The sequence below is a fragment of the Miscanthus floridulus genome, chromosome 8 (genome assembly GCF_019320115.1).
Source record: "Miscanthus floridulus cultivar M001 chromosome 8, ASM1932011v1, whole genome shotgun sequence".
Lineage (NCBI taxonomy): Eukaryota > Viridiplantae > Streptophyta > Magnoliopsida > Poales > Poaceae > Miscanthus > Miscanthus floridulus.
The window spans coordinates 26,791,004-26,861,813 of NC_089587.1; the positions used below are offsets into that span (position 1 = coordinate 26,791,004).

Genomic DNA, 70,810 nt, shown 5'->3' on the forward strand with positions numbered 1-70,810 from the left:
GTGAGGACAATATCGTCCACATATAAGAGCAAGTAGACAGTTTCTGTACCATGGCTGTATATGAAGAGAGAAGTGTCGGACTTGGCTTCAGTGAACCCCAGAGAGATCAAAAAAGAAGCAAACCGGTTGTACCAGGCCCGCGGGGCTTGCTTTAAGCCGTAGAGGGATTTGTTGAGCCGGCAGACATGCTCTGGCAGGGCAGAATCAGCAAACCCGGTAGGCTGAGAGCAGTAGACGGTCTCTGAAAGTGTGCCGTGCAGGAAGGTGTTCTTCACATCAAGTTGATGAATGGGCCAATCCTTGGAGTGTGCTAGTGTGATGACTGTTCGAACAGTGGCTGGCTTGACAACCGGACTGAAAGTTTCATCATAATCAACACCGGGGCGTTGAGTGAAGCCCCGAAGCACCCAACGAGCCTTGTAGCGTTCCAAAGAGCCATCAGCATTGAACTTGTGTTTGAAGATCCATTTTCCAGTAACCACATTGTCCTTGGCAGGATGGGGGACAAGATCCCAAGTGTGGTTGGCCTGAAGTGCTGCATATTCGTCTTCCATGGCCCGGCGCCAATGAGGATCAGCAAGAGCATCACGGCAGGACCGCGGGAGTGGAGAGAGGGCCTCGGCATGCAGGGCGAGACGAGGCTGCCGGTACCCTATTTTTCCACGGGTCGCCATACGATGGGAGTTGGCGACCGGTGGAATGGAGACAGCACCATCAGGGACCAGAGGGTCGCTCTTGACATAGCGCGGTGGAGACGGGATCATGCTGGAACGTCGAGTAGAGGCCCCTGCCGGGCGCTCGAGAGCCAGGGCAGGGACAGGAGGACGCCTGCTGTAGACGTGAATGATGGACGGCTTCAAGACAAGTGGTGCGGGGAGCGTCTGAGCAGGTGTCCCACCGGACACGGCCGGCTGTGCTGGAGAGGAGGGTGCCTGGTCAGAGGGCCCTGGAGACATGGGCGCCTGAACAGGGGACCCCCTCGAGGCCCCGGAGGTGGAAAACCTAGAGGCTGGGAGGGAGCACGCGCCAGGGGAGGTGGTGGCCGGGGGCCAGCAGCTCCGGATGTTCCTGCAGGAAGAGGAGACACTGGGAGAGCGTCGTCGTCAGTTAGAAAATCAAGTTCCTACAGGGGTGGGGAGGGCCGGCTGTGGGAAAAAGGAAACATTGTCTCATCGAAGACAACGTGGCGGGAAATGATGACCCGGTTAGTGGCGAGGTCAAGGCACCGGTAGCCCTTGTGATCCGGTGGATAGCCAAGGAATGCACAGAGAGTAGAGCGAGGGGCAAGCTTGTGGGGAGCGGTGGCAGAAAGGTTAGGATAGCAGGTGCACCCAAACGCTCGAAGATCATGATAGGAGGGGAGGCTGCCATGGAGGGCGAAGAAAGGGGTGCTCATGTTTAGAGTTTTGGTGGGGAGGCGGTTGAGAATATAGGTGGCAGTGGCAAGAGCATCAGCCCAGTAGGCAGGAGGCATGGAAGCCTGGAAGAGGAGGGTGCGGGTGATGTTATTGACGATGCGGATCATGCGCTCGGCTTTCCCGTTTTGCTGCGAGGTATAGGGACACGACATGCGAAGAGTGGTGCCATGAGCAAGGAGGAAAGCGCGGGAGGCAGAGTTGTCGAATTCGCGACCGTTGTCACATTGGACTGATTTAACAGTGCAACCGAATTGTGTGGACACATGAGCAAAGAAAAGGGAAATAGTGGGAAAAGCATCGGACTTAACACGAAGAGGAAAAGTCCACAGAAAGTGGGAGCAATCATCAAGAATGACTAAATAATACTTGAAACCAGAGACACCAAGAGGGTCAAATTCGACGGAAACAAGATTATCAGTAGTAAATTTTCGAACAGAAAGAAGATTTCTAATGATATCAGGGGCTACAAGGACATTATCGAGGCGAAAGGGTCCGGGAAGGACAGAATAGCCGGTGCCAACAACGGGAAGAGTGGCACCGTTGCCCACGATAATGGAGGAAGGAAAAGAAGAGGGTGATGTGATGACCATACCAGGGTTGGCAGTGATATGGGAGGAGGCACCGGAGTCGATCACCCAGTCGGAGGAACTTGGCAGCGGGGTGAGGGAGACGGTGCTGAAGGCGCTGGCGAGACCCTCGGGCGACCATGGCATCCAAGCGGGAGACGCCTGTGGGTAGTAGGTCCCGGAGCCTGGTGGTGGAGCGAAGTAGGCAGGGGACGCCCCGGTCATCAGAGCCTGCTGCGGAGGAGCGGGCTGGACGGCGCGTGGTGGAGGACCACGAACCCCACCGGCGGTGGAGCCTGGCCACATGTGAATGGAGCCAGTCCATGGATTGAGGAGCGACGGCCACTGCGGTGGAGGAGTGGCAGAGGGGGTGCGGCTTTGCGCACTACCCGGAGATCCACCAGAGCCGCGCCCGCCGCGGCGGCGTCTGCCGCGGGTGTTGCTGAAGACCTAGCCAGCGGTAGTCTGTCCAGCAGCAGCCTGAGGACGAGGGGGCGCAGGTGACGTCGGGGTGGGCGCCTTGGTGGAGGCGGCGGCAGTGACGAGGGCCGAGCTCAGCCAACCGGAGGTTAGCACGGACGTCGGCGAAGGGTGGGAACGGCTTCTGGCGGGTGATGAGTTGGGACATGAACTAAAACCGTTCATTGAGTCCTCGCAGAACGTTGAGCACCAAAGTACGGTCCAGAACAGGCTCGCCGAGATCGGCCAGGGCATCTGCCATGCTTTTCATCTTGCGGCAGTAGTCGTCGACGGAGAGGGCACCTTGACAGAGGGTGCGAAACTCAGAGTCGAGGAGCATGGCGCGAGATTCACGGTTGTTGAGGAACTGTTGCTCAAGGCCGAGCCAGGCCTCCCGGGCAGTAGGGGCGTTGTGCTCGTGGATGACGTCCAGGAGGTCGGCGGAGATGGTGTTGAAGATCCAGGACAGGACGACACAGTCCATGCGCGACCATGCCGGATCGTAGGGGCGGGGAACGTTGCTGAGGACGTGCTCCTTCAACGCGAAGCGGCCGAGGATGAGGAGAACATATCCACGCCATTTGGAGTAGTTGGAGGCTTGAAGATCAAGAACGATAGGAATTAAGTTTTTGATGTTCTGGACTGCAGCCGCCTGACTGTGGAGGCGGGTGACGGCCTCGGTTTCAGAGGAAGCAGAGTAGGTGTCCTCGGCGTCGGCGTCCGGGAACTCAGTACGGACTCGAGTCCGGAGGGCCATGGCTTGCTGCTCCAGGGCGTCAGCCGCCGCGCGCTCCTTGTCCAGGGCATCGGCGGCGGCGCGGACGTGCTCCTGGGCGTCAGCGGCGGATTTGAGGATGGTGGCCGCCTCCTCGAGCTGCTGGCTGCGCTCGGAGTTGGTTGAGCGCAGGGAGGAGGCCTCGTCTTCCAGGCGCTTGGCCACCAAGAGGGTTTCATCACGGAGCTTTGCCGCAGCAGCCGCGGTAGAGGAGCCAGCGGCAGCCATGGGCGCGCGCAGCGGCAGCAGGGGGCGCGTGGGCGTGAGAGGAGAAGAATCGCGCAGCAGCGGCAGGACGCGCGCGCGAGGAGGAAAGGTAGCAGAAGCAGAGAGATCGGGATTAGTCTGATACCATGATAGACAATAGCCTAACAGGCTTAGATTGCTTAATCATAGAGAATACTGGAGGATTACATATATAGAGAGAGGAGGATGGCCCAAGGGGTCAGCCGAGTCCCCAAGAGTCAGACCGAGACCTAAGGGGCCAGCTGGGTATTAACCTGGCACAGGAAGCTAGATTGCACAAGAGACTAGGTGATTACACTAAATAGCAATTGATTCTAACAGAGATAATGCTAAAAAGATGCTACCCATTGATGGCATGCGATAAATTTCTTGATTCCTTAGTACAGGCAGGTTCTCCCAAGGAAGCATCTGCAGTTAATAATTGAAGCAGGTGAGGTCACTGGAGATGTAGTAAGGCTATACTATGCTTCATTCAAGGATGTTACTGACATAACAGTGCTAAATAAACAGCACAGTAAATCACAGAGTGCAAAGCAATAAGTTAGCAATTGCCTAGCAGCAGCAACAACAACAACAACAACAAAGCCTTTAAGTCCCAAACAAGTTGGGGTAGGCTAGAGTTGAAACCCAACAGAAGCAATCAAGGTTCAGGCACGTGAATAGCTGTCTTCCAAGCACTCCTATCTAAGGCTAAGTCTTTGGGTATATTCCATCCTTTCAAGTCTCCTTTTATTGCCTCTACCCAAGTCAACTTCGGTCTTCCTCTACCTCTCTTCACGTTACTATCCTGACTTAGGATTCCACTACGCACCGGTGCATCTGGAGGTCTCCGTTGCACATGTCCAAACCATCTCAACCGGTGTTGGACAAGCTTTTCTTCAATTGGCGCTACCCCTAATCTCTCACGTATATCATCGTTCCGAACTCGATCCCTTCTTGTATGACCGCAAATCCAACGCAACATACGCATTTCCGCGACACTTAGCTGTTGAATATGTCGTCTTTTCGTAGGCCAACATTCTGCACCATACAATATAGCAGGTCTAATCGCCGTCCTATAAAACTTGCCTTTTAGCTTCTGTGGTACCCTTTTGTCACATAGGACACCAGACGCTTGCCGCCACTTCATCCACCCTGCTTTGATTCTATGGCTAACATCTTCATCAATATCCCCGTCCCTTTGTAGCATTGATCCTAAATATCAAAAGGTATCCTTCCTAGGCACTACTTGACCTTCCAAACTAACATCTTCCTCCTCCCGAGTAGTAGTGCCGAAGTCACATCTCATATACTCAGTTTTAGTTCTACTAAGTCTAAAACCTTTGGACTCTAAAGTCTCCCGCCATAACTCTAGTTTCTGATTCACTCCTGTCCGGCTTTCATCAACTAGCACTACATCGTCCGCGAAAAGCATACACCAAGGGATGTCCCCTTGTATGTCCCTTGTGACCTCATCCATCACTAAAGCAAACAAATAAGGGCTCAAAGCTGACCCTTGATGTAGTCCTATCCTAATCGGGAAGTCATCCGTGTCTCCATCACTTGTTCGAACTCTAGTCACAACATTGTTGTACATGTCCTTAATGAGCCCGACGTACTTCGTTGGGACTTTATGTTTGTCCAAAGCCCACCACATAACATTCCTTGGTATTTTATCATAAGCCTTCTCCAAGTCAATAAAAACCATATGTAGGTCCTTCTTCTTCTCCCTATACCGCTCCATAACTTGTCTTATTAAGAAAATGGCTTCCATGGTTGACCTTCCGGGCATGAAGCCAAATTGGTTCATAGAGACCCGCGTTATTGCTCTCAAGCGATGCTCGATAACTCTCTCCCATAGCTTCATAGTATGGCTCATCAACTTAATTCCCCGGTAATTTGTACAACTTTGAATATCCCATTTATTCTTGTAGATCGATACCAATATACTTCTCCTCCACTCATCAGGCATCTTGTTCGATCGAAAAATATGGTTGAACAGCTTGGTTAACCATACTACAGCTATGTCCCCGAGGCATCTCCACACCTCGATTGGGATACCATCCGGTCCCATCGCCTTACCTCCTTTCATCCTTTTCAACGCCTCTCTAACCTCAGATTCTTGGATTCTCCGCACAAAGCGCCTATTGGTGTCATCAAAAGAGTCATCCAACTGAAAGGTTGTGTTCATATTCTCACCATTGAACAATTTGTCAAAATACTCTTGCCATCGATGTCGGATCTCATCCTCCTTTACCAAGAGATGCTCCCTTTCATCCTTAATGCACTTAACTTGGTTGAAGTCCCATGTTTTTCTCTCATGAACCCTAGCCATCCTATAAATGTCCTTCTCTCCTTCCTTCATACTCAAATGTTGGTAAAGATCCTCGTACGCTCTACCCTTTGCCACACTTACAGCTCGCTTTGCAGTCTTCTTTGCCACCTTATACTTCTCTATGTTGTCCACACTCCTGTCATAGTACAAGCGTCTATAGCATTCTTTCTTCTCCTTAATAGCCCTTTGGACTTCCTCGTTCCACCACCAAGTATCTTTAGCCTCGCGTCCCCTTCCTTTGGTTACTCCACACACCTCTGAGGCTACCTTCCGAATGTTGGTTGCCATCTTGTCCCACATATTGTTTATGTCGTCTTCTTCCTTCCAGGAGCCCTCTTTGATAACCCTTTCCCTAAATACCTCTGACGTCTCCCCTTTCAGTTTCCACCACTTTGTTCTTTCAATCTTAGCTTGTTTATCCCTACGGGCACGCACCTGAAAACGAAAATCTGCCACCAAAAGCTTATGTTGAGAAACAACACACTCCCCTGATATCACCTTGCAATCCAAGCATGCTCGTTTGTCCTTTCTTCTTGCAAGGACAAAGTCAATCTGGCTACAGTGTTGTCCGCTACTGAAGGTCGCTAGATGAGATTCTCTCTTTCTAAAGAAAGTGTTGGCTATCATCGGGTCAAAAGCTACCGCGAAGTCCAAAACTTCCTCCCCCTCCTGATTCCTACTACCATACCCAAAACCTCCATGAACTGCCTCGAAACCTGCGCTTGTAGTACCTACATGCCCATTAAGATCTCCTCCTATAAAAAGCTTCTCACTACTAGGTATAGCTCTAACCAGGCCATCTAATTCTTCCCAGAACTGTCTCTTAGCACTCTCGTCGAGGCCTACTTGGGGGGCATACGCACTAATTACGTTCAAGACCATATCACCAACGACAAGCTTGACTAAGATAATCCTATCTCCTTGCCTTCTCACTCCCACCACACCATTCTTGAGGCTCTTATCAATCAAAACTCCTACTCCATTTCTATTCGCGACTGTCCCTGTGTACCAAAGCTTGAAACCTGTATTGTCCACCTCCTTCGCCTTCTGACCCTTCCATTTAGTCTCTTGAACGCATAATATATTTACACGCCTCCTAGTCGCGGTATCAACTAATTCTCTTAACTTACCTGTAAGTGACCCTACATTCCAACTACCTAAACGGATCCTAGTTGGTTCGACTAGCTTCCTTACCCTTCGCACCCGTCGACTCTGATGCGAAGACCCTTGCTCATTTTTCACTACACCCGGGCGCCGATGTAGCGCGCCACTAAGGAAGCGACGACCCGATCCTTGGTTATTTGACACCATGCCCAGATCACGACACGGCGCGTCACGGGGGTGACGACCCGGCCCTTGCCCATTTAACACCATACCCAGGTTCCGATATGGCGCGTCGCTAAGAGGGTTACGCCCCAACGATTTTCTTTCGGGTTTCATCTCCATTTAAGTGGCTAAGTTTTTACATTGGCTCGCCACGCCTAACACAACCCTCCTCCTTTACCAGGGCTTGGGACCTGCTATGCTAGGACACCAAAGGCGTCCCACCATAGGCGGAGTTAATTGCCTAGCAGCACTAGGTGCTAATTTGACTGGGAAATCTAAGGTGCCAATTTGACTGGGACATTTACAGTGCAAAATGTAGACATCCAAATAGACCACCTCACAGCGTCTACTGTCTAGTTATCTACCGGATAGCACCAAAGGAAACTGAAATGGACAAAGTGAGGCTAGCGACAAATAATATATAACAGCATTCATGATATTCACCCTTACCACTTTACCAGCAAAATATGCTGTCAAATAACAATTCCATCCAGAGTTCTAGACTTATAATGCTGATGAAAAGTATCAAGAACATGTAACTAACAAGCTATTTTGTTGCTCACCTGAACATTGACATCAAGAACTAAAATAACTGGATCTCTATCAGCTGGCTGAGGCAACTCATATACTGCAACAACAACAACAACAACAACGTAGCCTTTCAGTCCCAAGCAAGTTGGGGTAGGCTAGAGTTGAAACCCACCAAGAGCCCCAAGTTACGGTTCAGGCACTTTAATAGCTGCTTTCCAAATACTCCTATTCAAACATAGATCTCTAGGTATATCCCAAACTTTCAAATCTCTTTTTATTGCCTCCCCCATGTCAATTTCGGTCTTCCTCTACCTCTCCTCATATTATTAGCTTGGCTTAGGACTCCACAATGCACTGGTGCCTCTGGATGTCTCCTTTGGACATGGTCAAACCACCTCAACCGATGTTGGACAAGCTTTTCTTGTGCAGCCAATATGAACGTAGCAAACAATATCATGCCATAGCATACAGCAAGAATTCAGGCAAGAAAAAGGTAAGAATGTTTTTCAACATGGAGGATCAACAATGTTTTATAAGCATACAGTTTCATATGGATATGTGCGAGAATTTTAAGCAGAACAAGAGGAAATGTTGATGTAATAGTTATAGGGAAGAACCCACCCTTTTGGAAAACCATCAAGCACCGAAACCTTCTGTTTCATTTCTGAAAAAGGGGACGTGCACCAAGGAAGCACTGCAATGTATTTGAAAATGTATTCTGACAGCGTTATCGTCGTCCTCTATAGTTCCAGCGCTAGACATGAGGGAAGAATCTTCTGCAACTCATATACTGCATGTGGAATTAAACGTTTGAGTGTCTCCATAGCTCTGTCGTCCATTTGGCAGGAAGAGAAAGCTCTAAGTCTATCTTTCCCACAGCACCCTCCCCTTCCAAAGTAACCTTTATACAAAATGAGTTGGAGAAAACATTCTTGTACTTCATCCACTGACACAGAACCACCAAGGATAGCCTTGATGAGCACTGGATTGACTTCAAATTTGAATTTTTTATCCAGATCAGTGATAATACTTGATGAGACAGACTCAATGTGTTCATCAGATAATCGATGGCCCAACAGAAGGCATTTCCAGGGTCCAAACCAAGAATCTTCAATGTTTCTGTTCGAAAGAATGAAAATGATATCAGGAAAAGAAACATTATCTTGTGTTGACACCACCAAATTCCAACAACTGAACCAATTTAAACTTTGATATGCATAGGTAATCAGTAATCTTACTTTAGTGTGTTAGCAAGGTAATTGTTGAGCCTCATTCTATGCGACCACCACCTGACATGATCTGCATTTACATCATTAATAGTAAGGGTTGCACTGGAGAGGGACATAAAATTCTCCTCAAGTATATTTCTGAAAACTGGAGCCACATAGTCTGTAATTCCATAGCCCCAAGGGCACTGCCACTTCTTATCTAAAACTCTCGTTGGATTGCCCAAATCTTTGATGCAGGAATCTTCAAACTGCATTTCTGTTAACCAATAATAAGTAAAAAAGATCCAAGATTAGATTTAGTTATGGCTGCATGCAATCACAATATGTAATCCACACACCTGAAATAGCATCCACTGGAAGAAGCATCGTAGTAGGTTCATTTGTTGAATCAAACCTTGAAAGCAACATCCAAGTAGGAAAAAACGGAGGATGGCACAGGAATTTCAAAAGGGCATTAACATAATCACCTCCAAGCATACTAATGCACAGAATTGGTAGGTCAGGAAGTTTTTGGAAGAATTCTGTCATATGTTTCTCAATATGTTCTATGTCCCTTGATGACAACCTGATAAAGGGACGTACCCAGTGCAGAGAGCTCCTGCTCTGTGCGGGGTCTGAGGAAGGGTGTTAGTGGCAAGCCTTACCCTCGCTTCTGCATTGCGAGGAGACCGCGACTCGAACCCGGGACCTTCCGGTCACAGGCGGTAAGACTCTACCGCTTGCACCAGGCCCGACCTGATAAAGAAATATAGATTTTACTACACATTTGCAGATGCAATATGATCACAAGTCCAGTTGCTACATAAAATTCTAAACCTGAGAAATTTCAAAACATCGTCATCCGTCTCATTTCTGAAATCTTCATAGGTGCCCTGAAAATGTGAGGAGATATGAATAAAAGATACAGAATACGGAACTGTTCTAACCCAGCTCTTAAGTTGCTAAGATACAAACCTCCGGAACCTTTTCCTCAGACAATGCTTGTAAGCTAGAAAAGTAATGACAATTGAGATAAGTTCCCACAGAAACTTGATGGAAGTATGCGGCCCAGTGATTCAAAGAAAGAGAATCTTTATGAGAACCCAAAGGCAGTTGAATTGAGGAATCTGTAGTTGATAGCAAGAATATGCACACAAGTAACTTGCAAACCTGCAATGGGCAATTCGGATTTTAAGACAGAAGCCACAAGCAGTATAGCAAGAATATATCTAATGATTAAAGAAAACAGTAGCCTTACTGTTATAAAAAATAGACTAAGTAATATCCACTAAGCATTATAAGTAGTCCACAGTACAATTGCACAAGATAAAATGACATAACAAACCTCCTGAACAAGTGAGGGGCTCTCTCTGGATAGAACAAAAGCTTTGAGCAACCAGTGAACAACATCAGCCATTTTTACACTAGAGAAGATACAGCAGATGTCCCTGCAGAAAAGTACGATGAAAAAAAAGGGCGTACCCAGTGCAGAGAGCTCCCGCTCTGTGCAGGGTCTGGGGAAGGGTGTCAGTGGCAAGCCTTACCCTCGCCTATGCAATGCGAGGAGACCGCAACTCGAACCCGGGACCTTCCGGTCACAGGCAGTAAGACTCTACTACTTGCACCAGGCCTGCCCTTCTGAAAAGTACGATGAAACAAAATAAAATTAAGCAATTATCATGAATTGCTACAACCAGAATATCATATATGCATATGTTGCATTGCATAACAGGAACTTGATGAAACAAACCTTGGCTGTTCATAAAGGGAGCTTTTTAGCAAGAAGATCATACTGCATAGAATTTATGCGCACTCTAAAGGAAGAAAAACACCAATGCTCCTATCCATGATTAGTCCAATTAAATAAGGCCCATAAGTCCTATAGCAATCCTGTGGAAGGGACCTGAAGAACAGCAGTGATATGCACTTCCAATAGACACTATGAACTTCATGATCCCCATTGCTATGAGATCCCAAGGCTCTAGCAGCGAAAAAGGTAAAAACGTAGCTGAACCAACAGATAGCTCAATTACAGGAATCTGATCAAACTTCTTAACCAGCATCACACGCAAGTATCCGACATAACAACAACAACAATAATGTCTCAAGGTACACCTAATCATTAAATATGACAATTATTATGCAAACATTTATCAACAACAACAACAACAACAAAGCCTTTAAGTCCCAAACAAGTTGGGGTAGGCTAGAGTTGAAACCCAATAAAAGCAATCAAGGTTCAGGCACGTGAATAGCTATCTTCCAGGCATTCCTATCTAAGGCTAAGTCTTTGGGTATATTCCATCCTTTCAAGTCTCCTTTTATTGCCTCTACCCAAGTCAACTTCGGTCTTCCTCTGCCTCTCTTCACGTTACTATCCTGACTTAGGATTCCACTACGCACCGGTGCATCTGGAGGTCTCCGTTGCACATGTCCAAACCATCTCAACCGGTGTTGGACAAGCTTTTCTTCAATTGGCGCTACCCCTAATCTCTCACGAATATCATCGTTCCGAACTCGATCCCTTCTTGTATGACCGCAAATCCAACGCAACATACGCATTTCCGCGACACTTAGCTGTTGAATATGTCGTCTTTTTGTAGGCCAACATTCTGCACCATACAACATAGCAGGTCTAATCGCCGTCCTATAAAACTTGCCTTTTAGCTTCTGTGGTACCCTTTTGTCACATAGGACACCAGACGCTTGCCGCCACTTCATCCACCCTGCTTTGATTCTATGGCTAACATCTTCATCAATATCCCCGTCCCTCTGTAGCATTGATCCTAAATATCGAAAGGTATCCTTCCTAGGCACTACTTGACCTTCCAAACTAACATCTTCCTCCTCCCGAGTAGTAGTGCCGAAGTCACATCTCATATACTCAGTTTTAGTTCTACTAAGTCTAAAACCTTTGGACTCCAAAGTCTCCCGCCATAACTCCAGTTTCTGATTCACTCCTGAACGGCTTTCATCAACTAGCACTACATCGTCCGCGAAAAGCATACACCAAGGGATGTCCCCTTGTATGTCCCTTGTGACCTCATCCATCACTAAAGCAAACAAATAAGGGCTCAAAGCTGACCCTTGATGTAGTCCTATCCTAATCGGGAAGTCATCCGTGTCTCCATCACTTGTTCGAACTCTAGTCACAACATTGTTGTACATGTCCTTAATGAGCCCAACATACTTCGTTGGGACTTTATGTTTGTCCAAAGCCCACCACATAACATTCCTTGGTATTTTATCATAAGCCTTCTCCAAGTCAATAAAAACCATGTGTAGGTCCTTCTTCTTCTCCCTATACCGCTCCATAACTTGTCTTATTAAGAAAATGGCTTCCATGGTTGACCTTCCGGGCATGAAACCAAATTGGTTCATAGAGACCCGTGTTATTGCTCTCAAGCGATGCTCGATAACTCTCTCCCATAGCTTCATAGTATGGCTCATCAACTTAATTCCTCGGTAATTTGTACAACTTTGAATATCTCCTTTATTCTTGTAGATCGGTACCAATATACTTCTCCTCCACTCATCAGGCATCTTGTTCGATCGAAAAATATGATTGAACAGCTTGGTTAACCATACTACAGCTATGTCCCCGAGGCATCTCCACACCTCGATTGGGATACCATCCGGTCCCATCGCCTTACCTCCTTTCATCCTTTTCAACGCCTCTCTGACCTCAGATTCTTGGATTCTCCGCACAAAGCGCCTATTGGTGTCATCAAAAGAGTCATCTAACTGAAAGGTTGTGTCCATATTCTCACCATTGAACAATTTGTCAAAATACTCTTGCCATCGATGTCGGATCTCATCCTCCTTTACCAAGAGATGCTCCCTTTCATCCTTAATGCACTTAACTTGGTTGAAGTCCCGTGTCTTTCTCTCACGAACCCTAGCCATCCTATAAATGTCCTTCTCTCCTTCCTTCGTACTCAAATGTTGGTAAAGATCCTCGTACGCTCTACCCTTTGCCACACTTATAGCTCGCTTTGCAGTCTTCTTTGCCACCTTATACTTCTCTATGTTGTCCACACTCCTGTCATAGTACAAGCGTCTATAGCATTCTTTCTTCTCCTTAATAGCCCTTTGGACTTCCTCGTTCCACCACCAAGTATCTTTAGCCTCACGTCCCCTTCCTTTGGTTACTCCACACACCTCTAAGGCTACCTTCCGAATGTTGGTTGCCATCTTGTCCCACATATTGTTTATGTCGTCTTCTTCCTTCCAAGAGCCCTCTTTGATAACCCTTTCCCTAAATACCTCTGACGTCTCTCCTTTCAGTTTCCACCATTTTGTTCTCTCAATCTTAGCTTGCTTATCCCTACGGGCACGCACCTGAAAACGAAAATCTGCCACCAAAAGCTTATGTTGAGAAACAACACACTCCCCTGGTATCACCTTGCAATCCAAGCATGCTCGTTTGTCCTTTCTTCTTGCGAGGACAAAGTCAATCTGGCTACAGTGTTGTCCGCTACTGAAGGTCACTAGATGAGATTCTCTCTTTCTAAAGAAAGTGTTGGCTATCATAAGGTCACTAGATGCAAACATTTATCATTTATAACTAATGTCAAGCCAATGATTGCATGTCTCGTCTTCAAGCACACAGAAAGATAAACTAAGAAGAAAGTACCTTTTTTTAATAGAAGTGACACAAGGTAGTGCCGGTGAACACAGTCCAATCTCAGCTGCAAAATATTCTGAATGCACCCCGAATTGAGGGATTTGATGAAAAGGCAGCTCCAGCAACCAAACATATTACATAGGACATCTTTGCTGTGATCAATGCCACCAGGAAAACACTCTGCTTCACCGCAAACTAAAGCATCTGCAGCCAATTCATCAGTCCAAGATATGTTATTTTTACTATTTAGCTCAGGTAAAACCTTTTCACTTCTCATAAATGCATTTCGCTTACTAGAGCGAGTTCTAGTCTGTGCAGGAGTCTCTACATTCTGTCCCTTAGCTAAACGTGATGAATTTCTGGATGGCCTCCTAGCTTTAGCATCTAACGGTGGATGTGGACCAGCTTCAGCATTCCCTGAGTTTTTCCTTTGAACTTGTATTACCGTGCAAACACTTCATGGAGATAACAATCCATCCTTTGAAGTTAGGGGTTCTTCCCCCAAATTACAAGCTTCATACTTGATCGGTATACAGTCTTTGCTGCACACAAGATAACCGGTTTTATGTCTATCAAAGGACCCGTTACAATATTCCAAGTCAGTGCTATTCAATTTGTCTATTGCAGATTGGTACATGCCTAAAGCATTAGACAAATCAGCTGTCATCTGTTTCTGGATTTTTTTCCCAAATAGACTCCAAGACAGATCACCAACTTGCATGTCAACTGATATCCCCAAAGTCAGACTGCAGAGCTTACATGAAATTGTTGCATCATTTTCCACAAGATCTCGGGCATAATTAAGCTCACTCTCCGCTTCATCCCATAGCTGCCGCTTACAGTATAGTTGACCTGAACAAAAACCAAGGAATGTGAGACAGAAGGGACAGACAAGCAAGTTGGGGTAGGCTAGAGTTGAAACCTAACATGAGCCCCTAGTCGGGTTCAGGCACGTCAATAGAACAGAAACACAATTAAAGAATTATGTATACCTAGCAATGATGAAAAACAATACAAAAAAAAAACTGATAAACCATGGAAATAGAATTATATATACCTAGAGATGATGTAAAGACAATACAGAAAACTGATAAACCATGGAAATTTGATATCTCTTTTCCTGTCCGTAAGAGAGCTTCTGCTTCAGCACCATTGCCAATCAATTCATGCATCACAGCAACCTGCCAACATAATGTAGTGAGAATTCATGCATAAGGAAATCACCACTGCCCGTGGCTGTGGTAATAATGTAATATACAACTCCAGCCCCCATTCAATTGGTTCCAGTAGCATATACTTCTATAATCTTTGTTTGTGTTATGCTACACTATCACAATACCTGTAAAGTGCTCTCAAGATAGCACCTAAGGACATTCCATGGAGTAAGGAAAGAATCCCTCATGTCGATTGATCTGATGGAATTTGGCCAAATCTCAACTACTGTTGGGCCACACACTTCAAGAGAAATGTCCTGCCCACAGTGTTGTCTTTCCATATATCCAGATATGCCCGAATTGAGTTTGAACTTCTTTTTTAGGAGCTTTTTGCGCAAATGGAGGGCTTCTTTTCCATATGAAAAGGCCTGTAAGAACAAACATTAGATGTGTTTATTTACATAAAAAACTACAAAATCTAGAGATAGTTCATGTCCACTGAAGATTTTGCACCAATGTTTTGCAGAAATTAAACAACGAAGTTAAATTGTTGAAAGCAAGAGAGCAGTCACCTGGAAAAGTTGTCCACGTGAAAAAACTCTTTCTGATAAGTCATAGTATAAACAGCCAGCTAGAAAGGTTGATTGGTCATTTGATGTAACCTGCAAAATAGAATACAATAATTGAGAGAGAATAAGAGATCATGGTTAACAAATTTGATGTAATGCAACCAACAGAACTTACTTCAGATACCAGAGATGAGGCAACTTTGCTGACTTCATCAACACTCGTTTCAAAACTGAACTGCCTTCCAAAGGGATGCTTACATGATTGAGGAATAAATAAGGCACTTGGCAGCATCCTCTGAAGAAACATACAGAGAGAAGGATGGCCTCCTTTGAAACAGTTTATCCAAAATTTAATATCGTGGCAATGTACACCAAGATGCTCTGTGGCAATAGAAAGAAATAACTCATCCAGTGGAAGATAACAGCATGCATGACTAAGGCGCCCACTGGTGAACAGCAAGGACAAGAGCTTTTCAAGGGGTAATTTTTCTTGCTTCCATATCATTATCATAACCTTGCACAACTTAAACTGAAGCTCAAAACAGCCCTACGATGGCAGAATAAATACACATGATTATGTTGCTAAAGGAAAGCAATTTCTCATTCAACTTAACAAACTAAAGAAATATCATGGCCCTACCTTCATAGATAACAAATCAACCAGGAAACAAATAAGTGGTACAATAGTTTTTGATGGCTGTTGCAAAACCATATCAGAAGAAGAATGATCAAAAGTCTCCATCTCCAACCATAAGTTAAGTGCTTTCTCAGCAGTATCAAATATTACCTATGCAAAGTAACAATAATGACACTAAACATAATTAGATAAAGCATAACCATGTTACACTAAACATAGACATGAGAGTGCTGGTATTGCTTATATGAACACTAAAATGGCTAGGATTTGAAGCAGTTACCTCCCCATCAAGTTTGTCTTCCTGAGCGCAATGTGCATACAAGCGGTATGCAATGGCCAACTGATTGTTCGCAATAGTGTTGGCACGAGATGAATCCTGTGAGATCTTTTGCTGGTTAGATGAACAAACATTAATCTATATCTCCCTTTCTTTGTAGATAAGGGAAAGGCAATATGGGATCCAAACTCACCAGTAAAGATATGGCCTCATGTAAAGACTCAAGGCAGCTTTTTATGTTTTCCACTCCAGATGCACGAAGTGCACCTGCCTTTCTAATAAAAACCCTTGTTCTCTCCAAAAAAATGTTCTTTCGAACAGTAAATTTTATGCAGCAGAACATCTATGATCCTTATCTGCATTTTAGAGCAGAATTCTGTGCTTCGGGCTTCAGTTAATCCATATGCTAACAATTCCTGCAGAATGCAATGTTTTCCAAGAGTAGTTAGCCCCAACAACAGAAAACTACAGCTACACCAAATTTAACCAAACAAAATAAAATATGGTACCTGCTCTACTATTAAGCCTATCAGCTTAATTGGCCATGAAGACCGATATTTCAAAAGAGAGGGATAGAGAAGTGGAGCATCATCCACCTTATTATCCCCAAAATCTTTGTGTACAGCCTATAATTTAAGAAACAGAACATAGTTACACAAACATAATAAGTGTTAAAAAAGGCAGAATTATTTTTAGTCAGTACCTTAACCCACGCCTTGATTAGTATAAAAGAACCTCTGAAATATTCAGAATTGTCGCCATCAGACAACAATTTAGACAAGCTCTTCGCAACAATCCCAAGTGTTGTTTCTATTTCTGTGCCACATCTACATAGAGCATCAACCATCTTTGCAATCCTTGAAAATGCGTCCAAAATTATATCCATATCCTTCAGTGTATCCATCGGCAAATCCATCATAATGTTGTTTCCATTTGTCCTTGAGGATAGTCTACAGTAAGAAAGCCTGACGTGTGCCCATATTGTTTGGCAGCACAGTTCTAAAGCCTTTGGTGCCTGAAGCAGAGACAACAATATTCACTTCAATGGTAGCTCAGAAGGGGTTGGCCCAACAAAAAGAAGAAAAAGAAACTTAGAACTTAGAAGGAATACCTCTTTAACATGTCCAGTATTAAGAAGTGTCACTCCGATGTTGCCAAGTGAAGGTATCAAGAATTTGAGCTCCTCAGGTGTTAACCATTTACTTGAAATAGCACAGACAATGAAACCCAAGCTCTTCTGGAGTATGCAAGCAAAAGGTGTTAATGGACAATAAGGATGGTGATACAAAGCAACAGCAAGCAACTCAACGCCCATTTTCAACAACGCATCTGGATATAACCAAGCAGGTTTACTGATCAATATATCTTAACAAAATAATAATTCTCGGCATAAATGTTAATAGCATGATATAACCAGGGATTTTGTAATTGCACTAGGCGCAATGGCAATGTAGCAGTCTAACATAAACATAGGAAACACACTAGATTACCTGAATATCTTTCTTGGTAACAAAGGAAAACTTGATCGCGGAACCAAGGACTGTCAGTAAGGTTCCATGTTTTTCATGCCGTCTCTCGTTGTCTCCTTGAGACATTTGTGTACAGCTGTTACAGCACAAATGACAAAACACCTTGTGAAATCAAGAACCATTGTCTGTTCATAAGCCATAATTTCTACAGTAAGCATGCATCAATAAGGTTCTCGCATTTCACTAATTACAGTGCCAATACCTTATCTTATGGACCTACCTAAAAGATGCGAAGCTGAAATCAATGAACTGATGCAGTGCTGTCAAGACATAGTCCATGTTACCAGAACAATGGGTTGGTTTTCCTTCAGAGAAGTTCTTACAAAGTGTATCCACTTGCTGTAATAATACCTTGCTAATAAACTCCAAAGAGTCCAAGTACGTGACCAAAGATGTATTATCATGTGGCCATCGTGCTAATGTGCCAAGACCTTTCTCTAAAGCATGTAGGTACTTTTGATCCTTGGGAATACCCACAGATAAATAGGGTGGTATTTCACTTTCTGCTTGCTGGGCACTCAAGTATAACCCAGTCGCATAAAGAAGAAGCACTGAGGCAGTAGGAGAGGAAACCTATACATCACATGAATTTACACAAATCAAAACAAATGTGCACCAACATGGTATGCTTAATGGAAATTCAGTGCTTAAAAGATAATAATACAGCAATTTACCTCAGAGAAATGACCACCTTGTTTATAACAGATAAATCACTTTTGGTAGAAAGAATGAACCGAGAAAAATACGCCACAAATACCAGAAGCTCATTTACAGATTTCGGTAAATCATCCTGAAAATGGTTTACAATACATACAACAGGTAATAATGTCTTGATGATAAAAGACCCATTAGCCGTTATTTATATCTTGATGAACTTATTACTGTGATAGGATCAAGAGCAGAGAACATTAAGTAGGTGGTGAGCTCAATACAACTAATAAATGGGATGCACAAGCACATCAGAAATCTACACCACATTACTCAGTTACATTATATCTGTACACAATGACCTATTTCATCAGAAATTCGGAATTGTAAAATATAACAAGACAAAGAAGGAAATCAAGATTACTTAAACAACACCCCTATAGTACATGAAGGCCAAATTAAATCTCAACACTATAAAAATAACTGATTAAGGTCCCGTTTGGCAGGGCTTCACTTCACTAGTGAAGCCATTTTTTTTGGCTTCAGCTCCACGAACAGTTCCACCGGTGGAGCTGAAGCGGTTTTGGTAAACCGTTTGGCAAAATGGCTTCCCTGTGAGAGCATGTTTTTAGGGGCCTGAAGGAGGAGCCGGGAGAAGCCACTTTTTTTGGCTCCATCCCACCCCAAATTACTGTGAGAGCATGTTTTTAGGGGCTTCACAAGTGAAGCTATTTTACTTTACCCCGTTTGGTAGAAAACGGCTCCAAACGGCTCCTGAAGCCGGTGGAGAAGCCCTGCCAAACGGGGCCTAAGTATTGAATTCTAACACTAAGATCGTGGTGCTATATAATATGGTATAGTTGGAACAAAGTAATCCTACAACTATACAGAGGAGTCTAATCCAATGTATACAAGATGGTGAAAAACAGGGCTCCTTAAGATTGTTTACAAGTTGCATCTATGCAGAAGCTCAACTAAAATTTCAGAGCATTCCACAACATCTGCACATCTCTCCACTCGCACATCTCCAAAACTACAGAAACATACTTATATTCAAAATTTTGAAACTAATGACCTACACATCTAGTTTTGCACAAGCAATGTATCATTTTTGTTTTTAAGTTTGGCAATTCATTGCATGTCCTTTTGGTATTTGTCATTAATCACTGTAACTGTTAAATTTAGCATGATGCCACGATGTAACATGCTTCTGAAGTTTGGTGAAATTCAACATTTTTCACTGGGTGCATTTGTAGATGTTTTAAGTGTCCATACAAATACATACCCTACACAAAATTCATAATGTTATGAGCAAAAAAATATCATTTGTCCCGCATGTGCAAAAGCCGATCTATATTACTCCTGATTAATGACCGATTATATCTTCATGTCTAGTATTTGCTAGTGTATAAGGAGGAGGTTTTTGTATATTTGCATAGACCTTTATGTGTATGTATTCAGCCCTAGAGCCCCTGTAATGAATAACAGTGCTACTCATAACAATTGAAAGGTGCACAGTAGAGAAATTACAACAGACTTCCAGTAGCATGAGTAGAAGAATGAGATTACCTTTACACGTACAACAGAATCACTAACAGTTTCTAGCACGTGGAGCAAAAGCTGTGTGCTCCCTCCCCAACTCAAATCTACAGAATAGCAAATCTTGGGAGCAATCTGCAGCCAGGGAAAAACAGTATCAAAATTAACTGAACAATCTAAGGCTCCAATTTGCAGAACATCGATAAGGCAATCAATTTCATAATGACACATACTGCTGGCAAATGCTCGATCATGCCCTCTTTCACACATCCTTGCACTGTGTGATGACAGAATCCATGAACTAGATCACTACTGAAAAATGAAGACTCAGAAACCAGAAAAAAGGTGCACCAGCTCATGCCATTCACAAGCAGCGGGAGATACTTCCTCCTGACTTCATTAGTCAGAATACTGCACACAAACATAAATTCCTGATAAGCCCACTCAGTATCTCTCTTATTTGATGAATCCTAAAACAAAATTGGTAATCTCACCGAAGCCATGGTTTCAGCTGTTTGAAAAGGCTGAGAAGTCGTTCGTAAGGGGCAGGTTCCTTCACCTTGCCCTTGCTGGAACAATTGGCAAGGCACGCAGTGAGCTCGACCGCAAGGACGGTGACTTCAGGATCCGTGCCAGCCTCCCCAGCGCTGCCAGGGTCCGGAAGGAGGACGGAATCAACGCTTGCAGCACCACGTCGCGACTTGGTGCTCGTGATGGGTGGAGAGAGCGCGGAGCGGAGGGCGTCGAGGGTAGCGGCAGCCTCCGCATTGGCGCGTGCGAGGTGGCCGCACGACTCGAGGCAGCAGACGAAGCGGCCGCGATGGAGCAACACGGAGTAGGGCTTCCCCGCGAGGCAGGGTGATATGGCCTCTAGGCAGTCCAAGAGGAGGCCGTAGATCTCAAGCAGTTCGTCGGCGGCCTCGCCGCCCTTGTCGCCCGAGCCAGGACTCGCCCGGACGAGCGGCGGGAGGAGGTGGAACGCGCGGCCGAGAAACGTGAGGAATCGCTTCGCGAGGAGGCGGAGGGTAGCCGCGTCGGGAGGCGGCGGGTGCTTGTTGTGCTTCGTCGCCCTCTTCGGTGGTGGCTTGGGGTTAGGATTTGAGCTGGGCAGGTAGGGGGTGAAGGGTTGTAGGTAGGCGGCGAAGCGAGAGTGGAGGCCGGCGTAGGAGGACGGGGACGAGAGGGCAGCGACGAGGTCGGCGGCGGCGGCCTCCATTGCCGTCTAAGGTGGATGAGCGGAGAAGCCAAATTGGGGAAAATTTGCGGTCGTATTTTGGGGGATCTCGGGGGTGGGAATGGGCGGGAAAAGGCGACTTTTACTCGTATTTCGGAGCTGGGACTGGGAGCGGCCGTTGAGAAATGTGCGGCTGCGGACTTTCAGTTTTCGATTGAAGTAGGAGGCGACGAGGCGTGCCTAGCAAAGATTGAGAATTGGGCTTTCTAGCTGGGCTTTTTTGAGCATTTAGTGGGCTTTTGCATTATTTGAGATCAAGCTTATAGGTTTGCTTTTTCTAATGTGACTCAAAAAAAACTAATGGTTGAAATATTTTAGGTTTGGATGGAGAAAAAATTGTGATTGATCCATTCCAGTTTCCTATGGCCTCGGGCCGCCGCCCATCGAGGCAAGCACCAAGCACCCGCTAGCCCCACCTAACACGATCACCCCTCGCACGTGGACACGAAAAAGAACGTCGTCAACAAGGGACGAGGTCATGTCAGTGTTCCTCTGATTTTTGGGACGAGTTTATCTTAAATTTGAAGGAGAATACTCCCTCCGATCTAGTTTATATAACCATAGTCTAATATGACAGAGTTTATTGTTAAATTAACTTATGACCATTCATTTATTTTATCTTATATTATTTATTTATTTATATTATAAATTTATTATTATTAAATAATTTATATGAATTTAACAATAATATCAAGTTTGTACTAAAATAATTAAAAATTATTGATTAAACTAATGGTCAAGATTGTAAAGTCTAACCTTTAATATATGTGTGTATCTATAAATTGATGAGAGCAGGTATTTACCTATGGGACGATGACTCTATTGCCCCTAACCAAACCCTACCTCATATTTATTCGCTAGATAGACTCAAACCCTACCTAAAATCAGACCCCTAGTTTGGATTTAGGGCTCTCTTTACATTTATGAGTCCTATATTTTCGTTCTCCAGCTACAACAGCAACCCCTAATACAAGATTGCGAGTCACTTCCATAGTTGTCAATAACACATCACTAGTAGGTTGTTGAAATAATCACTTGGAATTTGATCTGGGCGAGGGGGTGTTAGAGCATCTCCAAGAGTCTTTCTAAAGCTCGCTCTCTAAATCATCATTTGGAAAGTCATTTGCATAAAAATCGCTTTATATATCTTTTCACTCTTCAACAGTTTTTCTATATCTTGTTTGTAATGTAGAGAGCCATTCTCATTTTTATATATTTGGCTAGAGAAAAAATTCAGAATAGAAGATGGCTATATTTAGATAACCAATTAAATGGTCCGTTGGAGAATATTTTTATCAAAATCTCTATCCTAGCAATTAGGAAATATTTAGAGAGTCTCTTGGAGTTGCTTTTATAAAGGCCGTGGACTAAATGACATGGCAGAACCAATGGCCATTAGGCAGGAGCGTGTGTTTAGTTGTCCTCGGTGTGGCAAGTTTTTGGTCCCATTTTTTCCTATAAAAAAATTGGAACAATCTTTTTTTCTAATATAAAATCACACCAAAGCTTTTATCGTCCTTTCAAAAAACTATATAGGCAACGCCGAGAGTCGACAAGGTAAATCGGCACTCAAATATGTTGTGTGTGGCAGTCTCAATCACCAGGACATGACCAACGTTGCCGTATCCATGTTCCACATTCAGGGAATATCTACATTCCGAAAACACGAATGTTCCCATCCCCACGTTATAAAATGATACCCCCAAGTTTTTGTTCCTGTTCCAGGAAATGATACCCGTTTTCGTTCCGGTTCCAGGGGACCGAAACATGGCTGCTAAGGGCTAAACCATGGACACTAAAAAGCAATTGAGAACCGACACGTGAGCCAGACATAAGTATAACATTTTCTGATGACAAAAAAAAAAGAAACTAAGAATAATACTCAGGTGATAAAAAAAGAGAACATAACAAATAATTGTTGCAAGTTGCAACAGAATAAGAATTCCCATGCACAAAACTGAAGTACGAATGCAGCCATTTCAACACTTATACGTCACAGTCCATGTCGCATCCCTGAGTTTTCTTTCATTTCCATTTGCAGAAAGTAAATCAACAGTCATAAGGTGTAACCAAATCCTTTAATGGGTTCCTAGTTATAATCACCACATGTGGCAACAGTTAAATCTTGCATTGGCAATGTTACAGCACAGAATATAGGTTCTACTGCACCAAGTACTGTTCCTACAATAAAATGCTTGTTCTCAGGGTTCTAAACTCTGCATAGCAAACTAAAGAATACAACACAGGTTTCATGTGTAGCTTGTACAGCAAACAAAGGCAGGTGGGCGGGCTCAGCAGCTGCAATTACACAGTTGTTCTGACGGTGACTTGAGTTCAACCAAACTATGTTCCAATGCAGCTGTTTAGGTGGACAAGGCATGAAAACTGAACTTCTAGGAGACCAGAGGAACTCCTGAGACCCAGAAAAATTGATTAAACGTCGCTTATTTTCCATATGGATGATACCTGCTAGAACCCCGAGCACCTGTACTCCCACCACCAGTACCACCAGCAGCTCCACCTGCTCCGCCATAACTGCCGTATCCGCCAGTGCCATAACCACCTGGGGCGCCACCATAGGCGCCACCTCCATATGCACCGCCTCCATAGGCACCCCCTCCATAGGGGCCACCACCGTAGGCACCATATGCGCCATATGCACCTCCATACATGGATCCACCATAACCACCGCCAAAACCAGACCCAAAGCCAGCATTGCCTCCATAGCCATACCCTCTACCATAGCCATATCCTGCTCCTGCGCCACCATCATATCCATAACCCGCTGCAGCAGATCGATAAGCACCACCATACCCATAACCGCCGCCACCCCCACTGCTGCCACTGCTGGCACTACCAGCTCCACCACCACTACGGTAAGAATTGCGGTAACCTCCACCTCCGTGGCTTGATCTCCCATTGCTGCTGTGATCAGATCCATGTTTCTTTGGTTCAGCCTTCTTTATTTCAACCTGCGAACAGAAACCATAAAAAGTTAACTGACATGACTAAGACATTTAACTGAAACAACAGGAAAACCATTTCTTCTCTGTTAATCAGCACAATCATCTTAGATCAAATTCCAATTCTCTATGAATCGTCAAGAAAATGAGCAATACCATACATTAAATAACCAAAAATAAGGAGGTTAAGATCACAAGGTGTGAGCAATACCAATAAATGTGAATTTAGAAGGGAAAGAAAAACAATGCCTTTTCCCTATAGAAGAGCTATAGGGTTCTACTCGGGATGTCGAAGCACCTATTATAGCCAAAATAGTGGTCACATATCAGGACCTAAGTCGTATTCTAGTCTATAATTTCAATACCCGCATATGAAATTATGAACATTTCTAAGTCTATTTAGTTTTTTTGTTCTACTTCACTATTGAGTGAAACATAAGTTTACAACAAAATGAATTTAAAAATCTAACCTGCTTCCCACCAAGATCACGCATTCTCCCCTCTGATATGACCCTTTCAACAGAATCTTCACTTTCAAAAGTGACAAAACCAAACCCTCTAGAACGCCCAGTGCTATGATCTAGCATTATCTGATGTTCAACCACCTTACCATACGATGAAAAGTGATCCTTCAACTCATCTGAAATTTTGTACCTTCTCAGTATCATATACAAATTGAGTTCAAGATTTCTTTGTTGATAGCAAACACCTACCTTCAGTAAGAGATGGTGGTAGCCCACCGATGAAGATCTTTCTTGTCTTAGGGCCGTCTTTGGTGGTCATCTCTTCCCTCGGGACTGTCCTCTTGACTTCAACCTGCATAAACCAAAGTTGATAGGGGTCGAGAGAAGCTAAATGTCAACTAAATTGCAGAGGTTTGCAGAGCTGCAAACTGAGGTCCCTGTTACGGCCAATCTAAATTAGATGTCCTACCGTTCTGCCATCTATAACGTGATCATCCTCCAAAACCTTGTCTATAACAGATGGATCAGAAAATGTAACAAATCCAAATCCACGAGGCATCTTAGTATGCTTGTCCTTCATAATTACAGAATCAGTTATTGCCCCATACTTCTCAAAATGCTTGGAGAATGATTCTACATACAAACAAATAAACCATACAGATTTGTCAATTTGGAAAAAAGAACAAAATCACAAAAAGTAGCAAACCAAGTTGGAGACGGACGAAAAAAATATTTCACATAAGAGCAAACCTAGAAACATCATTCGAGAAACCAATCAACAAATGCAAATCTAAAGGTAAACTACATCACAGATGACGAGCCCTTCTTTTATTAAGCATAAACCTATGGAATTTCTTGCATAACCCATACTGTTGTATGTATTGGGGCAAGAGAACATATGAATTTGAAAGGAGCTCATGATTATGTGCAAGCTATCTCATTACTTGTCAGTACTTGTATCTTAGATTAGTTAATTCAGGCAACATATCTAAGCATTATGCACTTAACTACATACATAACAGGAATATTAATTTTACAATTTACTATGCAATGTGGGACAAACGACTCATTAATAGAACAAAAACCGAGTAACAGGCGTTGGAAAAGATGTAACAGCTTTCCTTACTGGTGTATCCTTTACTCAAATACCAAGTGTGTTATAAATCAATACAAACTACAAATGCAGTACAATGAGTAAAAGCAAATATGGGCATGATGCAGGAATTCACAATTTTTACTGTATCCCACTTATATATTGAAAAAATGTTTAAAGGCTAAGCACCAAAAATATGCTCAGCAGCACAGAACATGCAAAGAAACATGTATCTATAAAGTGCATCATCAATCGTGCACATAATTTTTTTGACTAGTCACCCAGGTATATCATTCATATGTCCTATTCCAGTTAGAAGTTACAAAAATTCACAAACTTGATTAAAAACATGGGAACATAGTTGAATCCATGAGACAATAACGGCAGCAAGTCAACCAATCAAATAACAAATAATGCCACGGGCAAGAAAAATATGCAAGAAAACACATGAATAACATTAAGCCAGTATAGCAAAAAAACACAGGCAAACAAGGAAAACAGCCTCAGCGTTGTAACCTGTCGGACATGTAACGGAAGCATGCTAACAGAAACACTACTTTCCGCAACAACAAAAGCCATATCAACCCTTTATGACAACCTGCTGCGCAGATAGTTTGTGTTTCCACATTTTCACATGAATAACATTAAGCCATTATAGCAAAAAAAAAAAAAAAAAAAAGGCAAACAAGGAAAACAGCCTCAGCGTAGTAACCTGTCTGGACATGTAACGGAAACATGATAACAGAAACACTACTTTCCGCAACAACAAAAGCCATATCAACCCTTTATGACAACCTGCTGCGCAGATGGTTCGTGTTTCCACATTTTTATTTTAGCATTCAAAACATCTATAGAACCAAACTAGACAAATCGAACTCCGGGAGCACCTTTATTTTAGCATTCAAAACATCTAAAGAACCGAACTAGACAAATCAAATTCCAGGCGCATCCAATCCAGTAAATAACATATAAATTTTACCTTCAGTTGTCTCCCAAGCAACGCCTCCGACAAAAATCTTCCTGCAAAAGGCAAAAGTATTAGCTCTCCTCCTGGCTCACATCCTTAATCCTTAATATTCAGAAGCCATAGGGCCCAGATCGCTCACCCCGACGAGTCGCCGCCCGCCCCCTGCCCATCCTCTCCGCTAGCATCGCCGTACCCAGAGGCCCCATCCCGGCCTCCCCGCCTCCCGGGGTGCCCCTCCTCGTCGACCTCCTCCTCGTCGTACCCGTTCAACGCGTGCTGGTTGTCCTCCGGGTACCCCGCCATGCCGCAAACTTCCGCGCAACCGCCGCCTGAGATCGAAACAACGGAATCTGAGCCAACACGCAGAAACCCTAGCTCGAGCCTTGGAAGAGGGCGCGGGGAAAAGGCGGATTACCTCGGATTCGCAGTAATCAGAAGGCGGGGTTCGGGGCCTGAGCAAACCCTAGCGGCGCTGCTGCGGGTGCGGGTGAGGTGGGATTGCAGGAGGAAGGAGATGAAAGAGAGACGGAGGAGGCGGAGGCGGAGGCGGCGGCGGCGAGGTTCGGTTTAAGTCCAACGCACAGGCGGCTCCAGGCATTTATATGAGCCGTGCGCGACGGTGCGGGTTAGAGACACAGAGAGGGTTTGGGTTTTGGACGAAGTTGACTAGAGTCTTGAACCAGGACAAATTTCTACAAATCACTTGCGTTTGGATGCCGTGCTTTCAAGAAACTTTGATGCCGTGGTTTCAAGAAACTTTAGTTTAAATAAAAAAGCAACAGATGTGTAAAACTATGGTTTTATAAAAGATTTAGAGTGGAGTTTTGGTACAGGTCAGTTTTACCAGTGAAGTTGTTTTTTTTAAAAAAATAGCTTCATTAGTAGTTTTCTTAAGGGAAGCTAATCTATTTTGAAAAAAATATTTAGCAAAACAAAGACATCGAAGGAATAAAAATATCAAAATGCCCCTAATTACCTTTTTCTTTTCTACTCCTGGCGTCTTCTTCCTTGGAAATCTTCACGCGAGAGCCTGTACCGCAAGAGCTGGTCCCCATGCACGCACGCAAGAGCCTGTACCAGCTCACAGCCAGCTGTACTCGAGCGCACGCAACAGGACGCCCGGCACCGCGCCGCGCGCTGGTCCCGCGACGCCAGGAGGACGCCCCGGCGACCGCGGCCGAGGCGGCGCGCGCCGGCTCCGCGCCCGCCCTGGCCCCGTGCCGGAAGCCGCGCACCCTGGCCCGGCTGAAAGGTCTCCGGTGTTGGTAATCGAGTCATAATTTAGGTGTACTAATTGTCAGCCTGTTCGAAAGGCCGTAAATGATCGTGGATTATTTACTGCTGGCTGGTTTGGTGTGAGAGAAAAACACTGTTCCTGGTTGGAAATTTACGATCGTTTACGAGCAAGCGAACAGGCTGTGTATTTATGTGAAATACACAAGTGATCAGTCTATACGTACATGTGTGTGAGCAACATATGTCATAAAGATGAAAATAGCTCGGAGATATTGCAAAGCTCACACATGTGATGATGAAAGAGCTTATTGCACATGAGACATGACATTGAGTCATATGATCAAGGTGGAGAAGATCAAGACAAGACATGGCTTAATGGACCAGTTGCAAGTATGAAGGGCAAATTAGAGCTTTGGAGCAATGGACCGCGTGACGGTGAAGTTTGAGCAAGACTTAGCGCCGATGAACGAAGACAACGGTGAAAAAAAAGTAAAGTCAAGATCAATGAACCAATATAATCACATTATGATATAAAGTGGATCAAATCATTGTTGATCGTGTTGGTGCATGTGTTGCATCGACATTGGAGGAGATGGAATGAAATGAGCAAGGCAAAGGTATAACCTGGAGCATTTCATTTCACCGGTCATAGGTGTATAGAGAAGTTTATGACCGGGTTTAGGATAGATTGACGTACTATCAAGAGGGACAAATTTGTTTGTATATCGGTCATCTAGTGCCACTCGAGTGATCTAACTTTGCATCGTCGCTAGGATCGAGTGGCGTGGCAAGTTGAGTGGCTAATCCTTGGAAAATATTTGTAAAAAGCTAATACACATACACATGGTGGTGTACATTTGGTGGTGTTGACACATTTGTAAAGAAGAAGAAGTTGGAGTTGATGTGGATCAACTCGGTAAAGAAACAGAAGCGAAAGATGATACACATTGTGTTTAGCACTTGGGAGCAAGAGTTCGAAACTTCACCGGTGGAGTGTACAGAAAAGACAGGATTTTATAGAGTGTACCAGACGCTGGTCACGCACTGATCGAATGCTGGGGTCCTACGTCCGGTCAGTGGCAGCAGTGAAGACGTAGGCATCGGTCTTCGACCGGACGCTGAGTGGGTGCGTCCGGTCCTGTTGACGTGGCAACGTAGAGAAGAGGAGAAGGACCAGACGCTGATGCTGCGTCCGGTCGTGACCGATCGGATATGTCCAGTCGTAGTTGAGCGTCTCTGGGACCTTACTAGAAGTGACCGGACGCTGGAGTCCTGTGTCCGGTCACGCTCAAACTGACGCGTCCGATCGTGAGTGGAACCTTACTGAAAGTGATCGGACGCTAAGGTCATGTGTCCGATCATACACTGCTGCGTCCGATTGCAACTTAACCATTGAGATCGGGCGCTCAGTATTTAAAGCCAGGAATGACGTGACAGCTATCCGTTGACTAGACATTGGCAGGGTGTGTCCGATCGATTTGACTGGAGCGTCCGGTCACCCCGAAATCTGCCCAGTAAATAGATAACGGCTCTATCTGTACGTGAAGTTATAAATAGGAGCCTTGGTTGGCCTTTAGCGGGTAGCTTGGTAGAGCTGAGCACACTCGAGCCTTGATGGCTTATGTGGTAGTGCTTGGGAGCCCTCTAACTCACTCTAGTTTGATAGTGATCATCCGATTGAGTGAGTGAGCGATTCTAGTGTGATTGTATCGTGAGGTTGTATCGAGTGGTACTAGATGATCGAATTGCACGCTAGTGGTGCTTGTTACTCTTGGAGGTTGATACCTCCTAGACGGCTTGGTGGTGGTCTCCGTCGAAGCCCGCAAGAAGCTTATGCGGTGCTCCGGAGAAGAGCTTTGTGAGGGGCATTGTGCTCGCCCCGCAGGAGCCGCGAAGAGCAACTCAGTTGAGCGTGTCATTGAGCTATCCTCACTTTCAGGGTAGATTCTTGCGGTGCTCGACGTGCGGGCTTGGCGGGTGATGCCAATTAGCCGCCGAAAAACTAAGTGAGCGATCGACACAATGGGGACATAGCGTGTTGGCAAGCACGTGAACCTCGGGAGAAAATCACCGTGTCAACATTATTCTTTCCGTTGGTTTGCATCCTCGTTACATAAGCTTGTAATTACTTTCATATACATTATGCTTGTGTAGTTGCTCTTATAATTAGTTAGCTTATGCAGCTTGCTAATTATCCTTTTGCTTTTGTAGCATAGAAGTAGATCCCTTCATGGTTAATTTGTTTTGTGTAACCTTGTTAATTACATTGCTTAATTTGTGTAGCTAAGTAATTTGCGCTCTATAATTTGGCTTGTATAGCTTTATTATTGAGCATCGCTAGTGAGCTTAGGTGGCTTTATGTTTTTGCTTACTAACATGTGTAGGTATTAGTGGCATAGGTTTGTGTGTTCTTATTTCAGTTAACCGGCGCGATTAATTTTAGTAATGACTATTTACCTCCCTCTAGTCGCTATCTCGACCCTACAAGTGGTATCAGAATGAGGTCTTTTATTTGTGGTCTTCACCGATCCGAGAGGATGACGTCTAATAGGCTAAATGTTTGTGAGACACACATTTTTTATGGCACAAACTTTACACTTTGGAAAAATCACATGCTTGATCATTTTCGTGCAAAGGAACCTAAATTTTGGTGGGTTGTCACTAGTGGTCTCACCCATATTTTGGATCATAGAAATCTCACCAAAGCCCAAAGAGTTCTCTTTGAACTTGATGCACATGCTTGTTGTTTTCTAATGGATGTTTTGAGTTTTGATTTGATGAAACAAGTAAACATCACGGGAATCGCTCATGAGATATGGGAGTCCATCAAGTGCACCTTCGATGATTCCTCCACATGGGATGATGCCAAATTCAAGAAGGAAGATGAACCTAAGAAGGAGGCGCATGAGTGTGTCGAGCATGATCACAATTTGGTGATTGTGAAAGATTGCTGCACCTCATGGTCAAGTGATAATGATGATGATCGATCAACTACAAGTTCACTTGACAAGGTTGATGATGACGCCACAAGTGTTGCACATGAAGATTCTACCTCAAGTAGACTTGGTGGTGATCTTGATGATGATGATTCTTGCTTGGGCCATGATTATGATACTACTACAAGCTCTTCTATATTACTACATTGCTTCATGTCACAAGGTGACACCAAGGTATCAAATGATAATGTGGTTAATCATGTTGATTCATATGATGAGCTTATGAATAGACTTGCTAGCATGACCATGTCTTTAAAAAATGAGAAGCTAAAACAATGAAATTAGAAAATAAAAACTCATTTTCTAAAGAACTCTTGTGAAGAACATAAGAAATTATTTGATGCTCTTAACTCTTTACATTGTGAGTTAAAATTGAATCATGAGACACTACTTGTATCTCATGAAGAATTATTAGAATAATATGCTTCTCTCATTAAAGTGTTTACAAAGAAACTTAAAATAATGAGAGCTCATCACTTGGATTAAATGATAAATTTATAAAATATTGCTAACCCTTGTGATGTAGGTAAGAAGCATGTATCCACTTTTTGTGATGATTTATTAGATATGTTATGCTTGTTCTACTTTTATGTCTTGTGAGACTAACCTTTTGAAGAAGAACAATGAGCTTAATGAACACATGAAGAATTTGAGCAACAAATTAGAGAGGTGCTACAATACCAAAGTAACCTTTGAGCATATGATGAAGAATCAAAGAAGCTATGGTGCCAAGAGTGGCATTAGCTTCAAAAAGAGAAAGGATAAGAACTTGAAGATGCAAGAAGAAAAGATATCTCATCTCATATGCTATTGGTGCCATGATATGGGACATCTTGCCAAGTATTGCCCAACCAAGAAACTCCAAGTTGGGCCAAAAGCTAAACCCCAAATTCAAGTCAAGATCAACCATCAAGATGGTGATTTGGGGATGAAGAAGAAGAAGACAAGAAGATGTGGTAAAGCAAGAGCAAGGCATCCAACTTCTAATCAAGATGCCAAGATGATGAGCAAGAATCAAGATAAAAGGAAAGATTATGCTCACATCAAGTGCTTCAAGTGTAAAGATATGGAGCACTTTACCTTGAAGTGTTCTACCAAGCTCGAGAAGAAGATTCAAGCAAAAGAGAAGAGGTAAGGCAATGAGAAGCAACACATGAGCAATGAAGAGAAGGCTCAATCAAAGAGAGTTTGCTACTCATGCCGGAAAAAAGAACACATGGCTCATTCATGTCCCCTAGGTAATAATTCTAAGCCCATTTCAATTGATAATGATAATATGCTTATAAAGGATGGTAATGGTACCTCTATGGTTATTATTGCAGAACATCATGCTACTCATACCAAGACTTTGTCTAAATATATTGCTCCTAACTTGAGAGGATCCAAAATTATTTGGGTACCATCAAAAAGTGGATGATTGATTGTAGGTACCATCGGCATTGGAGGCTTAATTCAATTGATTTTATGTTGATCATCATATGTTGAGTCAAGTTATGAAGCCTAGTGCACATCCAAACCCAATACCATGATAATTAAGTGAAGTTCAAATGTGCTATATCATACAAGTGCTATAATTCAAATTGTTGGTAATTCATTGGATATATTTGATAGCCTGCAAATAATTAAGGTAAAGCTTGCTAGATGGATGATCATGAGCTAACCAAGGTATATCTTTTGTTGAACATTTCATTTGGGTGCATATGAGTTGATTGAGTTGGATAAATATGCAATGTTGCTTGTTATAAGATGATTGAATGGATAATTGCTTAGTAATCAAGTTTGAATTGATTTGTATCGGATAAATTCATGAGATGACTTTTAGTAAGTGAATTGAATGGATATATGTCTTATGTAAGTATTCAAACAAGTTAGTTTTAAGTTTAATTCATATTTGATGAAGTATAGCTCAATAGTTGAAATTTGTCCTATATTGTAAAATCTGAGCTAGCTATGATCTTAGCCATGTTTGAGTGATCAAAACGTATTAGATTGGCATAAAAATTGGTGTACATGCTCTAGACTTGTGATATAAGATTTTGTATAAATTTTATGAAAATTGAATAAGGGATGCTTTGGTTTTGGAATAGATCTTGACAGCTATAGTGCAGCAGTTTTCAGCATATAGCAGTGGTGGAAGATCTGATTTCTGGCAGTTCATATGAAGTCAAATAAAGCTCAAAATTTTACAGCTGATATACAACTTAGTAAAGCACATCTCCACCAAATTTAGTGGTATTTGGATTTGTATTTTGGGAGATATATATTTTTCTTTAAAGAGTATAGAATCTGTCAGAAAAGTGATAATTATTGGATTGATCAAGAGTCACTTTAATGGAAAGGTCCTCAAGTTGAAAATATATTTATAAGTAATTGAGGCACCTAAGTATGGTTTTGAGATGATCTAAAAGCATAACAAGCAAAGAGTACAAGGCCATTTGATTGCGGAAGTATACTTTACACACATATTCGGTACTCAAATTGAAATATCAAGATCAAACTCAAGATGAAGATGAAGTTTAAGTTATAGTAACTATTGGAAATCATTTGGTAGAAAAAAATAACTTAAATAAGTAGAAAGAAAATGACTTAAAGAAGTAATCAAGGTTACTCATCAAGTTAAGTCCATCACTTAGATCAATCAATCAAGTTTTTCAAGTGAGTGTCAAGAATGGTTCTTAGAGAGAGGTCACTTTTCCCTAGTGTAGGGGCTTGCCACCTATGTGTAGGTAAACCAAGTATGGTACTTGAAAGTCTAACATGGAAGTGGTGATCCGAGGAATATTTGAGATGCTTAGTTAAAGCAATCAAAAGGGTTGATTAAGAAAAGCAAGCAACACCCAAAAGAGAGCTAGTCATGACAATTCAAGTGGCATTCCAAATAGTTCTCTCATACAAGCATTGATCAAAAGATGAAGCAAGCCAACCACAATAAGAAAGTATACTTAATCATAAGTGGTATTCATTTCATATGGGTGAAGAATGGAATTCAAAATGGTATCTATTAGTCTTCACCAGACTTATAATTGGACTTTACATTGCTATTGGAGTAATAAATTGGAATCTATGTGACTATCCTCTACTCCAACATAGCAAAGGTATCATTGTAATGTGCATGATCATTTCATCCCTTACTAGTATGTGATTAGTGCATATAGTACATGCTTCATAGGATCATGCATAACAAATGAATGTTTAAATTCATAGCCTACTACTATTGCTTGAATGATTAATTGATCTAGTGGTTAGTATATGAATTTATTCATGAGCTAGTGAACCCAAGTACTTGATTTAATTTGGATTGCTAACAAGTGACAAGCGCAACATTGGCAAGATAACCCTTATAAGAGATGTGAAGAAGCTTGTCATTGGTTCAAATCGGACTTGAAAGCTTAGACAAATCAATTTAGTTCGAGTCAACTTAGAAGCTCATGATAAGTAAAAAGAGTACAAGCATAAGATAATAATATAAATGGATATCTAGTTTGTTTGTTATAAGTGGTATCTAGACTCAAGTGTTTCATCAAGAATTCACAAGTGATGTCTATATCAACTCACAAGTAATATTCTATAAGTGGTACTCATGAAGATAGTCAATATTCAAGAAATGGTCAAAATTGATAAATCCAACAAGTGGTTCCATACTAGAAAATTCTTTCAAGTGGTATCACATCTACACGTGGTATCAATCATGCAAGACGATGGTTCCACAAGTGATCCTCAACTTTAAGTGATCATCAAAATAAAGAATGCATCCCTCATTTCCAAGAGTTCAAGTTTATGAAATGAATGACCCATGCTATGACATAGGGGAAGGTTTCCCACCAACTGGTATCAAGATCAAAGATCCTATGTGTGGTATCTCAAGAAGCCCTATAAGTGATATCTATAAGTGGTATCCACAAGTGGTGTCATTCCAATAATCAAGTGATGTCCATAAAAAATGTAAGATTTAAGCCTCAACCATCTACCCCAAATGCAAACCTTTGCATCAATGAGAAGCACACCTTTTATGGAAATTGATGTCAAAAAGAGAGAGATTGTACAAAGATATGAAAGCTTTGGGAAAGATTGTGAGACAAAGAAGTAGACGTTGGATATGGATATGGACAAAGGGGGAGCAACATCGAAGAATGCAAAAGAATCTAAATTCTTGGACAAAAGAAGCACACAAGTAGGGGGAGCAAGATCATGAACTTTGGTTGATTGCATTTGATATGTGCATATTCTTATGCTCGCTTGAATTGTATAAGCTTTTAAATTCAATATGCATGCTTGTGTGGTGTATGCTAGTTGAACAATTTGATTGATGAAATAAAAACTAGCATGCATAGGATGATAGCTAGACACTTGGTATGCTTTTTAAGTAATGCTAGTATCTTGCTTTTAATGTTGATCTCACGAGGTATGTAGTGATTTTATTTTCAAGTGATATCTAGCTAACCATGGTGCTAAGGATGAACTTAAAAGTGCAACTCCGATTGGTATCACGCTTCAAAGGTTTATTCTATACACCTTAGCATCATTTGGTAGTAATTACTCTCCCACAAATTTCAAATCTATGCATATGTTAGAGCTTCAAACCAAACACTCTAGCACATATGTAGGGAGAGCTAATACTATCATTTCGGGTTTGTGATACTTGTCCAAAATCATTTACATATGGTAAAATTGTTTGGGCAAGCAACATGAATCCAAAAGAGCTTAATTTCCATATCTTTATAGAGTTGTCATCAATTACCAAAAAGAAGGAGATTGAAAGGTCTCTGTGTGGTTTTGGTAATTGAGTGATAGCCTAGGTGAACTAATTGTGTTTATGTGAAATACATAGGTGATTAGTCCACATGTATATGTGTGTGAGCAACATATGCCATGAAGATGAAAATGGCTCGGAGATGTTGCAAAGCTCACATATATGATGATGAAGGAGCTTATTGTACATGAGATATGACATTGAGTCATGTGATCAAGGTAGAGAAGATCAAGACAAGACTTAGCTTGATGGACCGGTTGCAAGCGTAAAGGGCAAGTTGGAGGCTTTGTAGCGATGAACCACGTGGCGGTGAAGCTTGAGCAAGACTTGGCACCGATAAATGAAGGCAACAGTGAAAATCAAGTGAAGTCAAGATCGATGAATCAATATGATCACATGATGATATAAAGTGGATCATATCATTATTGATCGTGTTGGTGCATGTGTTGCATCGACATTGGAGAAGATGAAATGAAATGCGCAAGGCAAGGGTATAACCTAGGGCATTTCATTTCACCATAATTGTGTAGAGAAGTTTATGACCAGGTTTAGGATAGATGGCCGTACTATCAAGAGAGGCAAACTTATTTACATATCGGTCATCTAGTGCCACTCGAGTGATCTAACTTTGCATCATCGCTAGGATCGAGTGGCATGGCAAGTTGAGTGGCTAATCCTTTGAAAAATGTTTATGAAAAGCTAACACACATACACATGGTAGTGTAGACTTGGTGGTGTTGGCACATTTACAAAGAAGAAGAAGTTGGAGTTGATGTGGATCAACTCGGTGAAGAAACAAAAGCGAAAGGTGATACACATTGTGTTTAGCACTTAGGAGCAAGGGTTCAAAACTTCACCGTCAGAGTGTACAGAAAATATAGGATTTCACAAAGTGCACCGGACACTGCAGTGACCGGATGCTAGGGTCCTACGTTCGAAAAGTGGCAGCAGTGAAGGCATAGGCGTTGATCTTCGATCGAACACTGGGTGGGTGCATCCGGTCTCGCTGACGTGGCAACATAGAGAAGAGGAGAAGGACCGGACGCTGATGTTGCGTCCAATCGTGACCGATCAGACATGTCCGGTCGTAGTTGAGCGTCTCTAGAACCTTACTAGAAGTGACCGGACGCTGGGGTCCTATGTTCGGTAACGCTCAAACTAACACGTCCAGTCATACACTGTGATGTGTCCAGTCGTAACTTAACCATTGAGATCAAGCGCTCAGTATTTGAAGCCTGGGATGACATGGCAGCCATCCGTTGACCAGACACTAGCAGGGTGTGTCCGATCAATCTGATCGGAGCGTCCGGTCATCCTGAAATCTGTCCAGTGAAAGGGTAACAGCTCTATCTATACATGGGGTTATAAATAGGAGCCTTGGTCAGCCTTTGGCGAGTAGCTTGGTAGAGCTAAGCACACTAGAGCCTTGATGGCTTATGTGGTAGTGCTTGGGAGTCCTCTAACTCACTCTAGCTTGATAGTGATTATTCGATTGAGTGAGTAAGCGATTCTAGTGTGATTGCATCATGAGGTTGCATCAAGTGGCACTAGATGATCGAGTTACAGGCCGGTGGTGCTTGTTACTCTTGGAGGTTGCCACCTCCTAGACGGCTTAGTGGTGGTCTCCATTGAAACCCACAAGAAGATTGTGCGGTGCTCTGGAGAAGAACTTTGTGAGGGGCATTATGCTCGCCCTGTGGGAGCCACGAAGAGTAACTCTAGTTGAGCGTGTCATTGCGCTACCCTCACTTTCGAAGTAGGTTCTTGCGGTGCCCGATGTGCGGGCTTGGTAGGTGATGTCAATTAGCCACTGAATCACCAAGTAAGCGGTCGACACAACAGGACGTAGCGTGTTGGCAAGCACGTGAACCTCGGGAGAAAATCACCGTGTCAACATTGTTCTTCCAGTTGGTTTGCATCCTCGTTACACAAGCTTGTAATTACTTTCATATACATTGTGCTTGTGTAGTTGCTCTTATAATTAGTTAGCTTGTGTAGCTTGCTAATTATCTTCTTGCTTGTGTAAGGTAAGTAATTTGTGCTCTATAATTTGGCTTGTGTAGCCTTATTATTGAGCATTGCTAGTGAGCTTAGGTGGCTTTGTGCATTTGCTTACTAGTATGTGTAGGAGCTCCCTCATTGCTTGAAGTACTAGTGGCATAGGTTTATGTGATCTTGCTTCTAGAATTGATTAGATGAGCTCTAGATAGCCCGGCACCTTTGTTACTTAATTAGGATCTTTGCAAGGTGTTAGAGAACATAGATAGAGGGGTATAGTCTTGGCTAGACCGAATGTTTTAATTCTGTATTTATTTTGGTTAATCGGCGTGATTAATTTTAGTAATGACTATTCACCCCTCTCTAGTCACCATCTCGACCCTACACCTACGCCAGCGGACACGCTCCGGTCCTGCGGCCATGCCTTGACCCCACGCCGGTGGACACGCCTAAACCCCGTGCCGATGGACTCACGTTGACCTGCGTCGGCGGCTGTGTCGTTACCCTACACCTCGGTAGCCGTGCCCCAGCCTTGTGTCCTCGGTGGCTACGCCCGCCCGACCGGCCCCGCGCCACGCGTGCCCCTGCGACCAAGCCCGTTGAAGCGTTTTGGGGCAAATCTGCCAGGACCTAGGTTGGGGTCCACTTTTGTCAGATGAAGTTGCAATAAGCTACTTTTTTAAGTCTCTCTGGTTCCATTCCTTTGTGAGGGGAGACAAAAATAGCTTTACTCATGAAGCTATTTTAAAAAAAAGGTACTTGACAAAAAAAATAGCTTACAACAGCTCATGAAGCGCTCATGAAGTTGTTGTGAGCTGTGCCAAACAGGCGTAATAAACTATAATTTTAAGTAATAATATAGGTTTTTTCAAAACTATAATGTGTATTCCATCCAAACACTTGATCGTGTTTTATAACCAAAGTATTTTATAAAACTATACGGTGTAGATTAGGTAGCAAAATTAAGGGGTTGTTTGGCTCTTGAAACTTTATCTAGCCCCATCATGGTTTTGGGTGGATTAATGACACACAATAAAATGACTAATATGTTGACAAAGTATCTGAGCATGTTTTAAGTATATGAAATGAAGTATTTGATGAATGGCGATCCCCCAAAATTATTTGAGATGAGTTGTGGCAAATGAAGTTTCATTGAAGATTTGAATTTTTTATATTCTAAATTTTAGTATAGAAAAATGTTGTACTATTAAGGGAATTCAAAGTCAGTATCTTGCATGTATCTCCATGCTTAAAAGAGAGGCTAACAGACCCTTTGGAATACTAAAAAGTGTTGAGAGAAAATTTTCTGAGCTAACTTGTTTCTACAGACCGAGACATTTTTCTAGATGTCTGGTATTATCTCTAATGTGTAAAAATTTCTCGCTAGGGCTTTCCATGATGAGGACATCACTCCTTCAGATACACCAGCTGATCCACCAACTATTTTGCAAGGTCCAATGGCTAAAGCTCAAATGCGATAATTATACCTAAAGGTGACCTCGTTTTTAAGCAATCATTTCATAGTTTTGTGAATAGATTGCTACCTAATGATGTTATCATGCTGAGAAACATTGGAGAGAATCATAAAGTAAATGGAGAGAGGTGTGGAGGCTCAGTCCAACTCGAGTTTGAGTCTGCCTCGGCCTCCAGGACCAGCTTATAGTAAAACGGACACCCAGAGCACATACTGACTCTGTTTTTTACGATTCACCTATGCATGGAAAGAAAAATCCATAAGCTAACCAATGGCTTTGGTTTAACATCGAAATTCCATTAGAATTTGCCACGGTGTTGTGTCGTCATCTTTTGGTCTATTTGCGTTGTGTATTGTCTTAGAGCCCGTTAGGGGGGTGCGTCTATGGGGTATCATGCCCCCAAACACTTTATATTGAATCATCATAATCCATGTAAGGGTTTAGGTTTTGCTTTGGATTAATCTATCTTCGAACAATCACTGTCGTCGATTGTTAAACCCCCAAGTTTGAGTGCTTAATTATTCATCTACAATTATCACTTCAACTGAGTTGTGTACTTTCGAATTCTTGCTTGTGTTCTTCATTTTATAGATAGGGATTAACCTTCTTGGTGAAGTAAACCAGATTGTAACATGGTTGATAACTAGAGGAGACGTGATGCTAATGTTGTAGGGTTCATGTCTTTTGATCTGAATCCGGATCGGTGTCACACTCCAACCAAAATGAGAGTTACTCCATCCCCATCATTCTAGATGTCCATAAATGGATTCCAAATGTCAAACCCATTCTCTTGAGTAATTGGAGAATCCTTCGAGGCACCGATTTGAGATTGTTACTCTTAGATTCATGGAATTCTAGCCAACAAGGGGTTGCACATGAGCTCTCGATATATGATTAAGCATCGGGAAGTTTGTATTACCCCGACGATTCTAGTGAGAATGTAAGATCTCTCAAGCTTGACCTTTGTGGTTAGTTTGATAAGAGGGTAGTGTTGAAAGAGATCCAAGTCATTGTGGATTCCTCAACAATGAGGACGTAGGCATTCCTTTATGGGTTGGTCGACCTCAGTTAAGTCATGTGTCTCTTGAGTTCTTATGTTCATCTTGTTCTTATTGATTTGTACATTATTTGTGGGATCTTTGTTAGAGTATCTTTTAGTGCAGGAATCTCAGGAGAGACATTTCTACACATCTTCTATTGGCTAATAGCGCATACAAACCTTGGGGATAAATCTCGTGTCTTTCTCTATCCTAGTTTGGTTTGATGACTTCACTTGTGATCTACATTCATATCTATTGCTTGTGTGTGGTAGTTGCTTGTAGTTGTAGCCCTTCAGCTTAGTTGTAGTTTTAGTTAGTTGATGAGTCGCTAGTTTAGTGGCTTCTCTTGTTTAGCTAGCTAGGGAAGCCTTGTTTAGTTGCTAGCCTTATGTTGTTGAGTGCTCTAGTGGTAGAGATCAATTGATACTAGAATTGTGTAGGGGTTTGTATTGGGTGACATAGAGCTAGGCAAAGTTGTGGCTATTAGGCTTTGTTATTTTACTAATATTTGCTCTAGTGGTTGAGTTTGTAGAAATTTTTTTCATAGGCTATTCCCCACCCCTTTGGCCATCTAGATCCTTTCACCTAGTTCACTCACACCGCCTGGCCGGTCCTAGAAGCTGATAGGACAAGAAACCCCTTCCCCCACTGCCGACAACTTGTGGTAGGAAGCAAGACCAGCAGTTCGATCCTTGGCTCTTAATGGGACCCTGGTCAACTTGCCTAACAACGTTAGGTAAAAGGAGTAACGCTTTCCCATGTCATGGGGGCCCCATAAAACCTGCTAGGAAAATATAAAAGTAGGGGCTCTGATACAAGGGTCTTTGTTGGAGTTGCTCTAAACCAAAACTCATCTAGCCTAGCACCATTAACTAGCATGTGGTCCCATAGAACGTGGCCCATGTGTCATAGGCTGTGTTTGGTAGAGATTCTCAGTCAACTCTCCAAGCTATTATGCGCATAATTTAACCAAACCACTAAAAAGCAAATTGTTTCACCGTTGAAGTCGGAGGAAAACCGTGACACAAAACAAGGGTGGCGAGTAAAGCTGAAAAGAGTAGTTTCTACGAGCTCTTTGACCTTAATATGTAGTCTTATAAAGCTAAACTGCACTAGATTTTTTATCTCTCCATGCATGATGTCCACATCATTCTTCACTAATTGTCCCACTAACTTACAATCTTTTCATGAAGCTATCTATGTCATCCCTTATTAATTACAAAAAATATCCACATCATCTCTATTATGTGCAAAACTTTTAATCTTTAATCTAATTAACATAAAATCATCTACATATGCTATTTATTTCATTACCTATTCTTCTATAATACGATCAAATAATTTATTATTTTTCTTCTATTAGCTTACCGATTTTTTATCAGATCTGATATAATAAAATAACATGCAAGTCAAATATATATACACAGTATACAGAATATTATATAGTAATGCTATATATAAAACAGAATTATTTTTTAAAAAATCCCGCGACAACACGCGGGTATGCTTTAGTATACTTGAAAAAGCAGTTTTACTAAGTATTTTTTATAAAATAGCTTAAACTCTATTAGTAAAGTTGTTTAGGATGGGCCGGTCAAGTAGAGCTGCAGGGGCCTAGAATGACTGACAATAGTACAATGTGCAGCTGAGAGTGGACTACTGAACTGTGACCTCCCACCTCCCAAAGAGAAAGCACGGAAAAAAGAAAACAAATAGCCGGAGCCGCGACTCATCGGCCATGGCGAAGCCGGCTGCGGCGGCGAGGAAGCCCTCTGCGGCGTCGACCGTCGCACTGACACTGGCTCTGGCCCTGGCCTCGGCTGGCCTCCTCTTCCTCCTACTCTGCCTCTCTCCCTCCTCCCCGTCCCCCACCCCGCACCCGCACCGCCGCCTCCGCCTCCGCGCCCGTGCGCACGCGCACCACCACCAGATCCCATTCGATCCTGTCGTCGCGGACATCGAGCGACGCCTCGAAGACCGCGAGTGGGAGCGCCTCGCCGCCGCGGGGCTGCACGCGCCGGGCATGGAGGCGGCGCCGGTCCCGGAGGATCTCACCGACGGCGAGGCCGACGCCGACGAGGACTACATCAACGACGCCGCGCGCTTCAACGTCACGCTTCGCGTGGAGGCGCTGTTCCCAAAGATCGACGCCGACCCTGCCGATGGCGCCGTCACGGGCGCCGAGCTGGCCGCGTGGAACCTCGCGAATGCGCGGCGGGAGGTGCTGCACCGCACCGCCCAGGAGCTCGAGCTGCACGACCGCGATCACGACGGCCGCGTCGCCTTCGGCGAGTACGAGCGGCCCAGCTGGGCCTGGCGTTTCGACGGTATGTACATATATGTATGTACGATTCCAGCTGTTTATGTTTGATTCTTCAATGAGGTTTGGATCCTTGCACTAAATTTGGAAGATCGTTGGATACTCGTAATCCAGCAATGACAGCTGGTAGGTAAGCTCTGATCTTGGTGCCAAGATTTGTTTGACCACGTCCTGTTGCTGGATTTGGGGATTCATATGCTGATTTTTAGGCTGCATTGTGATGTTAAATCATTTTACTTTTACCTAACGGAAATGTTGTTATGTAAATAACCCGTCTTTGCTAGTCCATTTGCCATGTATACTTCCCGTCTTTGCTAGTCCATTTGCCATGTATACTTCGGCCACCTTGAAGCCAAGCAATTGAACTTTCATGTTATAACTGATGTTTTAGACTTTTAGTAAGATATCCTGGAAATCCTTTCACTGTAATTTTGCTTACATGTAATGCTTCAAATTGACCATTTTTCAAATAAAATGAATGAGGTCTGCTGCCTATAGTTCTAAGAAACGTGGATCCTTTTCCGAGGCCCCTATGCCTGAATTATACTCCCTCCGCTCCAAATTATAAGACGTTTTGGTTTTTCTAGATACATTAGTTTTACTATGTATCTAGACATAGTGAATATCTAAGTTCATAGCAAAAGCTATGTATCTAGAAAAGCCAAAACGTCTTATAATTGGGAATGGAGGGAGTTGCAAATATGTATATATTTTTTAATTTTAATCCCTACTCTTCAATTGGGAGCTACACCATGTGTGGCAACTGGGAACCTTTATAGTCTCCAGTGATGTAAACATATGCCTTTTTTGTCAATTGTCACTAGTATTTTTCCTTGAAACTGTAATTATGATTTGTATGCTCATATAAATGTTACTCCAGATCAGTGCCTATGTAGTGGCATGACATAAGCTGCAAGTGATATTGCTACCGAGTTGGGAGTTCTGATAATTTTCCAATATACCTGAATTGTGCATTTTACGTGTATTCGTGGTGTCAACTAATAGACGTTGAACTTCCAGGTTTCCATATGTGTTGAACAAAGATTCAATAAATACATAACAGCTTGAATAGTTGTCAACTAGTCACATGGATTGACCAAGTTGTATACATTACATGGGATGAAAAAGTTTAGATGTGCATGCCTACCAATCTCATAGAAAATAGTCCCATTTATGTACGGATCATAACTAAGCAAGAAATGGTATCACATACATACCTTAGTGATTTCTGCACTAAGCCTCGTCTATGTCCAGATCATAACTCAACTAATGATGGAGTGGGATGGTGGAAGGAGGAGCATTTTAGTGCTGCAGATATGGATGGTGATGGCTTTCTAAATCTTACTGAGTTTAATGAGTATAACTTCTTCTCTGACCATGCATTTTCTAAACCCCTTATTTTCTTATCCAACATTTATTAGTTTGCCTTTCTGCCTGCAGCTTTTTACATCCAGCTGATACAACCAACCCAAAGCTAATACATTGGTTGTGCAAAGAAGAAGTCAGGTACAAGTTTTCCCTCTAAACTTTTCCGTTACATGTTTGTATTCGAGTCCATTGTCTTGCCTTATCTTAGCAGTATTATTTCAGTTCTGTTCAAGGACAACAATGATGGAAAAGTTTATTTTTTCCCCCTCTATTTTAATGGAACCAAATTAGATGTTCCCTTACTAGAATTAAAGATTATAACAATAGCTATAAAAAAAGGGCAGACCCAGTGCCGGAGGCTCCCACATGAGTGGGGTCTGGGGAAGGGATAAACCGAGACAAGCCTTTCCCCCGCAAAATCTGCGGAGAGGCTGCTTCGAACCCACGACCTGGTGACTCAGTGAGACAGCTCTCACCACTGCACCAGGCCTGCCCTTCATAACAATAGCTATAAATAAAAGAATAATAATTCTGGGGTGCTCTGCTTACCAGTTGCCACACATGGTTTGTTCCATGATTGTAAATTATGTGTGACACAATAACTGACTAGCCAAGCACCACAAGCAACTAAGGAAGAAACAGAGTTGACTAAGCAATTCATGTGAGGTTTAGCACTAATTTGATAACTATAATCATCCACAAATTTAGGGTAGTTAACTGTGATTGAGTTTGTCCATTTGGTTAATAACCTGATGCATTAACAACAAATCGCTTCCTGTGCTATTCTATGTTTACAAAAAGAAAAAATCAAATCAAATTCTACATGGTACATATAATCAAGGAATTCATATTTGGATTCTCGTTGACTATTTAATTCTTCCCATTTCTCATATTGTGATGTTGATACCACATAAGCATGTATTGGCTGCCAAGTCACGTAGTGTTTAGTGGAGCACACAGCCAGATCAGAATATGGCTACATATTTCAGATGCTTTATATGGCATTGTTAAAATCTTAAATTTTTTATATTCATTTTGTCAACTATGTCAAATGGCTGCCTAATGCCACGAGCTTTATTTGGAAATTCCGGGTAGTCAAACTAGGCTCTGGGTTATGCTGTTTCTTACTGGGTTCGATGCCATTTTTGGATGTAAATGCAATAAGTATAACATTTCTGAAGATGTGGCTGATATCTTTTTTTAAGAATCATAAATTCCACAAAGCTACACTGGCATCCAATTCAATTTTGGACTGTCCAAACTATTTGTAATGGCATACCATCTAGTACCAATGCAGGTTAATCTGATTGAAATGGATGGTTTTTATTAATTCTGCCAGAATTATGTTGCTGTTTGAGCTGCACAGCTGGCTATTATAAGATATTATTTTAAGATGAATTGTGTTGACTATTTAGGGAAAGAGATAAAGACAACGATGGAAAGCTCAATTTCCAAGAGTTCTTCAGTGGATTATTTTATTCAATTCGACACTATGATGAGGAAGGCATAACAGATGACACTGGTGGCTCTGATGCACCAGCTAAAAATTCATTTTCACACCTTGATCTGGATAATGATGGGTAAATATTACAATTTTGTAGTTTGGGACTTAAAGGCTTTGTTGTTGTTGTTGTTGTTGTTTCAGTGTTTTATAAGTTGTTTCTATGCATTTAAGGAAGATCCTCTCTGACTGACATAGGAGGCTTTTCCCCATTTTGAAGGCTGTTGTCAGCTGATGAGCTAAAGCCTATAATTGATAATCTGCATCCGTCGGAACACTTCTATGCCAAGCAACAAGCTGACTATGTAATATCTCAGGTAACAGCCGGCTGCATCTTGCTTTACTTATAGGATAAGTTGATATTCCTTCGTCTCTAATTCCGTCATTATGCACTATGGATTCTGGACTTAAATTTTTTCTAGTGTTTGGGAACAGCTTGATCTTATTTATCATGATAAGCTTCACTTTGTGCTGAAGAATAAATCTTCTAGCATATTATGTTTTTCTTGGTAGACTCGATAACTTTTACTTGCTAATAACCCTTTTCTACAACTATGTAGGCTGACACAAACAAAGATGGACAGTTGAGCATGAACGAGATGATCGAGAACCCCTATGTCTTTTACAATGCTTTATTCACAGAAGATGATTACGGCTTTCATGACGAGCTCCGTTAGTTCCTTAGTCAAGTAAGGGCACAAACTTGTACTCTGTTCTGCTTTCTGCATTTGCCAGCTTTCATTTGTTCACAACGTTGCATACTGTAGCAGCACAAAGCTGTATGGAATCACCACTGTAGGAAGTCGGAAGACTGTTATATGCACTGCTCAGATCATTTCCATGGCCTGTCTGAATTCATCCACCATTTGATGGTACATCACTTGACCTACCTCTTAGATTTAAGCCCTGGATATTTATAACCTGGCGATTTTTGTTTCTTGGTAGGTGATTCCATGTAAAAAGAAGCATGTTTTTAGATGCACCTGTTCTAGAAGCTTATGTGTTCTTTTGTAGTCTTTAGCTATTTTCTAGTTTGTTTTTTAATCATATATGTACGGTGAGGATGTGAGTGAGTTTTGGTTCTTTCATTTTTTGATATGAAAACTAGCTTCTTCCAGAATCACAATTTGTAAACCATACAAAACCAGGAAGTTGTTACTGTAAGCCATGCAGTGTTCGCTTGAACTTATCAGACTTATCAGTCATGGTACAATATTTTTTTCTCACAACAAATCTGTGAACAGTACTTCTAATCTTCTATATTAATATAATTAACATATATTGAGTACTTTATCTGTAAAGATTGTGCAAATCTCGTGAAATCTGCCAAATTCATGTTTCGCCCGTACAACATACAAATTCTTCTTCTGAAGTTGTATCTGCAATACGCCAACACCTTTACCGGCTGTTCAATACGTGCAATCTTCTTCATCATCTATTTACATATATATATATATATATATATATATATATACTCAATATATGTTAAAGATTAGAAGTACAAATTACACACAAGAAGACACGCCGTGGCACCATCACGGATGCAGTTCCACACGTGACCCCAAGCAAGCCAAGCCAGTGCCAGTCTCAGCCCCTCCTGATGGCCCTGAGCTTGACGCCGTGGCGGAAGGCAAGGACGAGGTCGAAGTCGAACTGGATGGGCGACTCCATGGCCGGCGAGTGTCGGAATGTGTACCGGCGGTAGAGCTCGACCACGGCGAGCTTCACCTGTTGCAGCGCGAACTTGTGCCCGATGCACGCCCTCGGCCCGACGCCGAAGGGGATGTGCGCGTACGGGTGGCGCGTCCGCTCCTCCTCCGCCTCCGGCGCGAACCGCTCGGGCCGGAACTCCTCCGGGTCCGGGAACTGCGCCGAGTCCCGGGCCAGCACCCCCGGCGCCAGCCACACGTACGCGCCCTGCCGTGCAAAAGCAAAACCTTCGTTACGTTTGTTTGCCGCAAGCGATCGAACTGGCAGACAGCATGCAGCTTGCTCAGATCGCCGGCGGCGCCGCGCGCAGCGTTACCTTTGGGAGGACGTAGCCGCCGATCTCCACGCGCTTGGAGGTCTGCCTGGCGATGAGCGGCGAGACGAGGTGGAACCGCATGGCCTCCTTGATGACCTGGTCGAGGTAGGGGAACCTGCTCTGGAGCTCATCGGCGTCCGGCGTGCGTCCGTCGCGCGGCGCGAAGCCGTCCACCTCCCGGAGCAGCTTCTCCTCGACGCGCGGGTGGCACGACACCAGGTACACCACCGACGACAGCGTGAACGCCGTCGTCTTCGTGCCGGCGATGAGGTGCTCGTACGCCAGCGCGCGGACGTGCTTGTCCGCCAGCGCGAAGTCCTTCGCGCCGCCGTTCTCCATCGCGTCCAGCAGCGCCGCGATGAAGTCCAGCGGGGCGGCGCCGTCGCCGCCACGCCGACGCGTGGCCCGATCTCGCCGCCGGCCGGCTATGATCGCGTCGATGCGGGAGCACAGCCGGCGCTCGTTCTCGTTCATCTTGTAGTCTGCCGTGCCGGGCACCCGCCGTAGCAGCCGCTTGCACGGCGTCTGGACGCACGGGAGGAAGAGCCCAAGGATGGTGGACAGCGAGCTCGACAGGTCCATCTTGACGAACTCCATGGACCGCTTGTACTCCTTGAGGAACTCCCTGACGTTGTCGTCGCCCTCACCGTCGCCGCCTTCGGTCTCGCCGGTGGCGGCGGTATTCTTCGACAGGCCGAACTCGATGCCGAAGGCCGTCTTGCCGATGATGTCGATGGCCATCCGGACCGAGAGCTGGCAGAAGGGGATGCAGTCCTGGTCCGGGCAGCCGGCGATGTTGGCCACCAGTATGTCCACATACGACTGCATCACTGGAATGAGCCCGGCAAGCCGCGCAGGCTGGTAGAGCGGGACCACTGTGCTCCTCATCGCCGACCATGTTGAGTCCCTGACATCATATGAGTAAGCTCACTGCCTCAATCAACAAAATTCATGCAAATTTCAGACAACAAAATTTTTCCATGCCTTCCCTATCTGAACTGAACATTCCGGTCTACCTGCATCTAGTTAATGTTTCTAACTTCCAAACTACTAGTCAGTTCATTCGGTTCAACAGCAACTAGCAGCACCTGGTGAGGAAGAGGGCGTCCTGGTGCAGGGAACCGATTGATGGCGGTGGGGTGCTCCGATTGCGGATGTCCTTGAACTTCTTGATGCCAACCTCCTTGCACAGCTCGGCATTGGCCACGATCACCAGTGGCTGCCTTCCCATGTGGAACCTGCGCATGGTGGCCATGGTAACTTCTCCCTCTATGCATTAGATCTGTAGAGCCTTTAATTAGTCACGAGGATTACCTGAAGATTGGACCATACTCCTTTGCAATTGCACTGAAAACATCTGGCCCATTCTTGCCAAGAAGGTGAAGATGGCCTATGGGGAATCTGGTTGGAGGCCCTGGGACTCTCCTCACACTCCACAAGGGTGCATAGAAGTATATCAGAAATGCGCTGAACAGGGACAGAAAAGATACGAGCACCAGAACAGGTACGCTTTGGTGAGAAACAGCGCCAACTGTGAGTGCAATCTCCATGAGAGAAGCTTGGACACTGGCAAGTGTGGAAGAGAGGAGCTGCCTAGTTACTCAGAGTTTTGGTGTCCCACTGATGCTTCTCGTGCCAATTTATAAAGGGCGAGGAGAATAGCATCCGATGTTGTCCTCATGTTTGTAGTCACCAGATCATGCTGTTCCAGACGATCTGCACCATACGATCAATACTATCAGAGGAATCACATGCTGCGTATGACGACACATCAGCAGATACCAATCCAGAGGTTTTGTCACAACATGTCAATCAACGTTATCGTCCTCTGATTTTTCATTCCTGTGAACAATTCTATAATGCATTATGAACCACGGATTGTCTACAGCAATTATTTACATACGGTGGCTATTTTACTCCTGATTTACTGTTTTTTTAATCTTTGCCAATGCTTGATTAATTAACCTTTTCTTGTAATTCAGTTCATATATACACAGTTCTGTTGCATAATCAAAGTTCTAAACACTGCAGGGAATTAGAAAATGGATTTTACTGCACGCACTGTTAGTCTGAAAGGGTCACAGGAGCAACTGCAGCTATTTAGGCCAGCAGAAGAACCTGCTCACAATTTTATTACATTTATAACCTAATAATAGTAAAAGACTCGTGAGTGAAAAAGCAGAAAAAAGTAAAAAAAAAATGTATGCACGTGTCGGCATACAAATCAATGATTTGTTTCAGGACTGAATTCACCTAAGTAAGCCATACCAATTGAATTCTATTCAAAATTATGAACCTGCAGCCAGCATATGCACAGACAGCACAAACAGAAGAAAGCACTAAGTTCTGGAGTTCTCCTCACATCATTTTCTCATGGAAATTGGGTCTGGTAATGGACTAGTCACTTCAGACACATTGTAAAGCACATGTCGCAATGACATTGGTCACACGATGGCGACAGTAACAAATCGCATTGAATCGAATTGACCAGAGCGATGCACTGATTCAGGCACTGTAATGTGTCCGAGAGATTCACACCATCTATTTCATGTGTTGGCCAATTGCAATCAAAATTGCTGTCTGATTAATCAGTATATGAATGGAATAAACTTTCAAAGGATCTCCAGATTCCATGTAGGCTAGTATTGACACTACGATTCTGACAAAACAGAATTGACACCACCATACTAGACTGGCAGGTATCTTTCAATCTTTTTTTTCTTGCTATGAGTTTGTACACTACAAAGTTCCCAATCCATCAGCTGAACAAACAACAGCTGTAAACCTGAAATTAACTGGCTGTCCATGAATCGTGACATGATAAATTTCCTATTTACTAAAAAGTCAAAATTATGCTAGATGACAGCTACTATTCGTTGAAACAGTATGTTCTATTCGGCTTAAAAAATCACCCTGTATACAGCCTGTTCGTTTGGCCGTGGCTTGTCGTAAACGATCATAAATTTCCAGCCGGAACAGTATTTTTCTCTCACACAAACCAGCCAGCAGTACTTCTTCATGATGATGGATAATAATATAACAATAGAACTGTTAAATTGGGTGAATCCAAGATCAAATTTCTCCACTATGGCCTACAATTCCAAAAAGGATCGTTCGCATTCTTTGGATATTTGTTGCAAGGTTGACATTATTTCTCTCTCTCTCTCTCTCTCTCTCTCTTAACGGGAAATACAGCAGGGGAGGTCCCCACTGTAGAGTTTATTAAAACCAAAACAAACCACTGTACAAAAGGGAAAACTGTACACACGGGAGAAAGAGAAGAGGCCCGAGCGGGGCCGAGGAGCAAACTAGCCAAAGAGGTCTAAAATGAGAAGAAAAACTGGTCAGTTAGAAATACAAAGTCTATGAGCTTATAACGTGGCTTCATTTAAGAAGTCTTGCCTCCAAGAGCTAAAGGAGGGACGCCCACTGTCGAAGATAAAATTGTTGCTGTGAGACCTTTCTCCAAGGTTGTTAATTCGATGAATCCATGGCATCTTACAATGACAGCATGGCCCTTCCACACTGATCTTTCTAACCTAGAAGGATCTTGCTTGGACTGGGTACATGTACACTCTTTCTTTAATGATGTCAGTCTTTAGACTTCATGTTCTTTAACTTTTTGACAGGGAGACGATCATTGATTGCGCCAATACTATGCTGTGGGTGGCTAAGGAGGTGCTGTCATCCTATCGAAGAAGTGATGGTACAGGTGATCAGGTGGAGATTGAAGAATATCAAGAGGGGGAAGATCACAATGCTTGAAGAGTTGTTGAGGACGTCAGGCATTTGGAAGACCTAGTGTTTTCTTTTGTTTCGTGATAGTTGTTGCAATACATTGGCCCGGAGGTTTCTCGAACGTTAGTTTGAACGTTTTGTCTTCTGTGGATGAAGTTGGGTTATGGTTTAGGTTTCACAGTGAGGGCAGGCTGGGTTCTGAGGCAGAGTACCACTCATGGTGTAGCACAGGGAGCTGTTGGTCTTGGTGCTGTCTTTTCTTTGTTGCTTCCATAACGCTTGTATTTCCTTTTTCTGAATGGAAATGGGGTTTGCCTCGGGTAAAAAAAATGTTCTTTAATTTTTAATTAGAGGGGGTTCCTAGAATTACCATTGTGTCTACTTTCTTTCATTTACAATAAATTTTGGTTAGGTCCATCAAATTTAAAAAGTTGATTTGATTTTGTTGTTTCCTAAAGGACATTTTAGCTTTGTGGTTGCAAAAGATTGAAGCTCCTTTTCCAACACATGTAGGTATCAGTACAATTCAAATTAATAGTTCATTAATGTGAGCTTATGTATTCTATTGTTCCTCTCTGCTTGATTAGTTTCCATTAGAGCTATGTTTCACCACTTTCATAAACCATCAAAATGTAAGGTTTGACAAAACACATAGGCTCTAGGTACATTTAAGGTTAAGTGCAGAACTATGCAGTCAAGAAGACGAAGATGGAGAAGATTATTGAGCATAGAAAGAACAAGACCTTTCAGAAGTTGCTCCACCCTTCTCATTTCTCGAGGTAACTATCAACCCTAGAAACTTCACACGACACACTGGAGATTATGTATTGGCCCAGTTTGCTTCGCTGAAAAAAACAAGCCGAAATACTGTTCCGGCCAAAAAAACAAGCTGAAAAAGACGGATCATAAGAGAAGCGAACAGGGCCATTATTGCAACTATAATTTCACCCTTGTTTAATTTTATAAACACAGATGGCAATGCATCAGTTACTACAACTGATGAGTACTTACCGGAAAGCCTGACAGAAGATATTTCGTAGGCTGATAGGCTGTACCAATATCCTCGAATATTCTTGGACCCGCCAAAGTCAGAAATGTACCCCCAGCTACAGTTCGCTGTGCTTAGTTCGCGATACACGGACCACCAAAAGTGACTGAGGCTGTGCTTAGTTCGTGAAATTTGAGAATTTGGCTACCGTAGTATTTTCGTTTTTATTTAGCAATTAGTGTTCAATCATGGACTAATTAGGCTCAAAACGTTCGTCTCGCGATTTCCAATCAAACTGTGCAATTAGTTTTTTTCGTCTATATTTAATACTCCATGCACGTATCGCAAGATTCGATGTGATGACTACTGTAGCATTTTTTGGAAAAGCTTTTGGGAACTAAACACAGCCTGAAGACCTGTCACTTTTTTGGGCCAACATGCAAACGCACCACAATGACAATGATAATCATATATATTACATCAAAGAGCTAAGTCATAGGGTCTTGTGAGCACCTCCTGATTGTGTACTACTAGTGTGTCAAATTATGCTGGTTGCCGTGGCATGATACCTGGTTTCAGAACTGAGTGGAGTTGGCGATTCACAATTATTGAAACCAAGTTCACACGGCTATGTTGCAGTGCACTACATCTGGAGCCTTTCTGATTGTGTAGTGATTTCAACAATGTACTGCACCAGCACAATATAACACATCATTAAAACTGTAGTGCAAATCTCTTGATTGGATTATGAGTATTAGGTTTGGGTCCCACTACAAAGGACCGAAGAACCGTGATTTTTGCTCATCAGTTTAGAGCCCCTTGCCTGTTGGCCCACAGAATCACCGACTCAGGTGAATGAACCACCCATCAGTTTTGTCGAGCACTCGCTAGTGTTGTCGAGCACCCACTAGCCGTGCCGACCACGAAACAAGCGTTGTCCGTCTCCACGCACTATGGCTAGAGCTTGAAGAAGAAGGAAGAACAGAGCATGCACACACAGTACAAGACACCAGCGTTGGTCGGAGCCCTGTCTAGGAGATGACAAATCTGAACTCTCTTTACTGAGTTGCCGTGGTAGTCTATTTATACAACTCTATCCATCTAGTCCTAGTACAGCTGCCCTGCTGTAACAGTGACTAGATAACATACAAGGCTGACTCTACGCCGGCCTCTGTATGTGGCTATAGTGCTGCAGGTGAGCCATGCGGCGCCTGCACCTGCAGCGGTTACAGTATCACAGCAGGGGGCCTTTCGGCGTCGCCTTCCCTTACTGTGTTCACACAAGGTAGCAGTGGATTATCTAACAATCTTCCCCTAATCCTATCGCTAACCCTTGTACCCCCTCCATGTCGATCATCTCCTTCAGCTCCGTGAGTCGAAGACGTCCGAGCGGCTTGGTGAGGACGTCCGCGAGTTGCCAACCAGTTGCGACGAATTCGATGACGATCTTTCCTCCATCGACACAGTCCCTGAGGAAGTGGAACTTCACGTCGATGTGTTTACTCCGGTCGTGCAGAACCGGATTCTTCGCGAGGGCGATGGCGGGCTAGTTGTCCACCATCAGTGCTAGTGGGTGGGCTTCCACACCGGTCAGCTCGCCCAGCAGCCAGCGTAGCCACACAACTTGGCACGCCACTATGGCCGCCGCTACGTACTCTGCCTCACACGTAGATAGTGCCACCACCTTCTGTTTTAGCGACAGCCATAAAATTAGGGCCGACCCGAGGAAGACGAGCATGCCAGAGGTGCTCCGTCGTCCATCGATGTCCCCCGCCATGTTTGCATCGCTGAACATAGTGAGCTGCAGCCTACTTCCGCCGGTCTTTGGGAAGATGATCCCATGATCCACCGTCCCCTTGACGTAGCGCAGTAGCCGCTTCACCGCAGCAGTGATCCTCTCTAGGATCCTCTATGAAGCGACTGACATAGCCCACGACGAACGCAATATCCGGCCTCGTGTGGACTAGGTAGCGCAGACCGCCGACGATGCTTCGGTAGAGTGTTGCATCCACCTTCACCGCGGTGCTAGCCTTCGTCAGTTTCAGCCGCTCCTCCATTGGAGTCACACATGGCTTGCACTCAGCCATGCCGCTCCGCTCCAATAGCTTGGAGGCATACGCGCTCTGACCGAGTGTGAGTTCCTCCTTCCCCTGTCTCACCTCGATGCCGAAGTAGTAGGAGAGTGCGCCGAGATCGCTCATTCGAAAACAAGGCACCATCTTGCGCTTGAAGCTGTTGATGTCCTCCGTGCGCGCGCCAGTGATGATCAAGTCGTCCACATACACACCGACGATGAGCTCCTCCTTCCCCCGTCGCCGTGTGTAGAGCGTGTGCTCGGTTGTGCACCGCTGAAACCCAAGCTCGCCTAGTGTGGCGTCAAGCTTGGCATTCCATGCTCGTGGGGCCTGCCACAGCCCGTAGAGCGCTTTGTGCAGTCAGAGCACCCTGTGCTCCTCTCCATTGACGGCGAAACCTGGAGGCTGCCTAACGAAGACCGTCTCTGCCAGTTCGTCATTGAGGAAGGACAATTTAACGTCCAAGTGATGGACGTGCCAGTCCTTTGCTGCTGCTAAGGTCAGTAACAAACAGACCGACTCCATGCGCGCTACTGGCACAAAGACTTCCTTGAAGTCGATGCCCTCACGCTAAACAAAGCCTTGGGCGATGAGGCGCGCCTTCTGCTTGACAATGGCGCCAAGCTCGTCCCGCTTGACCTTGTACACCCACTTCAGGCTGATCGGACGACATCCTGGAGGTGGATCGACGAGCTGCCATGTCTCGTTTTCCTCAATCGCCTTCATCTCCTCCAACATCGCTCGTCGCCAGTTTCTGTCCCGCTTGGCTAGCGCGAACGTGGGTGGTTCCTCTACACTGACGAGTACCAGCTCTACGTCATTGAGCAGCTGACCAGCCAGTCCTGAGGGTCCTGTGCCACCGACAATGTCGTCCAGCCTGTGGAACCGCACCTCCTCACCTTCGTGGTAGGCGTCCATGAACTCAGTGATGTCATTTGGAGGTGAGGCGAACTCGATTAGCGTTGATGGAGTTCCCTGTTCCGCCGGAGTGCTCGGCACAGTACCTGAAGTGCTCGGCACCCCAAGTGCAGTGCTCGGCACTACTTCTGGACTTCTCGTCATAACTCTTGTAGTGTTTGGCCACACTATAGGAGTGCCCAGCTTCAGTCTTGGAGTGGTCGGCACCACTACAAGATGTCTTGGCTCCACCATGGGAGTGCTCGGTACCCATTTTGAAGTGGTCGCCACCACTGTAGAACCTCCCGGCACCACTCCTGTCATGCTCGACATCCCTCCAGGAGTGCTTGACACTCCTCCCAGAGTGCTCGACATCCCTCCCAAAGTGCTCAGCACTGCCCCAGGAGTGCTCGGCTCTACCGCTGGAGTGCTCAGCGCTCCTCCCGGAGTGCTCGGCACCTCTTCCCCAGCGTCTCCACCACCATGGATGACTAGGTGCTCGATGACGAAGGTGTTGGTGAAGCCGCCAGCTTCCCTCGTGCTCGGACTGGTCTAGTCCCAAGCTGCCTCTTCGTCGAACACGATGTCGCGTGAGACAAGCACCTTGTCTCTGCGTGGATCGTAGAGTTGATACGCCTTGGTACCCTCCGCATATCCTAGGAACACCATTGGTGTGCTCCTGTCCTCCAGCTTGGTGAGGTTCGGCTTTGTCTTCCTGACGTGGCCGATGCAGCCGAATGTCCGAAGGAAGGACACGCTCGGCTTACGTCCATACCAAGCTTCGAACGGTGTCTTGCCCGTTAGGGCTTTGGTCAGAGCGCGGTTGAGGATGAACATCGCCGTGGTCACTGCCTCCCCCAGAACCTTGCTGGCATGCCTTTAGCCTTCATCATGGATCGGGCCATGCCGACCACTGTCTAGTTCCGTCGCTCCACCACGCCATTCTGTTGTGGCGAGTACGACGCTGTGTGGTGTTGCCCCACACCCTAATCCGCACAGTACGCGGCGAACTCCACCGAAGTGAATTCACCGTCGCAATCAGTCCTCAGCACGTGGAGCTTCTTGTCGCTCTCGGCCTCTATGCACATCTTAAACTTCTTGATCGCCGCTGCCGCTTCGTCCTTGCTCGTCAGGAGTTGCAGCCACATGTAGCGACTGCAATCATCCACGAGCAGGAGGAAGTACCACCGACCACCGTTTGTATCAGACGTGATCGGCACGCAGAGGTTGCTGTGGACGAGCTCGAGAGCGTCCTTCTCACGATACTTGGCCGCCTTTGGGAAAGGTAGCCTCCTCTACTTCCCAGCCAGGCAACTGTCACATAGCTCGCCTACGTGCTTGATGTGGGGTAGCCCTCGAACCATCCTCTCTAGCCAACCAAGCGTGTCGAAGCTAAGATGTCTGAACCGGGCATGCCACATCCATGGTTCCTCGGAGTGCCTTGCCGCCAGGCACACCGGCTGCTCTACCTTTAGGTTGAGTAGGTACAATCGGTTCAGGGACCTCTTCACCTTGGCAAGAAGTCATTGCTCCCGGTCCCTGATCCTATGGACTCCGTCCTTGAACAGTACCTCGCTACCCCGCTCATCCAGCTGACCAATGCTGATGATGCTGGAACACAGCTGCGGGATGTAATATACATCTGTTAGCGCACAGTGCTCCCTGTTCTGGCACATGAAGATAATGGTGCCGTGCCCTTGGATAGCCACCCTTGAGCCGTCACCAAACTTCACCGTACTGGTAACATCGTCGTCGAGCTCGGAGAAGGATGCCTTGGAGCCCATCATGTGGTTGCTGGCACCGGAGTCTAGATACCACCGCTGCTCCTGGTCGGCGCCCACATGTCGGAGGTGAACTTAGGCGCGTGGTTTGTCGAGGTTGACAGTCTTCAGGGCCTTCCTAGGTCCTTCCACCGTCGTCGCCTCTTCCTTCTCCTCAGCCTCGACGTTGTGCAGTGCATAGAACGTCGCCATTAGGATAGTGGCCTTATCCTCATCATCAGCTTGCACCAGATGAGCTTTAGCCTTCTTCTCCTGCTTGTGATTTGGGCACTCCCGTGCCCAATGGCCCATCTTCCCGCAACGCCGGCAGGCGTTGGGGTCAACTTGCTTCTTCTTCTCCGAAGAAGCCCTACCGCAGCGCTTGCTATCACCGCCGTGGCTGGAGGAGGCTACCTTCTCAGAGTTTCTCCGAGCAGCCCACTCCTCTTCCGTCAGCAGGAGTTTCCCGCTGTCCTTTGTTGCTGTCGCCTGCTCCAAGCGCTCATCCACCACTCGCAGACAGCCTGTCGCATCCTCAATGGTGAGGGTGGACAAGTCCAGCATTGTCTCTATGGAGAGAGAGATCTGGATATACTTTTTCAGCACGGAGTGAAGGTACTTGGAGACCGCCTCCTCTTCGTCAATGGTGACACCGTGGCTCTTCAGCTTGCTGATGAGCATCTGTAGGCGGAGGGAGAAGTCCTCCACCATTTCACCATCCTTGAACTTGAGGTTGGCGTACTCCTGCTTTAGAAGCTGGGTCGTCGCCTTCTTTACGCGGTCGGAACCGACGCGCATCGCCGCAATAGCCTCCTTAGCTGAGCTCTTTGCCCCTAACGGCTCCCTGTACTCTGCCGGTACAACAACGAGGATAGCCTCTAGCGCTGACATGTCATCTTCTTCATTGTCGGCGCCCTTGTCAACAGCATTCTAGGGCCGTCGGGCTCTGAGCTTGACCTTCATGGTCACCGACCACTCTCCATAGTTGGTGCAAGTCAGCGTCGGCCAACTGGTGCCGCTGAGCTCCCGCACCGTGCGAACAACGACCTCTGGTCGTGACTGGACAGCCACAGCAGTGCCACTGCTGTCGCCCATCTCCAAACCGCCCGTCATCGCCAGCGGTTAGTCTGGCGACGGCGCTTGTATGGCTTTGATACCACTTGTTGGCCCACAGGATCACCAGCCCAGGTGAGTGAACCACTCACCAGTCTTGCCGAGCACCCGCTAGTGTTGCCGAACACCCACTAGCCGTGCCGACCACGAACAAGCGTTGTCCGTCCCCACGCACTATGGCTAGAGCTTGAAGAAGAAGGAAAAACAGAGCATGCACACATAGTACATGACACCAGCGTTGGCCGAAGCCCTGTCTGGGAGATAGCAAATCTGAACTCTCTTTACTAAGTTGCAGTGGTAGTCTATTTATACAACTCTATCCATCTAGTCCCAGTACAACTGCCCTGCTGCAACAGTGACTAGATAACATACAGGGCTGACTCTGCGCCGGCCTCTGCATGTGGCTACAATGCTACAGGTGAGCCGTGCGGCGTCTGCACATGCAGCGGCTACAGTATCACAGCAGGGAGCCTTTCGGCACCGCCTACCTCGCTGTGTTTACACAAGGTAGCAGTGGATTATCTAACATTGCCCTCCTTGCAAGATAGAGTACTGTGGGAGGAAAAGAATTAACATGAGAAAACCCTAGCTGGCCAGTTATTGTACCAAAGGGTTTCAAGTGCTGCTGTTGCCCTTTTACATGGTGTTTGGTGTGTGGTGTATTTTTTGCTCCTGAATTCGGCCTCTCCTTTTTTCTGACAGTGATGTGCAGAAAGCCGAGAAACCCTGATTTGGACGTGCAACTTGATGGCTCAGTGTGTGGAGATGGTTGGCTGGGCCGGCTCAGCCTATACAGGATGAGTTAATGGGTACATTTCAGTAGGAAGGTAGCTGGTGGGTTTCTACAGTTTATGTGGAGGGAGGAACAGAGAGGGGTAGCTGGTGAAGGAAAATCCAAATACCAAAAAGGATCTCATTGAGGTTGATAACTGAAAGTGAAACGATCTCATTTATGCGAGGACGTTCACATCTGACATCTGTTTGGGCAGTCTTGAATCGTTGTTTACCATCAGGGCCTTGTTTAGGCCTTGTTTAGATGCCATCTAAATTCCAAGTTTTTTCACTCTCTCTATCACATCAATTTTTAGCCGTTTACATGGAGTATTAAATATAGGTAAAAAAAATAACTAATTACACAGTTTAGTTGGAAATCACGAGATGAATCTTTTGAGCCTAGTTGGTCCACGATTGGACAATATTTGCCAAATAAGACGAAAGTGGTACTATTCATCGGGTTCAAAAAATTTGCAAAGTGAACAAGGCCTTAGATTGCAAGTTTTTTCACTTTCTCTCCATCACATCAAATCTTTGGACACATGCATAGAGTATTAAATGTAGATAAAAAAATAACTAATTACACAGTTTGATTGTAAATTACGAGACGAATCTTTTGAGGCTAGTTAGACCATAATTGGACAATAATTGTTAAATACAAACGAAAATGCTACAATATCCAATACTGATTCCTAACCTCAATCTAAACAAGACCCAGGTATTCAAGTCTGTAGATTCAGATTCGGGAAGTGAAAGTGATGCTGAGGAGTAATTGTTGGAGTCAACCATTTGGGGCCTTCTCGGAATTTCACAAGGAACAGCAAAATCTCTCCAAATCCCACAAGAGTGCTCCATTCTAAAAGTGTCACTGGACCATCTGATCAGCAATTGTGCAGTCCCGATTGAGACAAGGAGCTATGAACCTATGACATCAGTTACTTTTCAATAATATCTAGTGGGAGAACAGTATCCCATGCCCCGTTTGGATCGGAAAACTGGAATACTACATGAATCCAAAGTCTCCAAATCTATAGATAGCATAGAATCTCCTATCTTAATAGAGCATTGAACAGGTTAAATCTAACAGGCTCATAGCCAATAGGTGTTCTAAAGTTGCCCCACCATTTGCTGTGCATCAATCCGGCAAAGAGTACTTTCCTTTGGCTCTATTCATACTTTACATGGCAGGTGCTCGTGCACATGAGGTCTCCTATGCTACTAATTATTCTTTTTGGTCTTGTGCACATGAGCTCGTGCACATGAGGTCTCCTATGCTACTTTACATGGCAGGTGTTCGTGCACATAAGATCCTTTTTGGTATTTGGATTTTCCTTCACCTAATTATTCTCTTGTTCGTAGGGTGTCAGTGACAGGCATTAACAGACAAAGGTCACAGGAGAATCATTGCATCATGTCAAAATGCTAATGATCTAGGTCCTCACAAAGTGATGGCGACCGTATCCTAGCTAGCTACGCAGAGTTAAGTGCTTGATTTGACTACCTGCACAGTATCTTTCTTATTCAAGTTTTAGTTTATATATCATAGATGAATTAGATACTGCCTTTGTCTCCAAAAGAAATGCAATTCTAGTTTTATTCTTAGTCAAACTATTTTTTTGTTTGACCAAATTTATGAAAAGAGCATCAACATTTATGACTCCAAATAGGTATATTATGAAAATATATTTTATATTTATTTGGTATTATAAATAATTGGACCTTTTTTACATTTATTTATAGTGTTTGGTTCGAGAAATCACTCTATTCTAGATGTCGTGGTGCATCATGAGTCTATTCTCCAAATTTGGTGGAATGACTTCATTCCTTATACTATTACTCCATCCGTTCCAAATTATAAGCCGCTTTGACTTTTTTGATATATCTATTTTGCTATGTATCTTAGATATAATATATGTCTAGATACATGGTAAAATGAATATACCAAAAAGTTAAATTGACTTATAATTTGGAACGGAGGGAGTACTAATTATTAGTTTGTGAGAAACAAGCTGATGATAGATCAACTCATTACTTTCCACTAACCAAACAAACAAGTAAGAAGTGAGAAGACGATGGATTAACTCATTTCTCACACCAAACACTTTATTAGTTAAAATAAGATAGTCAACTATGCTAGAATTGCATTCTTTTCGGGACGGATGTAACAAATTTGTGTCATGAATGGTAAATTTCAAGCATCGTCAGAGTGTATGAATTTAAGAGAAAAACTGAATATAAACTCTTATAAGAATTTTGTTCCTTATTATGGGACTCTTATGTTCCTGCCAAGGTTTTCAGAGTACGCCTGGAAGGTGAGAAATTCAGCATGTCCATAAGCTCTGTTGCCCCCAAAAAAAGAACCGGACGGCAACATGTAATGAAAAGGAGAGGGATTCAAACCAAAACACTCACGATTGGATCCACATTGTGCTTATGATGCATGATGCATTTGTCGAGAGAACCGAACAAACAACATCTAATGAAAAGGAGAGGGATTCAAACCAAGCCACTCACGATTGGATCCGCATTGCAACACAATGCAGCAACGAATGTACGGCATCGGCAACGACGACGACGGCGGTCCACCTTCACGGCCTCTAACCGATGCTACCTCCGACACATGGCAACGCCCGTGGCGGACGAGGTAGAAACCGGCATCGCCGGCGAGGCAGGACTCGGGTGCCGGAGGAGGCGACGGCGTTGATGGTGGAGGGAGGAACAGAGAGGGGTAAAATGGGAAAGCGACTCATCCCTGCCATGAGGGCCCACTTGTCAGGGTCCTGATGTTCTCCTGCCGTGGTCCAGTTGCTTTCCTTCCACCCTCAACTCCGGCAACGGTTCCTATCACCTCGGATCCCTAGCCGTGATGACTCCTCGATCGCCGTCGAATATCGTCGTCCCTGACTCTCCGGCTCTCCGCTTTGGTAGCTCTCAGCCTCCCTACGAGTTCGACCATCATCCCGTAGTTTGTTAATCTGGCGTGAACTGCACTTCGAATATATATGGCCATCGGGCCGGCACGGCACGTCGTGCCTGCGGGCCATGCCAGCATGGGCCTCGTGCCTGGCATTCGGCCCAAGCACAGCCCTGCGGGCTGATTTTCGGGCCGTGCCAGCCCGACCAGCCCGACGAAAATATCGGGCCGTGCCAGCCCACAGCCCGCAATTCTATAAACACACCAGCAAATTCAGCTCTAACTTCAGTTTTCAAATTTGGAATCAAATTTCACAGAAAACATAAAGGATAAGAGATCACAGATTCATAATCACAACTCACAATCACAAGTTCACAACTAGACCAGATTCAAAGATAACAATTAACAACTAGACCATTGACCAGTCACAACTCACAACTCACAATCACAACTCAACTCACAATCACAAAATAACAATGCACAAACAAGACTTAAAAAGATAATTGAGCTGTGTGCAATGCTGCCTCATTAAAAACCTTTCTAGGTAAAACTCACCCTTGTGAGAAACCCTAGAAAGAAAAAAAGAGTGCAGCACAGCTCTTATAATAATAAGTTCAAAGTTCAGATACAAATGTCACTCTCAGTTTCATCTCAACTCTCATCTCTCATCTCTCCTCTCAATCTCAAGTTCTCAACTCACTCTCATATCTCATCTCTCATCTCTCAACTCTCAGAACAGAGAACACTAAGTACCAGCAGAAGTAGATGCAGAAGCCACTGATGTACCAGTCGAAGGAGCCCCAGATGCATTCTCAATTTCTTCATCAAGATATAAATGCTCGAAGTAGCTTGCCAACTCTTGGTTGTCTGTTGAATGCTGCAGTCTTCGTTCTCCCAACTCCCAATCCTTGATGCAAGCAAGCATCTCCACATGTTCTGGCAACAAGCGTCGGCGCCGCTCTTCAAGTATCCTTCCTGTCAAGCTGAAGCATGATTCTGAAGACACAGTAAACACTGGAACAAACATTATATCTTTTGCCATTATAGATAAAACAGGAAAGGTTAGTTTGTGGTCACGCCACCAGAGAAGCAAATCAAAGTCATTTTCATATGCAGTGACATTGTCACTGTCCAGGTAAGCTGTGAGCTCACAACCAACAGATGCAGTAGATGAAGTTGGGGTAGGGGATGGACCAATAACACCAGAGGCTCCAGGGCCTCCAAATATTCTTCCCCAAGCCTGTTTTCTCTTACCAGTTTGGCCTACAGGATGTGCAGCCCTTCTATTCTTAGCTGCACCAAACTTGCTGTCATACTTGCAAACAACTTATAAAGTTCAGTTTTAACAGAAGCATAATATGAACTGTAATCAACACCAAGGTTTTCTTTTAGAATTACCAGGACATTAAACAGACCTCTCATCTTAGCTCTTGGATCAAGAATGAAAGCAAATGAATACATCAAAGGTATATTTTCCCAGTATTTAAGAAATTTTAGTTTCATCGGATATACAGCGGCTATTAGATTTTGATCCTTTTCACTTTCATGCAAATGAGCAGAAATGTCAAGCAGATGATGCAAAACAAGAGGGCTAGTTGGATAGTACACACCAGTAAGAACAACAGTTGATTCATAAAATACTTCCAGGAATCCCAATACCTTTGCAGCTATATGCCAATGCCTTGGAGTTAACAATTCAGCCCCAAAATTAGCATTAATGAACACAGAAAAAACTTCCATATATGGCAGCAGGTGTTTAAGCATAAGGTATGTAGCATTCCATCTAACATCCATATCCAAACCAAACTTCCTAGGTCTTAAACCTTGAGCATTGTAGTAGTTCTTAAACTTGGCAATTCTATGATTAGAAGAATTCAAGAAGTTAATAGCAGTTCTAAAATCTTCTGTGTATTGTTTGAACCTCTTTAAACCAGATTTAACAATCAAATTTATGATATGACAAGCACAACGTTGATGAATAAGGTGATAAGTTCTTTTATTAGGATCAGAAGGTGTAGGGGCTGGATCAGAACCCAAGTATTCTGCAAACAAAGGTGTCAAAGTTTCCATTGCTTTTGCATTAGAAGAAGCATTATCTAGAGTAACAGAAAAAATCTTGTCAATCAAACCAAATTCCTCAATCATAGAACTAATTTTTTCAGCAATGTTCTGACCAGTATGCTTCACCTCAATCAATCTCAACCCAATTACCTTTTTCTGTAGCTCCCAGTAAGCACTCACAAAATGAGCAACTACACTGATGTAGTCCTCCTTAGCATTACTAGACCAAATGTCAGATGTCAAACCAACAGATGAAGCACCACGCAAAATATGATTCTTAAGCATATTACGACGTTCAGTGAATAACTTACTTAGGTCTCTAGTGGTGGCCTGCCGGGAGACCCTAGTAAAAATAGGGTTATGAGCACGTTGAATGTACTCCTCCCATGCATCAGTGTCACCAATACCTAAGGGAAGATCAAGCCTAGCAATCAATCGACACAACTCCTGTCTAGCTACATCAGGTTTATAGTCCTAGTTGCGCAAACCATCAGGATTAAGCGCAAGCCTAGACTGAATAGCAGCACATCGATTAGTTTTTTCCATACATGATTTTTGGTGCCTCTTCAAGTGTCCAGTTCTAGAAACAGATCTAGCAGACAAAGTAGCCTTACACATTTTGCAAACAACTTTAGTGCAAATTCTACTGCCGTTCACATCCTCATAGATCTCATCAAAGTCAGCCCAGACAGGAGATTTGCGCTTACCAACTCTGGTTGCATTACCAGAAATAGATGGAGCAGAGCTGTTGGTGTTGGAGCCAGTCCCAGCCGTCATCGCCCCTTCATCACCGCCGCCGTCCAGATCGATCGGAGCCTGGCTGGCTCTGAGATCGACACCGAACAAGGCAGCTGCATCCTCTCGGAGGTCGTCGTCGTCCTCGCCCTCGGGGGCCATGCCCGGTAGGACAACATCGTCATCTGCCATGGCAGTGATCGCTCCAGCCCCGTTCCTCGACGGTGTGGGTGGCCACCGAGCTTGCTCTACGCCGCAGCTAGAAGAGGAAGCATCGGCTACCGACCTGTAGATCAAGAAACACATCAGATGACAGAATCAGATCAAGAAAGAAGATGCTAGGGTTAGGGTTAGGGTTTACCTGCGCAACCGGAGCCCGGTGCCGGAGAAGACGACGACCCCCGCAGAGAAGACGACAAACCGTTAGCAAGGACGGCGAGCGGCGGAGGAGGGGTGACACTGACAGGAACACGAACACGAACTCACATATCACCAAGAGGGGAAGAGAGAGGGGGAGAGGAAGGAGATCAAGGAGGAGAAGGGAAAGGCTGGCCGGTGGCGGAAGGCAGATCAAGGTCACCGGAGTTGATGAGGTCGGATGCCGAGGAGACGGTGGTGCGGCAAATGCGATGTGAAGATGAGAGCGGTGTGGGCGCTGCGCGGTGGGTTAGCGGGTGGAGTGGAGTCGAAATGTCAAATGGATTAGGGTTGTGAGGGGGGCAGGGGCGGCCGTCGCCCGTGTCCCTTATAAATGAAGGGAGGGCCGAGGCCGACCGGCCGAGCCCCGAGCGTGGGCCGTGGCCCGTGGCTGTGGGCTGAAGGGGTTGGCTGCCTCGGGCCGCTATCGGGCCTCCCTCGATTTCTCGTGCCGGGCCGTGCTGGCCCACGGGCTTGGGGGTCAGCCCAAGCACGGCCTGAGCAGCGGGCCAGGCCAGCCCGAGCCCAAGTTTCATCGGGCCGTGCCGGGTTCGTGTCGGGCTTATTTTCCGTGCTTCGTGTCGTGCCGTCGTGCCTCGTGCTGCATGGCCAAGTATAATTTCGAAGCTTCACTTTTTTAAGGTAATGCTTGTTTAGGGCATCCGTCTGGGCGGACCAACCCCTGCACACATGATGATCAAGAAAAAAGCGGTGCACATAGTTGCAGTCAGGCGAGGCCCGTAATGGTCCTTTATGGATTTTTTTTAATTTTAACCCTCTTTTGAATATAATTTTAAATCTAACACTGTTGTTTTTAAACTAACACTTTTGGCCGCGCCTATTGCCCTGGCGCGGCCAAATGCCTGTACCGCGCCATGCATGGTGGCGCGGCACAGGGCTGACATGGCGTGGCCCGGCCTGGGGGGCCGCTGACATGGCGGGTCTTGCCGTGCCACCGACCCTGGCGCGGCAGTGCCACGCCCTGATCTGTGGCGCGGCAGGACCAGATATATACCGCGTGCGAGCCCGCCCGCTCGCATGCACCCTGCCCTGCCCGCCCGCTCAACGCTCGAACGCCGCCACTGCCGCCGCCCTGCCTGCGGCCGCACGCGCCCGTGCCCGCCCGGCCACGCTGCGCACTCGCCCGCCCGGCCTCGCCTCGCCCTACCCGCGCCCGCACGGCCCGACCTCGGCCGCTCGCCCACGCCGCGCCCGGCCACTCCCGCCGCGCAGTGCCCTAGCCGGCCGCGCCACGAACGCCGACGCGTCAAGGCCGCCCGCTCCTAAGGTACCTCCCTCTCGATTTCATATTTTTATTATTATTATCTAGTATAATTAGTATTTTTTGTATCTACTATTAGTGTCTTTGACCAAATTTATATAATAGCGTACTAATATTTATGATACATAATAGGTACTATTATATTAAGCATGGAGTATACTTTCGTAATAAACTTATTAGGAGATAGAAATATTGATACCATTTTTTTAGTTTTGATCAAACTTAAACATATTTGACTACTCGAGAAGCAAGATGTGTATTTATTTTGAGACGGAGAGATTACTTGTAATTTTAGAACCAAAGTTTTATATGGATTGATTATGTATTTATTATCTAGTATAGTTAGGATTTTGGGTTTAGAGATTTAGGCTAGTTAGGTTAGTGAATTTGTTTGTGAACTTACTCATGTTAACTTGAATTTTGTTAATTTGAATACTCTAACGCTTTGTTTGTCAATTTGTAACAGGATGGCCCCTCCCACGCAGCATCTATTGTACCCCATTTTGGAGGTGGAGTACGACGACCAGCACCGAGCACACATCTTGAGTGACAACGACGCAGAGGTGTCCTTGCCTCCTTTGAGGCCCCGCACTCACACCAGGGCGCATCAGTAGGACGAGCGTTATACGCCGTACATACGGCGTGCCGGCTTCCTCGAGCTTGTCCGTGTTGTCAACCACGGTCTTTCGCCCCTTAACCTAGCACTACTTACTGCAGCTGTAGACAGGCGCGAGTGCATTCTTTATACGTAAACTTTCTTGTAACAAATTGAAGGCAACTAACAGTCGTTCTATTCTTATAACAGGTGGAGGCCTGAGACCCACACGTTCCACCTACCTTGTGGTGAGATGACCTTGACGTTGCAGGACATGAAGGCTATTTTAGGCCTTCGGTTGGGGGGACTTTCAGTGATAGGGATAGTTGACAACGATCACTAGAGGGAGCTGGTGGCTCAGTTTACTGGTTTTCTTCCACCGGACGACGATGCTTCCAAGAAAAATAAGTGAGTAATTCAAGCCTATTTAATACTTGCATTGCTTTACAGCTGGCATCAGGTCTCATTTTCTTTGATCAATTGCAGGAAAAGTTCCGGTGTTTCATCGTCCTGGATCACAGAGCGCTTTGAGTACTTGAACCCACAAGCTGAGGAGGCACAGATCGACAGGTTCGCTCGAGTGTGGCTCTGGCACTTTCTTGGTGCTTTCCTCTTCCCAGACACCTCGGGCAACACCATCAGCTGGATCTTCCTTGACATACTTCGCCAGCCGTGGGAGAACATAGCGGGGTACAGCTGGGGCAGCACAGTCCTGGCATGGACGTATCGACAGCTATGTGTTGCCTGCCATCGCACCTCAGGACATGCGAACCTTAGGGGTTGCTCCTACCTACTCCAGGTTTGGTGTTGGGAACGATTGCCCGTTGGGAGGCCTCTTAATAATGGTTTACCGGTAAGTACTTTGGTTCATTATATTCTCCCAGGCAATTAGATATAATGAGATTATTTATTGCTAATTCATTATCGTGTTCAATGCAGCAATGGAACGGGCATGATACACTCTCTACAACTCTGTATATCTGGACGGAAGCACAGTTAGTTAGAGGGAATGCATGGCTCAAGTACAGGGAGTATACGAACGGTCTCGACGTCCTGACACAGCACCAGGTTATGCTCTCTATACTATCGTAGCAGTGTCTTCTTCGATGTACACTATATCACAACCTAACACAATTACAAAATTTCAGGTGTTTTGGTGTCCTTGGGATTCTCCGGAGCTCTAGGACTATCTGAGTCCTGTCACTAGGGACGAGTCACACGAGTATCGCTGCGACGTCCCTCTTATTTTCTTCCATGTGGTCGAGATTCACTTGCCCATCTGGGTCTGCAGACAGTTTGGAAGAATGACAGGCTGCCCACCACCGCTTTACTCCACCAATCAAGTATTGCACGGGTGTGTTATCGATTAATAACAATGCTACAATTTAGAGGTGTGTTTGGTACAACTAATATCATTTTGTTGCAGGTTTGACCACAGGAAGAGGTACAAGACCAAGGATTGGCGCGTGACACATAGCTCGTACATCCATTTGTGGCAGACCAGGGTACCACATGCGGTCCTTGCGAGTCCTCCACACGACCAACACACCTTCGATGAGTACCTGTGGTGGCTTTATAGGTCTACGAGGACACATATCAAGCCTCCGTACACTGACGTGGCGATTGACGAGGACTCGGAGGAAGATGTCATCGAAGATGTGTATGACGTTACCACTAGGGAGGACACACAGCTACAGAGAGCCCCGCTTCAAAGATACGTGGTAAGATACTTTAATGGTACAATTTGTTATCCTTTTGGTATTAAGTATGTATACTAAAACTGTCCAACCGCGTTTCTGTACCCATGCGACACAATTGTCAAGGCTGTCCAACGAAGCAGTGTTCCGGCTTCACGAGTCTAGAGGGCAGGGGCCAGGCGTTCTCGCGGCTTTTGTGGAGGTAAACATAAACTTGTCCGTTTTGAAAATATTTCTTTATTGTATATGCGTTTGGCTAATAAACTAACTTTAACGTCTATTTATGCAAAAGGTGAAGAAGAGATGCAGGAAGCTAGCTCAAAAGTTGAGCTGCATGGACACTCCTTATGAGGATCCGCCACTCCCCGCGCGGTCGGGTGGCACGTCTTCAGCCTCTTTGAGGACACCAGCCAGCTCTTCTCAGCCGATGACGCAGGGTGCCACTTCCGCGGTGCGTACACCATCACATCATAGCGCTGGGAAGGACCCTGCAACCAAGGACGAGGAGGAGGACGATGACGATGACGACGAACCCCCGGGCTTCCGTGGACAGCACAGCCAGTGGGACGAATGTCCGCAGGACGAGATCGGCATGTCTCAGCTAGGTGGTGCCTTGTTTGGCACCCAAGGAGCCTCACAGGTATTAACAAAGATAGTTTGTTTCAATACGTAGCCTCCATGAACTAATGATCATAAAGAATTATAAGTAATCGTGCGTATCATATACCTGCAGGGTACGAGCCATACGCACCGTCGACGCGACCATACCGACGTTGGCTACACTCCCAATGTGTTGCCAACAAATCCGAAGAGACAGAGGCGTCCGAGGGATCCTTACACTCCTGGGTCTTAGTTTGTTTAGGTCAAACGAATATTGGCATCCGAAACTTGCGGGGTTATTTAGTTATGTTATGTCAAACTTATGTCAAAACAATGAATATGTTACGTGGCAGCTTGTCAACTTGCTTCTTATTCGTTTCGTTGAGTCACGACAGCACTGCCGGCGAGATTAAGTACCCTGCGTTCGGGAACCGGTAGTCCCGGCGTATCTAGACACCAGTGGCAATTTTTCGTAATTGATTAGTTAAAATGGTGTATAACTGTATTATGAAAGACGAAAAACTAATCATTGGCTTTTCAAATTCTCTATTCGGTCATGAAAAAACTCAACAAAATACGGGGCGACGCGTTTCGATTCTACCATTCAGGTAGCCCGGGCCGGCGGTAGGCGCAGCGGCCAGGTGGTGTGGCTGCTCGTGCGGTATGTTTGGTCCAGCCGCGCCACGCAAAAGGGCGCGGCACTGCCACGCCATGGTCGGTGGCGCGGCAAGACCCGCCACGTCAGCGGCCCCCCCCCGGCCGGCCCACGCCACGTCAGCCCTGTGCCGCGCCACCATGCATGGCGCGGCACAGGCATTTGGCCACGCCAGGGCAATAGACACGGCCAAAAGTGTTAGTTAAAAAAACCGACAGTGTTAGATTTAAAATTATATTAAAAAAAGGGTTAAAATTAAAAAAATATTCTCCTTTATGCGGGGTAGCGCATGGGAGTGTGTGCGGCCACTCGTTCGGCGTGGGGTGCATGTGGCGCAGGGCAGGGTATGGGAGCACGTGCGGCGACTCGTTTGGGGCAGCGCATGCGAGCACATGCGGCCTCGCCCAGCGTGGGGTGTATGCGGCACGTGGAGACCTGTGCATGCGCTGTGACCAGAGAGAAGGACCGATAGAGAGAGGAGCGTGGGGCCCGCATACTCAATGGCATTGAGCTCCATATGTTTCACGCGTTTAGATGTATATTTTATATTGTTCATCTGGATGTTGCATGTGTTTCATCCAGACGTTGTATGTGTTTTATATGGATGTTGCATATGTTATGGCTATGCATATATGTTGCAAGTGTATATTTTAAATGTTTCATCTGTTTTAGACGTATGTTGCAAGTGTTCTATTTGGATGTTGCATATGTTTCAGTGGCTATATACATATGTTGCAAGCGTCTATTCAAAATGTTTCATCTGTTTCAGACGTATGTTGCAAATGTTTTCACCTGTTTCATATGTATGTTGTAGAAGTGCTTCATCTTGCAACATTACCAGGTGCAGGCAGTCCCCATGGGCGTAGCGGTCCCCACATGCGCGGCAAGCGAAGCGGGCATGGGTGGTCCCCACCTGCATGCACATCAGTATGCACGAGGCGGGCATCAACAGGCATGAGGCGCACAACTGCATGCGTAGTCGCACCAGCATGCGGGGGTGGGTGTGCAGGCGCAACAATTGCATGCAGGGCGGATGTGTCCAGTTGCATGCGGGGGCGGACGTGCATACGGGGCAGGCGGGGCAGCATGCGTGATAGGTAGGACGGGCGCAGCAGGCGGGGCGGGCGTGGATGTCCGGATGCGCCCGTTTTTGTTTGAGTGTTTGTGCCTTCAATTCAAAGAACCATGCTTGGGATAAGAACTCAAATGGAAATGGATGGTTCAAGAGTGGATTTTCTATTGTCGTCTCCAGAAG

At 44.8% G+C, this 70,810-nt stretch overlaps 4 protein-coding genes across 7 annotated transcripts; 1 reads left to right on the top strand and 3 right to left on the bottom strand.

Annotated features, from left to right (window-relative positions):
- Positions 1–2,615: 2,615 nt before the first annotated feature.
- On the bottom strand, positions 2,616–21,039 carry LOC136468753 (separase-like). The gene is made up of 23 exons (XM_066467205.1): positions 20,318–21,039; positions 20,057–20,234; positions 19,854–19,958; positions 18,311–18,426; positions 17,598–17,712; positions 17,219–17,344; positions 16,811–17,122; positions 16,617–16,733; positions 16,449–16,523; positions 16,111–16,131; positions 15,834–15,980; positions 15,197–15,286; positions 14,810–15,052; positions 14,528–14,651; positions 14,230–14,322; positions 9,947–10,013; positions 9,819–9,852; positions 9,681–9,736; positions 9,203–9,258; positions 8,874–9,120; positions 8,564–8,754; positions 7,668–7,732; positions 2,616–3,563 (listed from the first exon to the last, which is right to left on the bottom strand). The coding sequence occupies exons 1-23, from the start codon at positions 21,037–21,039 to the stop codon at positions 2,616–2,618; spliced, it is 4,248 nt and encodes a 1,415-aa protein (XP_066323302.1).
- Positions 21,040–23,116: 2,077 nt separating this feature from the next.
- On the bottom strand, positions 23,117–27,117 carry LOC136476036 (uncharacterized). Its single transcript, XM_066473704.1, has 7 exons — positions 26,960–27,117; positions 26,684–26,873; positions 26,557–26,597; positions 24,954–25,117; positions 24,734–24,836; positions 24,491–24,660; positions 23,117–24,029 (listed from the first exon to the last, which is right to left on the bottom strand). The coding sequence occupies exons 2-7, from the start codon at positions 26,845–26,847 to the stop codon at positions 23,502–23,504; spliced, it is 1,170 nt and encodes a 389-aa protein (XP_066329801.1). The 5' UTR covers positions 26,848–26,873; positions 26,960–27,117; the 3' UTR covers positions 23,117–23,501.
- Positions 27,118–41,705: 14,588 nt separating this feature from the next.
- On the top strand, positions 41,706–46,516 carry LOC136476038 (uncharacterized). Of its 4 annotated transcripts, none has more exons than XR_010763372.1 (8): positions 41,706–42,366; positions 43,614–43,716; positions 43,800–43,865; positions 45,143–45,307; positions 45,449–45,545; positions 45,789–45,917; positions 45,996–46,100; positions 46,174–46,516. XR_010763372.1 is itself a non-coding variant. In XM_066473706.1 (7 exons), the coding sequence occupies exons 1-6, from the start codon at positions 41,778–41,780 to the stop codon at positions 45,903–45,905; spliced, it is 1,137 nt and encodes a 378-aa protein (XP_066329803.1). In that variant the 5' UTR covers positions 41,706–41,777; the 3' UTR covers positions 45,906–45,917; positions 45,996–46,516. The 4 variants fall into 4 exon arrangements, 2 of the variants coding, with proteins under 2 accessions (XP_066329803.1, XP_066329804.1); XR_010763371.1 differs by having other exon boundaries at positions 45,999–46,100; XM_066473706.1 differs by having other exon boundaries at positions 45,996–46,516.
- Positions 46,517–46,611: 95 nt separating this feature from the next.
- Positions 46,612–49,097, bottom strand: LOC136476037 (cytochrome P450 711A1-like). The gene is made up of 4 exons (XM_066473705.1): positions 48,569–49,097; positions 48,343–48,492; positions 47,255–48,161; positions 46,612–47,145 (listed from the first exon to the last, which is right to left on the bottom strand). Exons 1-4 carry the CDS (start codon positions 48,802–48,804, stop codon positions 46,816–46,818), a joined length of 1,623 nt encoding a protein of 540 aa, XP_066329802.1. The 5' UTR covers positions 48,805–49,097; the 3' UTR covers positions 46,612–46,815.
- Between the last annotated feature and the right edge of the window lie 21,713 nt (positions 49,098–70,810).

Coding starts and splice junctions, on each gene's coding strand:
- LOC136476037 (XM_066473705.1), bottom strand. CDS start 48,804: ATGGAGATTGCACTCACAGTTGGCGCTGTTTCTCACCAAAGCGTACCT. Junction 48,493..48,568: donor GAGTATGGTCCAATCTTCAG/GTAATCCTCGTG, acceptor CACCATGCGCAG/GTTCCACATGGGAAGGCAGC. Junction 47,146..47,254: donor GCGGCTACGTCCTCCCAAAG/GTAACGCTGCGC, acceptor TTTGCACGGCAG/GGCGCGTACGTGTGGCTGGC.
- LOC136468753 (XM_066467205.1), bottom strand. CDS start 21,039: ATGGAGGCCGCCGCCGCCGACCTCGTCGCTGCCCTCTCGTCCCCGTCC. Junction 10,014..14,229: donor AAATGATGCAACAATTTCAT/GTAAGCTCTGCA, acceptor TGCCCATTGCAG/GTTTGCAAGTTACTTGTGTG. Junction 9,737..9,818: donor CTGAGGAAAAGGTTCCGGAG/GTTTGTATCTTA, acceptor TCACATTTTCAG/GGCACCTATGAAGATTTCAG.
- LOC136476038 (XM_066473706.1), top strand. CDS start 41,778: ATGGCGAAGCCGGCTGCGGCGGCGAGGAAGCCCTCTGCGGCGTCGACC. Junction 42,367..43,613: donor CTGGGCCTGGCGTTTCGACG/GTATGTACATAT, acceptor GTCTATGTCCAG/ATCATAACTCAACTAATGAT. Junction 43,717..43,799: donor AATCTTACTGAGTTTAATGA/GTATAACTTCTT, acceptor TTCTGCCTGCAG/CTTTTTACATCCAGCTGATA.
- LOC136476036 (XM_066473704.1), bottom strand. CDS start 26,847: ATGGCGGGGTACCCGGAGGACAACCAGCACGCGTTGAACGGGTACGAC. Junction 26,598..26,683: donor GCGGGCGGCGACTCGTCGGG/GTGAGCGATCTG, acceptor TGCCTTTTGCAG/GAAGATTTTTGTCGGAGGCG. Junction 25,118..26,556: donor TGCTTGGGAGACAACTGAAG/GTAAAATTTATA, acceptor GTTTGTATGTAG/AATCATTCTCCAAGCATTTT.